At 40.8% G+C, this 60,948-nt stretch overlaps 5 gene segments (V, D, J or C); all 5 read left to right on the top strand.

Moving 5' to 3' along the window:
- Positions 1 to 307: 307 nt before the first annotated feature.
- On the top strand, positions 308 to 888 carry LOC128106749 (T-cell receptor alpha chain V region 2B4-like). The segment is given in 2 exon segments: positions 308 to 356; positions 539 to 888. Coding segments are annotated over 2 exon segments (399 nt in total).
- Positions 889 to 3,090: 2,202 nt separating this feature from the next.
- Positions 3,091 to 3,660, top strand: LOC128106744 (T-cell receptor alpha chain V region CTL-F3-like). The segment is given in 2 exon segments: positions 3,091 to 3,142; positions 3,293 to 3,660. Coding segments are annotated over 2 exon segments (420 nt in total).
- Positions 3,661 to 11,838: 8,178 nt separating this feature from the next.
- Positions 11,839 to 12,418, top strand: LOC128106738 (T cell receptor alpha variable 22-like). The segment is given in 2 exon segments: positions 11,839 to 11,890; positions 12,066 to 12,418. Coding segments are annotated over 2 exon segments (405 nt in total).
- A 21,093-nt stretch (positions 12,419 to 33,511) lies between these two features.
- Positions 33,512 to 34,123, top strand: LOC128106730 (T cell receptor alpha variable 5-like). The segment is given in 2 exon segments: positions 33,512 to 33,563; positions 33,723 to 34,123. Coding segments are annotated over 2 exon segments (453 nt in total).
- Positions 34,124 to 45,913: 11,790 nt separating this feature from the next.
- LOC128106725 (T cell receptor alpha variable 22-like) lies at positions 45,914 to 46,531 on the top strand. The segment is given in 2 exon segments: positions 45,914 to 45,965; positions 46,140 to 46,531. Coding segments are annotated over 2 exon segments (444 nt in total).
- The last annotated feature ends 14,417 nt before the right edge of the window (positions 46,532 to 60,948 follow it).

The raw sequence follows: 60,948 nt of genomic DNA, 5'->3' as shown, positions 1-60,948 counted from the left end.
CAGATTTTTACTTTTAGCTGCTCACATGAGTGTTTATTTTTAGCAAATCTTTGATCACTGTCAGTATCCACAAGGTGGCAGTCTCTTCTTAGAGACATGGGGGACCTCTCAAGTGGTTTTGAGTGACAGAGTTTATGGGGGGAGGGTTTTGCTGGTGTCACAAGGGTGGGAAAGAGCTTTGTCTTCCTACTTGGTGGCACAGTATCTTGATGTTTCCTGAAGGAGAAACATTAGAAATGTGAAACTGATTTTTTTTTAAAAACCAGGCTTATAATCTGGATCCTCAGTGAAGAGAGAAGAAAGAATAATGAAATCCTTGAGTGTTTCACTAGTGGTCCTGTGGCTTCAGTTTAATTGTGAGTTTTGGCACTTCTTTTGGATATAAAGTGTGATACGTGGAGTTGTTGCCTACTATAGGATAATGGTAGGAACACAGATTTTTTTCATCTCTAGTTAAGGGGTGGGAGGCCCATGGAAAAGTCATTGTAGAGTGTTAGCATCCATGTGCATCTAGTCTTCCTTGTGTCTCTCTTCACAGGGGTGAGCAGCCAGCAGAAGGTGCAGCAAAACCCGGAATCCCTCAGTGTCCCAGAGGGAGCCATGGCCTCTCTCAACTGCACATTCAGTGATAGTACTTCTGATTACTTCTGGTGGTACAAACAGCATTCTGGGAAAGGCCCCGAGTCGCTTGTGTCCATCATCTCCAACGGTGAGAAGGAAGAAGGCAGATTCACAGTTCACCTCAACAAAGCCAGCCGGCATGTTTCCCTGCACATCAGAGACTCCCAGCCCAGTGACTCAGCTGTCTACCTTTGTGCAGTGAGAACACAGTGCTCCCCAGGCACCTGCAGCCTGCACAAAAACCTGTTGGGCCCTGACAAGGCCTGAACTAGATCACCTAGAGCACGCTATTTGAAAAGTATTTACTTTATGAAAATGTCTCACCCTGAACACATAGTGTGTTATAGACTATTATTTCAATGTATGTTACTTTTGTATGGTCTGGAATGTTTGTTGAATGATGTAAAGATATGTTTGATTGAATAAAATTCACCTGCAGTCAGGAGGCTGAGTCAGCAATGAGCTGACAGGATGTGGTAAGGGGAGACAGGTGAAAGGGGGTTTACAAGGAGGGGCAAGGAGAAGCATAAGGACTTTTTGGAGCACTCAAGCAGGTACAAGAGGGGAGCTACTTGCTATTCGGCCTCTCTGAAGAGCAGAATTCCACCTTAACCTTTGAATCTTGAGTTCTTTAGAGGGACAGAGGTTTAGTTAAGTTCCTTTCATAGCTTCGCAAGAGTTGGAACCAGAGGGAACAGAATGTCCTCCAGCTATGGCCCTTGCGGCCTAACTACTGTTGGTAGCAGCAGAGCTGCAGTTGCTGATTCGGACAGCTGTGGCTTTAAAGGAGAAACAATTTTTAAAAAGGACAATAGTGCTCTAAGCTTCATGTCTCATATTCCTTCTAATTCTCTTTTTTCATAACCCACTGAATCTAATTAGTACTGCCCATGTGCTTATGGTTGTGAGATCATCTCCTGATACATGGGCAACCTACAAGTATGCCCTTCTTAAAGAAAAATGACTCTCCTTGTGCCAACAGCCATCAATTGCCAATAGCTCCTCAGCAAGAAAAGGGCCTCAGGAGCCCCTTTCACCTCCATGATTGAATTTCAAGCTGTCTTGATTTTGTGCATGTCTGGTACAGTTAACCACAGGTCCTGTGAGTTCATGTGTAGCAGCCTTGTCATGTCCAGAGAAAAGTATTTTGAAGCTCTTCTCCCCATCTTCTAGTTCTAACTGTTTTTGTTTGTTTGTTTTGTTTCACTTTTCTTCCAAGATATTCCCTAAGCGTTGTTGGGATGAAGGGTTGGTAGAGGTGTTTCATCTGTGGCTGAGCACTCACAGTCTATTTTTCTTAGCACTTTGAGCATTCTTCTTATCCTTGGGTTTCTACATTTTTCAACCCCCTCCTTTGTGATGTTTTCCTAGCCTTGGAGGGGCTGATACAGATACCCCACTTAGGTTTGAATACTCAACACCTATTCTCAATACCTTAGGTGGTTATGCATCAGTCAGTCTTTATCAGAGAAGCTTCTTTTTGTAGCACATTGTGATTTCCACAGAGAACCAGAACTCACTGTGCTGCAGAGAAGAAGAGGCTGTGGCACACTCAACCCCAGATGGAACATCTACATCACGCACCCTCCTCCAAGGTCAGAGGTCACTGAGGAAGAGGAGGTGGAAAGACTGTAAGAGCCATAGGTAGGGAATGACTACAAGGAGACAGTGTTTACTGGACTCAGCAGGGCAGCTGCACACATGGACTCACAGAGGTTGACAGCACACGTAAGGCTTGCAAAGGATCAGGCCAGACACAATTACAGTAGGGCAGAGGGAATGTGGGCATCTCACCCTTAGCAAAGGAGCTATGGACAGTTGGTAGCTGCTGGGAGAGAGAATCGGGATTCTTTAAAGTTGCAGCCCCTGGTACATAGACTACCCTCCACTGAAGGCCACACCACCAAGAGTATATGGGCAGGACAACTTGTAATACAAGCCTTGAGGTGATTTATTGTAAATGGTGGCACAAAATTGGGTTGGGAGTGAAGTGTGGATGGATCTGGCAGAAGTGGATGGAGCAGGTGAGTATAATCAAAATAACATTCTCAAAAAAACAATAAAATGGGAAAAAGTAGATACATTTTATCAGAGGCATATCTGTGTGTGTGTCTGTGTGTATTCTTATATGTTCACTCATCACTCTAAATACCACAGGATACATATCGTTCAGTAACATTGGTAATTTCAGACAGCCTAATGGACTTGAGACTTGCCTCCTTTGGGTGAGGTTTCAAGTTTATTCAGTGTTTTGTGCAGACACATGTGGTGCAGTTTGAAGGGAAATCAGCAGAGGGCGATGCCTCTTCAGATGTGGTTAATGTCTGCATCCAGGTGGTGGCTTCACATGACAGACTGTCACTGTGCAGAAGGAGGTCCTTGTTTATGAGTGAGGAGTTTCAGTAAGGTCCTGCAGGAGACTTGCCCTGTGAGTTCGGTGCACTCAAGAACCAAGTGCCATTTTCTCCTATGAACATGCTTCCTGACACCTGCTCAGTTCTGCTGCTCCTCTTCATGCTCAGTAAGTTACATTTACCCTAAGTGTGGATGATGTCATTTTCTTACAAATGAGGAAGTCTTTACCTTCTTCCTCACATGGCAAAATAATTTGTCCTTATTTATTTATATTTTATTTATTTATTTATTTATTTATTTATTTATTTATTTTCAGGGAGGAGCAATGGAGACTCAGTGACCCAGACAGAAGTCTTGGTTACTGTCACAGAGGGGCTGCCTGTGATCATGAACTGCACTTATCAGACCACTTACTCAGATACTTTCCTTTTCTGGTACATGCAATATCTCAATAAAGCCCCTCGGCTACTCCTGAAGAGCTTCACAGACAACCAGAAGACAGAGCACCAAGGGTTCCAAGCCACTCTCCATAAGAGCAGCAGCTCCTTCCACCTGCAGAAGTCCTCAGTGCAGCTGGCAGACTCTGCCCTGTACTACTGTGCTCTGAGGGACACAGTGAGGGAGACTGCAGGGGAAGCTGCACACAAACCCAGGGTGCAGGAGCCTGAGGGGTGTGGCCTGTGAGGGAGGGCTGTGTGTCTTCTCAAAGTGGGGTTTACCCAGCCTCCTGAAACACAGCAACACATCTCAGGTCAAATTCCTAGAAACCTAGGAATCTGTAGATATTCTGAAAGGATAGATGGAAGTCATTGTTAGAGACAACCAGGCTTTGATCCCTAGAAATACTGTTCTTTCCTTATGTGAAGGACCTCTCACAGAAAACACTTCCAGGAAAATCCGGACAAGGAATTTATCTTTACTGAGATGTCTTACAAAATTTAGTGATTTAAACTCTCCAGAATCTTCTGTTCTTATCCCACAAATTTATGACCAAGTGAAGAACATAGATTTCCAGTACTTAAAAATCTGCTTCAGTCTCATTCCACAAGTAATTTAGATTCTTCCTCTCCTTGGTTCATAAGACAGAGAGTTCACTCTGACTTCTGGTCTCAGCTACTGTTCTATTGCTGTGATGAGACACCATGACCAAGACAACTTATAGAAGAAATCATATAACTGAGGGCTTGATTACAGTTTCAAAGGGTAAGCCATGATGATTGTGGTGGCATACATAGTAGCAGGCAGTCAGCCATGTCCCTGGAGTAGTAGCTGAGAGCTTCTATCTGATCAACAGCAATAGGCAGAGAGAGGGAGAGACTGGATCTGGATTAGACTTTAAGATCCCAAAGCCCACCCCAGTGACACACCTCCTCTGATAAGGCCACACTTCCTGTTCCTTCCTAAACAGTCCACCATCTTAGAACCAAACATTCAGATTTTTGAGCCTATGGGGCCATTCTCATTGAAACCTTCACACTCCCCAACAGCATTCAATTAGTGAAGCTGCTCAGGAAACACAGTTGTTGGAACTCTCAAGATGATGCCTGAGACGCAGCTCCATCTCTTTCCTACACACCATGTAGGAGGCAACCTGGTCACGAAGAACTCTTTTGAAAAATTCTTCCCCTTTAACATCCACTCTCATAGGCTATTTGTAGAGAGCCGTGCACGGCCGTGCCTCAAAGATGGCACGGCGTCTGGCTTCTGCCTTCCGGATGGCAGGTGCTCCTTATTTGGTTAAGGCTAGGATCTGGTTTGCTTCCGCACACCTGGACCTAATCTGGCTTCTTGCGTATGTCTGACCCTATCGGCATTGTCCACGTGGCACTACGGGGTTGATTGCCCAGTGGCTATAAAGGGCGTGGGCTGGCTTTCCCCGGGAGGAAGATCGGAGGAGAGGAAGGAGATCAGAGTGAGAGAGAGAGAGAGAGAGAGAGAGAGAGAGAGAGAGAGAGAGAGAGAGAGAGAGAGAGAGAGAGAGAGAGAGAGGAGAGAAGAAGAAGAAGACGAAGAAGAAGAAGAAGAAGAAGAAGAAGAAGAAGAAGAAGAAGAAGAAGAAGAAGAAGAAGAAGAAGAAGAAGAAGAAGAAGAAGAAGAAGAAGATGGCTTTCCCTGGGGTCAGAAGATTGTTCAAGATTCCTGAATAAACTGCTTGGAGAAGAGCCTGGCGTCGCGTCTTCCTTGCTGGTCGAGGCTTACGCGTCAGCTATTACACTTTGTTTAAATCCTGAGGGTGTGGTGCAGTCACTCACCTGGGGTTAGAGTTAGGTTCTCAGATAATTTTTCAGTGTGAGAAGGGAAGTCAAGGTTTTGATCCATCTCAATTCTGGAAACAAAATACTGGTTTAAAGTAAAATGCTCTAGTATTCATATCTATCTCCCTATAAAGGAACAACAAAGTAGTATTTGCTGTCTTATCATTAGGGAGCAAAATGAGATGTCAAACTCAATTTTTAAACTTCAAAAACTACTTTGAAGGCACAACATAGGATAGAATCTCTCAGAAGAGTGCTGGTCAAACATAGAATGAATGCCAACTCTAATAAAAAAAATAACAATGCCAGGCATGGGAAACCTCTCTTCAAGTTGTAAGTTGGGGCTTCCAGAGGCTCTCCCAAATGAAATAGGCTATTGCCTTTGCCTTTGATTGCCTCATAGTAATTCAAGGTAAGACACTATTTCTAATGACATCACATAGTTTAGACATAGGACTTGGAGGAACTTAGCTAGAAATGACCTGAAGACTCTTCCCTGAGGACAAGTTCTCTTAGTATATGAAGGTGCCATGTAAGAATCCAAGGGAGAAAAGCAAAAAATAATCCTACCAAGTTGTGTTAAGACTATGAACCAAAACAATAATCATATGGCAAGATGTTCACAAGGGAACAATAGTAGCACTATTCTCTTTAGGGAAACTAACATATGCCTTATTGAATTCAAGATTGCTCAGTAGCAATGAATTCAGACCTAATACTGTAAACCTAGTTAACTACCCGTGGCTGGAGAGATCATAGACCCTAGAGGAGAACCTTCTACAGCCATTTTCCTAAACCAATACAGCGTCTAACTATATTCTAAATACTCATAGTTATACAGCAGGTCAGGGAAACTGGAGAGGAGATGTGGAGTCGGGGGCTAAACACACACAGAATACTTATCTGTGTCTTCATTTTTCTTTTAACCATTTTATACAACCTAAGACAAAAATCTCATGCAAGAAGGAAATCTCCTTACAACTGCAAGTTACACATTTTCTAAAATCAAATTAAAATCCTTACACAGGAAGAAATCACATTATGATCACAAGTCACATGCTTTATTAGAAGTCCACATGTAATTAAACATTATCCTTTGTATTAATTTATCAACCATAACATCTTCACCTTAAAGCAATGATTCTTTTATTATTGATTAACTAAGTTTTAAGCGAGCCAATATATGTCAGCCAGTTCCTGTGTACTGGCAGGCAGCAGTTTGTGGTTATAGTGTAGCAGATTTTTATCCTGATTTTATTTAACAGAAACTTAATCAAGCGGTCTGGCTAACCGTCAATTTTTCTTTACACACAGTAAGGTCATTTAACTTCCATTTACAAATTTGTTTTCTCAAAGTGCACATTGAAACCTGAGATTAATTCTGTAAGGTACATGACCAAGGAACTCAGACCTAACCTTGGATGTAGGGACATAATTGCCTTTTTTAATCGTCAGTCTGTTTTTCCACAGACATAATTCATGTGTCTATAATGCCTGAAACTTCCTTGTTTTCATCAGCTGGTCTCACATCTCTAAGCTCCATTGCTCTATAAAAACCATCTTTGTTATGATCTGCAACTAAATTGTCCAGCGAGGAGTGAGATTTTCCCATAAAATAATCTCACTACAATAAATACAGTGGGATTCTCCCAATATGAAACTATACCATGACAAATGCAGTAAGTACAAGATAGCAGCAAGCAGGAGAAGGACTAGCAGAAGTAAGGGGCTTTATGGAGACACCCCCATGGGGGCATTGCCTCTCCATAATACACTCATCCTAGCTGTGCTCACTGGTGAGTGTTACTCCATAAGCTTCATTGGTGACTGCAGCTCCTCCTAAATGTCACCACTAATACACACAGATAAGTGTAGTTCTAAACCCTCATGAAAGAAGTTTCACTTTGAAGCACAGAGGGGCTACTATAGTCATAGACAACTGCTCAAAAATCAGAGAATAAATATTGTAAGTTCTCTAGTCCCAGTTAATCCATCTACAATGCAATCCCTACACATGAGGCTCAGGGAGCACTACAGAAAAGGAGCAGAAGAGCCAGAGGACCCGGGACACCCCCTGAGAGGATGACATGAGGGAGAAATCTTATTGTCAACGTGAATACAAATGGGTACAAACAATATGGAAATCAGTGTGGAGTTTCCTCCAAATTCTGACCACAGATCTACCACAAGATTTAGCTATGCCAGTCTTGGGGAATTAACCAAAAGTTTCTCCATATTTCCACAGAGATGCTTGCTCCTCCATGTTCACTGTTGCTCTATCCATAATCACTAGGAACTGGAAACACTCTAGATGTCCATCAACTGATGAGTGAATTGTGAAAATGTGGTACATTTACACAGTAGGGTTTTATTCAGCTGATAAGAAAAATGAAATTATGAAATTTTCAGGTAAATGGTAGAACTGCAAACAGTCATCCAGAGCAAGATAACCCAGACTGAGAAAAACAGAGTATTTTCTCAAGTATGTGGATGCTAGCTTTTAACATGTGTGTTTCATTTGAAATATCCATAGATGTTAAGTATCAATACGAAGCCATGAGGGAGGAGGGGGTCTTCAGGGGAGGGGGAAACAGAAAATGACTTCCATAAAAGGGGAAATGGAACGAGCAGGATTAATAGATGAGAATGAGAGGGCAGGGTAGAGGGAGGAATATGGCATAGTGATAACTAACACTAGAGACATTTGAACAAAACAGTGTGGAAAACCTTATATAGAAACTCACTGAAACACATATTCCAACCAAAGCGGAGACTAGCAATAATCCTCGAGTATAAACACACACTTAGAAGGCAGTTTGATATGACCATTTAGCAAAATAACAATAGTAGTTTCCTCCTAGTACCTAAGGCCTCCTGAACCACGGGATTTTTGACCATGTCACTGTACTAGGCATGAATTCCTTCCTGTTGATTAGGTTTCAAATCCAATCAGAAAACATTGTTATTCCATAGCAGTCAGGCCACAATTACACCACTGAGCATATATTACCTGGAAGTTCAGTACTGTAGCATGCAGGGTTCAGCTCTGGCTAATACACTTGGGACCTTTCTTCCCCAGCAGCCTGCATAGGACCTTCCAGCTACGAAAGCTAAGCAGCAAGGAGGACTTTCTTCAGTCAGTTCAAGGTTGATTTCTCTACGTCATGCAATTGTAGAATGTGGTGGCTTTAGCCATAATCTTTCACCATCTAGTTATAGTGGGCAACCAAGAACCATGACAATATCCAGTGTTGTTTTGTATACTTCTGAGGCCTCCCTGAGCAATAACTCCCATGCCTGATACTGAGATTGTTGTTTAATAAATTCACCTAATTTTTCCAAAGCTAAATTTATGCATGTAAAAGACCATAATATGAATACTAATGTGATAAATTGTTATATTAAGATTTCTTTGTAGAACACATACGTGATAAATTATCCAGATTGGAAGAATATTTAATGTGGGGATAATGAAGCACATGCTCCAGAGTCCCTTACCCAAACCAACTCAAGGTCTAAGGAGAGCCCAGTGATGATTAAATTGTCTTCAGTTTTAAGTGGTGTTCAAAAAGTAAAATATTTTGAAGACTGTTCATCACCAAATACCCCTCAATTACAATTTTCACCTGCCAGTTGGTGATAAAGTGGCCATAAATATGTCTTTGATCTGGCTAGGATGAATGACTGAGTTGGACTTATTCACGTGACCCACTGTCATTCATTGTACACATAGGAGCTGCCATCAAGATTTTGCAGCCTTTAGCTAATGCCGTTTTACATTGTGACTATTTGCTTGTTGGTTCCTTAACTCAAAGTCATGTTGTTTTATCACCAGTTTCTGGTGTTGGAATCTGTAGCTCCCCTCCCTATATTGTTGAATATAATACAGCTTCCAATATTCTTTCCTGTTCTCACTGCTTGCTGCTGCCACACTGGGCACACTGATCTGTCTAAAGAGGATTCTGTCCTTTGTGTTCTTCCTTTGGCACAAAATTACCTCATTGAATGTTACCTGTTAAGGATCTCAGCGACTTCATTTTGATTGATACCACACACACAGACTACAGAGAGAGGGGTAGGGGGAGGGACGGAAGGAGAGAGGGGGAGAGGGGTACGGAGAGGAGGAGAGACAGGGACTTATTCCTCCAATTAACACTCAAAATACCTTGCTAGAGGGAGAATTGTGGTAGTCTAATTGGAATGCAATGCTCATAACTCCTGCCCTCTAGTGTTCATGCATGGCATAGTTTTCTCAGTGGGAAAGGCGTAGACTGTGCCAGGTGACAATTCTGAATTATGTTATGTTTTATAAGAAAAGTCAAGGGACTGCATAGGTTGCTAAGTCTCTCTTCATGTTGAATTTGAATTTCAGTTCATCAAAGTGAAGACTGTCTGTAGCAGACTTGCTGGTTTGTTTTTTGTATTGTGCTTTTATAAACTATTCAAATTAGTACTTCTTAGTTTACTCTTCATGTAATAACAAATCTACAATATTCCTAGCAACATCAATCGCATCTTTTTCTTGGTTATTTTGATGGCGTTGTGTAGAAATCTGGTAACTATGCAGTATTCTGATTTCTATGTCCCTGGTACTTGTTTTGAAATATGTAAAGATTCTGTAATTTTCTCACTCTAAAGTATCATATTCTCCTATTTCAGTTCATAACTTTGTATTCTTCTTTTCTAAAAACTCACAAGTCTCTGCTTAGAGAGCATTAAGCTTCCTCTGTGCGTGATCAGAAAGCCTTGGAATTCACATTCAGAAGTCAGCAAAGACAGGGGGAAGTCTACTGCCCTTGTGAACTTGCTATTTCTCAATTGGGCCTCTAGAGGACACTCCTTTCTAAAAGGTAAATGATGTTTTCATAGGTTAGAATAAACACACAGAAACGTTCCTTCTCCCCCTACCCTGTCACATCCCTCTCCCCTTAGTGCCTCTCCTGCCCCTTTGACATTACATTACCTATGTTCTACTGCCGTACCACTTTCTCCTAAGCTCTTTCTTCTGGCCCTCATGGTCCTGTTCTGGCTTCCTTGCTTATGCAGGGGAGAGGGATTTAGTGGGTTCTGGGAGGAGTTGTAGGGAGAGCAGGGTGGTAGTGGTGAGTATGATTTGAATACATTATGTTCACAGATGAAGTTACTGAATAGCTACATTTTAAAATCTTTTCCACTGCTCTGGTAGGTGTTCTGACAGAACATACTTTATGCAGATGCCAGAGACAGGCCAAGGGAAAGACAGTGTCTCTTCCCCATTGTCTCTGCATTGTCCTGATGACAAAGGTATCTAAACCTCCTCAAGCTCAGAGCAACCCCTGTCCTACCTCTCCCAGTCCTCATGCTGTTCATGTTTCACGTCTAGTCTCATTTCTCAAGCAATTGTCTTTGTAGTGAAAACTTTCAAATGCATTCCTCTACTGTTATGAACTCTAGTGCATTGTTCCAAGCAGTCACCATGTGCAATAGCACACCAGCACTGCTGCCCCTGTCGCTCTGGAACACAGGATTCCTATATTGGTTTTCCCCATTGCACTTCCTTCTTATGCTGTCATTGAATGTTTTCTGTACCCTGATAGTGGATTTCTCCGCTGATGCAATAAATCATATCAGGCCAAATTAATAAGATCAGTTTTAATGTGAGCAAAGCAACTCCTGGGTGACTCTTGGAAAGGAAGCAGGAGAGAAATCATTTTGCAGGTCTAGAGACCACGTCGTAAGTACCCTGTAGATGTGGTCTTGAACATCTCTAGGAGAGGAACCGACCCTTGGTGGGCTTTCTGAGGGGCAGGATCTGGAATTGGAGGAGTGGAGCCTGAGCAGAGATTCCCAACAGTAATATTTAAAACAATATTTGGAACAAAACTTTACTGGTGCAGGAGTATCCCAATTTTTAAAATGATGCTAAAACTATTAAACCATTACATCTATACTTACTCTATCATTATAATGCTGTTTGTTTTGCTACTGCAGTGATTTTACTTAAATTATTTCATGGGTGAAGATTCTTGTTATTTTTCAATGTGTATGAGAGTGGGTCTATGTAAAATGTATGGTACCTGTGTACAGGTTCTCAGGAGGACAGAAGAGAGCATCAGGTCCCAGGAGCTGGAGCTACAGACAGCTGTGAGTCACCTAAAGTAGATGCTGGAGAGGGAACTAAGGCCTCTTGGAAGGACAAGGACCCTTATCTGCTAAGCCATTCCTCAGGCCTCAGTAAAGGGTCTTTAGTCAGAACGTGCATCTGTTTCCTGAGTTAAACCTTTAGCTGTTGCTTCTCTGCATATGCCTGGCTCTGTGTGTGGCTGAGGCTTTTTCTCCTGGGAGGAGCTGGTCCTCTCCTGCTTCCTGGATCCCTAACTCCATTCAACTCCAGGGTCATCTCAAAATGCCCTGCCCCCCACTGCACTCCACCCAGACTCTCAGGCAGGTCTGGCTTGGGAGGAGCTTCAGGCTCAGAAGGCTGGGAGGGAACTCTGCAGTGTCTGGCCTGGCAGGGTTCCTGGGTGGAGCTGACTGGTGGCAGGAGGAGGGACATTTAACAGCCATCCTGACACCACAGCCCAGGGCTTGGTTCCTTGCTTCTGTCTCCAGCAGCCAGACAAGCACCATGAAGAGGCTGCTGTGCTCTCTGCTGGGGCTGCTGTGCACCCAGGTTTGCTGTGAGTCTGGCTGTCCACATTCAGGGACAGAGAGGATTCTGTCAGCACATGGAGGGTGGGGAAGCAGCTCAGGAGTCCTGCAGAGCTCCCACCTTCTCAGAGGACATGGGATGTGTTCAGGGTTCTGTGGATGCTCAGTGACCCCATCTGTGTCTCTTTCTCTGTTTCTAACCAGGGGTGAAAGGTCAACAAGTGAAGCAGAGTCCTGTGTCCTTGGTTCTGCAGGAGGGAGAGCGTGCAGAACTGCAGTGCAACTTTTCCACAGTTCTGAGCAGTGTGCAGTGGTTTTACCAAAGTCCTGGGGGACATCTGAAGATTCTGATTTACAATCCTTCTGGAACAAAGCAGAGTGGAAGACTGATGTCCACAACAGTCACTAAGGAACGTCGCAGCTCTTTATACATTTCCTCCTCCCAGACCACAGACTCAGGCACTTATTTCTGTGCTATGAGTGCACAGTGCTCCCCACACACCTGCAGCCAGTACAAAAACCTTCAGCGGGGTGGGTGTGGCTCTTCCCTATCATGAGACATGAAAATTTTAACATAGTATATCTGCTTGATTTAATATCCGTTTTCTGTATAGAAAGAGTTTTAACTTCTGGTAAGCTTTTGACTATGTAGGTTAAGGATTTGGGTCTTTAAATTCTCAATATATTCTCCCTCCTGAATCATAAATATCCATCTTAGAGCTAATTGAGGACTTATAAGTAACATTTTACAGATGAGCATATTGTATTTATGTGTTTTAGAATAAATATGATTATACACATATGTGTAACAATGATTAATGAAAGAAAAAGCCATAAAGTTGAAAGAGAGCAAGGAGGGAACACAGGAAGTTTTGGAGGGAGGGATTGACATGATTATATTATAATCTCAAAAATAAAGAAATGATAAAAAATGAGTGAAAGAAAACTAAAGTTTATGATTTAATAATCACCATGTATACAATTAGTCTATGTAAGGGATCAATAAATTTTACATGAAATCCAAACATTTGCTTATTTTATAAGCTTTATTGTAAATAACAAGCATTGTCACCTCCTTTTGTCTTATGACTGGCTTCTCTCATTCTCCAGAATGAGGTAGTTTTTGGCTCAATAGAAAGATAGGGAACCATGTGGACACATGGAGGAAAGTCTGGAAGGGGTAGAGAGAAACTAGGCTATACCTGACCTCAGCAAAGACACATTCACATTCCATGTCAAAAATATTGGCTCCAGGGGAAGATTCAATGCATTTCTTTCTTCAAGGCTTGGTCTTCTAAGCTCAGGACACTGTTGAGTGAAGACCTTATTTGTCCACAGAGGGGCAGTGCTGCTTCAGAGCAGGTGAAGGTTGTGGCTCTTCCACACACTGCTCAATAAGCTAGAGATGATTATTTTAAATAACAAAACCATTATCTCCTCCGCCCTTAAGTTTAACTAGAGAAGAAAACATGCATCTGTCTAGCCTTTTACCTATATTATACCTGAATATCCTGGGCCCATAGTGAGGACAAGTAGGAATTTGCAAGTGAACACTATGAAGATATATGCTATCCTTCATGGCTGGGGCCACATCACCTTCTCTAATGTACATTTCTAAGGTTGTCACCCACACTTGGTCTGATCTCCAGTCACCCTGATATGACCTGTGCCTAGAATTATGTTATATATATCCTTTCCACTGGGAAATCTACCCATGGTTTGAAGTCAGCTCAGTCTTCTCCATCAGGATCTTCTCTGACTGGATCAGGAAGCAGTGTCCACACCCTTCCTTCATCATCCTGTCTAGACACACAGGTGACTTCGGTAGGCTTCAGTTTTCTGTTCTTCAGTGCTGAGACAAGAAATGAAGATAGAACAGTGTGTGTCATGAAAGACACCCGAGCACTACTGTACAGTAGGCAGTTAGACACTCAGCAAATGAACAGAACTTCTTCCTCATCCTTACCTTTTTCAGTTTCATGCCCCTGTTTTCAATCATTTGATTTTTTTTTTTTTTTTTTTTTTTGGTTTTTCGAGACAGGGTTTCTCTGTGTAGCTTTGCGCCTTTCCTGGAACTCGCTTTGGAGACCAGGCTGGCCTTGAACTCACAGAGATCCACCTGGCTCTGCCTCCTAAGTACTGGGATTAAAGGTGTGCGGTGGTGGCGCATGCCTTTAATCATTTGATATTTTAATAGCTAGTGAAAACTTCAGAAATAAGAAGTCCATTTGTTTTAAACCACCTCTTCTTCTTGGTATTATCAGAACCCCCCACCACTAATTGTGATCTTCTTTGTTCTGCATCTCTCTGCTGTCCATGCCGCTGGTCTGTTTTCACTGAGCAGCCATCTGTGTCATCAGAACGACTGTGCAGGTATCAGTGCTGTGTGGTGCTGCCATTTAGATATGCATAAGAAAAGGCACATGTATTTCATTTCAGTAAAAGTGTTAAAGCTTTTCAGGGATGCATATGTATGTATAGAAGAAAACACAATGTGTGTGTGTGGCTCGGCAATATTTGTGATTTGAGACTTTAGGACATCATGGAAGGTGTTCCCCATAGATGATGGAGGTAGTGTGTGCTGGACAGATGTCTGGCTGAAAGGAGTAAAGGAAAAAGAAAAGACACCAAAGTGTAAAAAAAAAAGGAACAAAAAATCCCTAGGATGCTGAAGTATAATCTATTTAGATAGAATTTTATTATTTTTCTTTTCTTTTCTTTCTTTCTTTCTTCCTTCTTCCTTTTTTCTTCCTTCCTTCCTTCCTTTCTTTCTTTTCTTTCTTCTTTTTTACCTTCATTCCTTCCTCTCTCCCTCCCTCCTTCCATTCCTCCCTTTCTTTCTTTTTTCTTTCTTTCTTTCTTTCTTTCTTTCTTTGTGTTTTTCAGAAAATTCACACTGCTATTCTTGGTGACTATATTAATACACATTTCTGCCAACAGTGTATAATGATAGTATTACAATGACAGGATTTCTGATTCTCAGTGACTGTATTTTCAGCAATAGTAACTTTGAACAAAATTTGGGAATACTTCCTATGTCAGAAATAGCTTTAGACAAAGTGTTTGTGAGGAGTGGAGCCTGTTGAAAGAACTTAGAGCCTGTGAAGTTAGAGTCTGTGTTCTAGGGGAGATAAAAGGCCTTCCGAGTTCTCCCCTAGCTTCAATCTAGGAGGAATGGACAAGATCCTGAAAGCATCATTTTTAGTCCTGGCCCTTCACCTAGCCTGTGAGTCATGAAGGAGAAACTTGAGAATATGGAATTTATGTGGATGCATGAGGGAACTGGGGCACCAGACAAAATCATAAATGTTAAAAGCATCAACACCAAGTACATACCCGGGAACCTAATGACATTTGTTATTTCTCTACACATGGGTGAGTGGCCAATAATAGGACAGACGTGACCAACAGCAGGTGAGACAAAGTACCCAATCTCTGACAGTCTGGGAAGGAGGGACTTCAGTTCTGAATTGCACTTATGAAGACAGTGCATTTAACTACTTCCCATGGTACCTGCAGTTCCCTGGTGAAGGCCCTACACTTCTGATAGCCATACGATCCATGTCGAAAAAAAAGGAAGATGGAAGATTCACCGTCTTCTTCAGGAAAAGTGATAAACAGCTCTCCTTGCACATCACAGACTCTCAGCCTGAAGACTCAGCCACCTACTTCTGTGCAGCAAGTGCACAGTGCTCTCCAGACACCTGCAACCCACACCCAACCCTGCAGCTAAGGCTCCAACAAAACCCTGCTGTGGGGCAGAGCCTGGCAGAGGTGCAGAGGGTTTTTATTTGCAGGAGCAGGTGACAGGTGACACAGTGAATGTAAGGATTAGACTCATTCAGGCCAGAGACCAAGCTAGGTGAAAGGCTTCCTTACTCCAGTCTTCCATTGCTTGTCAGGCACCACTGGAGTCATACATGTATTTCCTTAACTGTCTTAGTTGAATTGTTTTTTTGAATAATTGTACAAATAGTTGTCTGTGTGGATGGATTGTACCAAGTGGAAATTATAACATCCCCATCTCCCTACTGTAGCTGGAGTTTTCTCCAGTCCTGCCTGGTGAACAGTCAGGACAAATCTCTCTCACCTGCCAGTCCCACAGCCACTTTGACCCAACTGAGTAAACACATAGAGACTTACATTGTTTAAACTGTTTGGCCTAATGGCTCAGGCTTCTAGCTATCCAGTTCTTACATTTTAAATTAATCCATTTCTATAAATCTATACCTTGCCACGTGGCTAGTGGCTTACCAGCATCTTCACATGCTGCTTGTCATGGTGGCGGCTGGCAGTGTCTCCTCCCACCTTCCTGTTCTCTCAGTTCTCCTCTCTGTTAGTCCTGCCTATACTTCCTGCCTGGCCACTGGCCAATCAGTGTTTTATTTATTGACCAATCAGAGCATTTGACATACAGACCATCTCACAGTACCCTACACTCTTGTCAAGGGTGTTGTTAATGGTTATTACAGCCCAATATCAGTCACTTTGACTGTGGCTTATGTGATAGAAATCACATAGAATTGTCTTTTACCTTAATATCCTCTGATGACAAGGAAAGTGGTCATTTACATGACCACCAACTCCTACTTTCTCTTTTTTTTTTTTTTGAATCTTCTACCCCCATCTACATTAAAAAATTTTCAAGTATTAAGCCAGGAGGCACTCACAAGGATGCAGGTTTATTTTACAGTAGACAAATGACGTCCATGGGGAAAAAATAATTCAATTTACTCATATAATGAAAATATATAACTTTCACTAAAGAATTTATTCCATGTATGTATTCCATAGATTAAAAAAAATAAAAATTGTAATGTAAATTTTTTTTTTTTTTAGCTAACAGAAGCAGCTGGGGTCTTTATGGCCTTCACGGTGCACAGAATGGAAAAGAGTGCTTCTCATTGCCTAACACTTTGCAGGGTTTACCCACTTAATGCTACATACATACTAACAAAATTGTCACTAGAAAAAAATTAGTTTATAAATTTAAATGTTTTCATACCATGTAGTTGATGGTCATGTTAGCCCTAACCACCTAAGAAGTGGAGATAGGAGGAATGTTTGAGCCTAGGATTGGAAGTCTAGCCTGAGGAGCATAGTGAAACTCTGTCTTAGAAAACCAAAACCAACAAAAACAATGTGGAAAATATTTAACTTGTAAAGCCTGCAAGCTCCCTTCTCATCCACAGTAAGTAGCTTTCAGTATGCAAAAGGAAAGTTAAGAAGGAAAATAAAGTCAGTTGGCTCTTAGCAGTAGGAGATAAATCTCACAATACCAGTGGATGAACTCCCCAAGTCTTTCAAAGTGTTATAGCCGTTTCAAGTTTAAACTTGAGCTAGAAATTGGGAACAGTATATGTGTCAGATTGGAATAGGTTTCACTGAATACAAACACCTAGCTCAGAAGTCAGCTAAAGAAAAGAGGCATCTTTGAGGATGGAGAACTGAGAACTTTGAAACTCTGGATACCTCAAGTCAGAACCCAGAGCTTCCTAGGGAATGAGAGGCTGGAAAATACTTAAAGAAATCTGAGAAACAGTGAAGACAGGTAATTTATAATAACATAATCATTACCACGCGGGTGTCTTCATGTGTAGTCAAGGTAGATCTCTGAGTTTGAGGCCTGCCTGCTCTACAGAATAAGTGCCAGGACATCCAACTTAGGCGGTGAAGGAAACAATTGAAAACACAAAGCTGGTGTAGATGTAATTCAACAAGAGGACTGGTGAAGGAGACAATTGAAAACACAAAACTGGTGTAGATGTAATTCAACAAGTAGACCATGCTTCAGTCCCAGTAAGCAGCAGAACTTAGCAACTTTGGCCACATGGGTTCATGCTTTAGAATCAAGGACATAAGAAAGGGTTTGTGTAATCTCCCTCTGCAACTAAGGAAAGGCACTGAGGCCAGGCACATGTCAGGGGTATACCTGAAGATGTCCAGAAAGGCAGTCGCATGAAGCTGTAAAGGTGAAGTCTGTATTGCTTGGGTCGGCCAGGGTATTAGAGATGCCAGAGTCTTGGGATACCTGCCAAGGAAAGCTGCTAACAGGTAATGGAGTCAGTCCAAGAGAAAAAAAGTGTGCTGCAGTCAACAAAGCTGACATGAGTTGGAGATCTGAAGAGTATTTTGACATCAGATATAGAAATACAGATTTTGGACTTTGCCCAGCTGGTTTTCAGTTTGCTTTGGTCCAGCATTTCCTCCCTTTTGGAATAGTAATGTATATTCTATGCTGTTGTATGTTAGAAGTTGCAAGTTAACCCCCAGGATAATGGGATTAATCCACAGAGTCTATTTAATGAGCAAAGGAATTTATTTGCGGGTTAACTCACAACCAAGAGAGACTTACCATAGGGTCCATGAAAGTTGAGCTATGTCCCACGCTGAATTGCCTGGTCCAAGGTCTCAGCATCCAAATCCACAAGGTAGCAAAGAGAGAGAGAGCATATTCGTCCATCCCAGGTCTTAATGGTCCTTCCACAGTCACTCCCCAGCGGCATGTATGTCAAGGTCATAGGCAGGTGTAACAGCTGTCTGTTACCTCACTAGGTGTGGTACTTCAGGGCATAGTTCCAACAGCCACCCATTACAGTGTACTTTTATACATGAATGTAACAAAGACCTCAATGATTCAAAGAAGGATGTTTGAGTGAAAAACAAACAAAAAAAGATTAGGAAAACATGTAAATAGTAAGTGCCAGTAAGCACATACTAAATATTAACAGAGAAGCCCTGTCCCTGAACTTTTTCAGGACAGGCCAACTTTAACAACATTGACTGGCACAAACTATAGATCATATCTGGGAAAGCACAATAGCAAAGCAGAAGGCTGAATCCAGATTGAGGGTACATTGACCAGATTGGTTTCTACAGCTATGTTCTGACATTCAACAGTAATAAACATGTCTTATAAATTGATGTAAATGTTAGGCATATGTAGTCAGAACGTTTCTCCAGTCCCTCTGGGCCCCTTGCAGACCAACAGTCACTTATATAAATAATCACTCAGAGGCTTAGTATTATTTATAACTGCTCAGCCATTAGTGCAGGCTTATTACTGACTAAATCTTGCACTTAAATTAACCCATAATTCTTATCTATGTTTAGCCACATGGCTTGGTATCTTTTCTCAGTTCTGCTTTGTCATCTTGCTTCCTCTGTCTCACTGGCAGCTCCTGACTCAGCCCTTCCTCTTCCTGTCTCTCTCCTGGATTTCCTCCCTGGCTATAACCTGACTCGACATAGGCCAGAGCAGCTTCTTTATTAACCAATCATAGCAACACATATTCACAGGGAACAGAAAGACATGCCACAGCAGACTCATGTCCAAGACCAATCCAGGTAACACGGTGCACTTAAGGTAGAAGGTTCTCTGTCTTGTTTCCTGGAGCTTCTCTTATAGTTCCCCAAGACATTGTTCACCACACATCATTATTTCAACCATTATAGTGGTTTGAAAGAAAATGTCCCCCAAAGGGAGTGGCACTATTAGACAGTTTGGCTTTGTTTGGAGGAAGTATATCACTGTGTGGGTGGCTTTGAGGTCTCTGTTGTTCAAGATACTCCCAGTGTCATAGACCATTTTCCTGTTGCCTTCTGATCAATACGTAACCAGCACCATGTCTGCCTACTATCGTGAGATATCCGCTGGAATCTGCTAAGGGGGTATTATGGAATTTATTAGAATATAAATTGAGGAAATACACTCACAAATACAGAACCCAGTAGACAGCTGAAGTCATGCTCCTTTCTGAACTGGAGTGAATCCACCTCATAGTTCCATCACACCAGGAAGCAGGAAGCAGGGAGAAGAGACCTGATCTCTCTCCCTTTCCTTTTAAGAGGTCATGTACAGCCAGGCAGTGGTGGCGCACCTTGAATCCCAGCACTCGGGAGGCAGAGGCAGGAGGATCTTTGTGAGTTCGAGGCCAGGTTGGTCTACAGAGCGAGATCCAGGAAAGGTGCAAAGCTACACAGAGAAACCCTGTCTCGAAAAAGAAAAAAATAATAAAAAATAAAATAAAAAAGAGGTCATGTACAATGGCAAGAAGCATCGCCTTCTTTGGGCCTCATAGCCCAAAGTTACGGGCAGAGCAAATACCACTACAGCCCACATACTGCACTGCTCCCCACAATGATGATAATGGACTGAACCTTTAAATTTGTAAGTGAGCCACCCCAATTAAAGGTTTTCTTATAGGAGTTGCTGTGGTCATGGTGTCTCCTCACAGCAACAGAAATCCTAAGACAATGATGTTCCAACTCAATGGACTAAAACTCTGAGACTGTAATCAAGCTTCCAATTAAATGCTTTCTTTTGTAATAGTTGACTTGGTCATGGTGTAACTTCACAGCAGTAGATCAGTGACAAAGATCCAACCCTGACAGTATACTTAATCCTCATTTTCCTGAATGAATGATCTCTTTTGTATGATTCCTAAAATATTAAGCTTTATTTTTTAAAGATTTGATTTTTGTTTACATATGTGTGTGTATGTCCATGTGTGTCTACACAAACTTGTGTGTACACATTGTTGCACATGTGTGCATATGAAGGCCAGAAGACGATGACAAATCACTCAAAGCTGGAGTTGCAAATTTTGCTGGGAGCTCAGCTTATTAAAACAGGTTCTGAACTTCCATCTTTATGCTTAGCAGCAAGTGCCTTTCACTGCTAAGCCACTTCTCCACCAACCTTAAGCTTTATCTTCACTAGAAAGTATTGTTTTTCAATTAAATCTCAAGGAAACACAAGGCAGCATTTAGCATGAGACCAACTGTCCAGCCCCTCACTCAAATCCAATGTGCTCCAAAGCCTCACCACAGAGGCTGTGGCCATGCAGCATGGAAAGCATCAACCTGCTCTGTGGAGAACTAGGGCATGGGTACATCCTGCCATCCTGAGCTCCCCAGGCTGCTGTGGCTCCCATGGTCTCCTGCTCATCCACAGAGACTGCAGTCCAGGGCATGTGCTGCCTGTCAGCACTCAGCAGTGAGGTGGGCAGAAGAGTATACCTCAGATACCAGAAACTCATCCCCTTGTACATGTTGACCAGTTATTTAAACTCATAATGAGACCTGGAGCTCTTTCAGAGACCTTGTTTGTACTTTCTCTTCTGATTGACTATTGATTCATTTCGTCCATTGGGATGAGAGCAAATGAATAATTAAGAACTACAGACTAGGCTTTTTGGACCTCCCTGCCTATGATGGAAAACCTCACACAGCCTTGAGGCAGTGCAAGGGGCTTGGAACTGCCTCTACTAAATGTACATCCCCATGGGAGGCCTTACATTCTTGTAGGAAAGAATGAGGGGAGGGTTGGGAGGGGAAGCTTGGAGGGGCAGGAGGAGGGAAGAGGGGGATCTTTGATTGGTATGTAAAATGAATAAAAAAATTTCTTAGTAAAAAAAGAGCTACAGACTAAATGATGATAAAGAAGTACCCAAAATCCAAACACCAATTTATGTGGCATTAACATGCTCCTAAGTTCTTTCAGGTTATATATATCATGTACACATAATAGGCGGGAGTCACAGAGAAACATGGCAAGATTATCATAAGACCATTTTGTACATAAAAAAAATACCCAGAATTTAACAAGTGAGACTGAATACTTCAGGGCAATAGTATAGAAGCTTCTAGGTCATGTAATAAGCAAGTTCTTGTTTTGGAGAGAACAGGACATTGTCTGAATAAAACTTGTTATTAGATTTTTGCAAAGTAATCAAGTTTTGTAAAAGTGAGTTTTCAAATTAATATGACCCCCTCCCTCTCTCTCTCTTCTCTCTCTCTCTCTCTCTCTCCCTCTCTCTGTGTGTGTGTGTAATCCAGTAGTTAACATTCCTCTATTGCTCTCCACATTTATTTATTCATGTTCTTATTTGTATGTGTGTATGTATGTATGTATGTATGTATGTATGTATGTATTTATTTATTTATTTATTTATTTATTTATTTATTTATGTGGTAGAGGTTTCACTGAAACTTAAGCTCACAAATTGTACTACACTGTCTGACTAGTGAGACCCCATGATTTTCCTGTCTCTGTTTCCCAGAGCTCTGACTGCAGGTGCACCCACATCAGCTGGATTCTTAAGTGGCTGTTGCAGATCAACACATAGGTCCTCATGATTCACAGCAGGCTACTGACACACTGAGTCTCTCTTTAGTCTGTAAGGACTATGAATTTATTCATGTTACAGTTTCACAGAACATAAACAGGTATCTTCTAACATTCTGATAGACTGCCCTTTACCATGTGATTTAAAAGTAGCTCTGTTAATTGCTGGATTTATGTGGACCCTAGCAGTAAAGGAGAAAGATTATTTCAGATCCCAGTGAGTCACAAAAAATTCACAGACCTGTGAGGACATTTTATTTTTAAAGTAAGCTTTATTAGATAATAGATGTAGAGAAGTAAACATAAGACAATGGTCTGTAAGTGCATTAAAGACTGCACATGGCTCATGATGAATCTGACTTTGGTTGCCCAAATTATCCCGTTAAATAACAACCACGAGTTCAAAGCAGCTTTATGCTCAGCAGGGACGGGTTTTCCCATTCTCCCTTTTAAGTGCTGCCTCTTTTAAATACCAAGAAAGACAGGAAGCAAGTAAAAGTCCATGGTGAACGACACTTTTTCTCTCTGTATAAGGAACTTGTGGCCTGTGATCATACAAAGCCCCATTTCCTGCTTGATGTGGTGTAGGAAACACAGTCAGTACACGTGCAGTGTCAGGCACTGAGACACTCAACGCTGATCTAAGGCCAAGGAGACAGACTCACAGAGAGGGACATGTGCCTCATGCCTCCTCACAGCCTGCTCTGTGTGTTGGTGGCCTTGGTCTTCTCAGGTATGGATGACTCACATATAGCTAAGTATATGCAGGAAACATTGCTCTAGGCATATAGCAGTTCACATGGACATGATGGGGAACAGGGATTAGAGAGAAGCAAGCAGAATATGTCTTCAGTTAGGTTTATCTTGGGCCTTAAGGTACAGAATACCAACAGTGTTTTACTCACACTATCACAGAATAAGCTTTTTTCTTTTTCTTTTGATTTTTCTGCAGGATCCAATTTGGGCCAGAAAGTGACTCAGGTCCAGCCAACCATAAGCACACAGGAGGGGGAAGAGGTCACCCTGGACTGTTCATATGAGACAAGTCAAAACTTATACCATCTTTTTTGGTACAAGCAGCTTCTTAGTGGAGAGATGATTTTTCTTATTCGCCAAATTTCTTCTTCTACTCAGATGGAGAAGAGCAGTCGCTACTCTGTTGTCTTTCAGAAATCAACCAAGTCCATCAGACTTGTTATTTCAGCCTCACAGCTAGAAGATTCAGTGAAGTATTTCTGTGCACTCTGGGAACACACTCACAGTGTTTGAAATGATAGCACAAGCTGAACAAAAACTGGAGCTCCTTAAGCATAGCCTCTCTCAGGTAGCCCAGATGAGAAGCACACCTGCACACCCAGACTAGAAGTTCCCAACCATGGCTTCTTCATCTGTGGTCTGCATCAGAAGTGTGTTTCTGAGTAAAACCTCATATGAAATTTCGAAACCGTCTTGGTGAGTGTCTTTCTTTTAATTCTTTGTCTTGAAAGTATTTGGCTAAAAATATAACACAGAGAGCATGGGAATCTTACACCACAATAATCTAAAATATTAGTTTTTCTTTAAGTTGGTCACAGCACAGAGCTCATACTAGGCATCTGGAAGAGCAAAGAACATAATTTCCTTGTGAATCTGAGAGAAGCAGAGCCACCATGAGGGAAGTTGTCAGAGACACATTAGGAGGAGTTCACCCCAGGAAACTGCTGGTTCTGGGGAGTCCCTGCAAATCACTGTCTGCATCTGGTACTGAGCCTGAGATACAGAAGGACAGCTAGACCGGAATAGGGAAGGACGGCAGCATGAGGGCAGCACCTGATGGTAATCATACTTTTGAAACACACAGTGAGGTTCATACATCAATCCCTTTCACTTTGGGGGACTTCAAAAGATCCATCAATTGCCAACACGCTACACACAGATTTGACCTAACATAAAGAAAAGCTCTTCAAGTGAGGAGCAGAGAGTGAATGGTAAATTGAGTTGGAACCTCATTGAAATCATATGTGCCTGGGCCTGAATCAACTGAGGTACATAAAAAATACAACTATATACAAATATCTCCCACCTGAATCTCAACTCCTCTGCAGTTGCTTTTTCCATGTCCAATCTCCAAACAGAACCACATGGATGGGGAAGGAAATTCTGGGAAATGTGTTTTCAAAGATTTGTTTATTTATTTTATATTGTTTGTATAACTGTTTTTCTTGCATGTATGTGTGTGTACTGTGTGCATGTTTGGTGCTCATGGAGGCCAGACGAGGGCCTCTAAAGAGCCACAAGTGCTCTTAACTACCGAGTCAATATTCTAGCCCCTGTTTTCAGATAGTTTACATTGAGACTACAAAGATACCATAGGGTTTCTGGGTAAGCTGTGGGATTAGATGTTGGATTTCTGAGATAAGAGGCAATAGAGGCAAGGTAAAACCACAATAGTCATTTAAGAGAAGGAGATAAAGCAAAGGGAAAGTATCTGAGCTCTTACTTTCTCCACAAAGAACCAGTCAAGCAACAGAGCTGTGACATGCTGCTCCTGCCAGTTACCACCACGTGCAGTCAGCATTGAAGTGTCTGCCTGCATGGTCTCCCTGGGAGCCACAGAAAGAAAATCCAGCTGTCCTAATATATTTTCTATGGTCTCTGCTTCAGTTCCTGGCTCTGAATTCCTGCCCTGAGTTCTGACTTGGTTCCCTCAATGACAGACAGTGAGGTAGAAATATGATCTGAAATATTCTCCTTCTAATCCGGATTGGTTTGGATCTGTGTTTTATCACAGAAACCCAAACCAAAATAGAACAGGGCCTCACATCATAAACTTCTGACAGAAAAGTTGTATTTCATCACCGAAATCCTCTTTTGGAAGGACCAACTGGTGACTTGTTTGGATTCATGAGACTGCAGTCTTTCCCGTCTGTAGAGACTGATATAAAATCAACCCAAGCAGAAGGAGAAACAACCCCATCCTGAAGAGGATGAAACAATGACTGTGTGCTCCCTGACTTTTATTTCATGATGCTGGGTATTTTAATGTTTTAAATTTTTTATTATTGTGCACTTTACACACACTTATCGTTTGTATTCCCCAATCATCCTCTCTGACTATTCTCCCTCTCGCCTCAAACTTTCTTCCAACAAGTCTTATTTTTATCTTATATTTATATCCTTTTCTTGTGGCCTATTGTACTGTAGTAGGGTTTCTTCCATGAGCATGAACCTGGGCAGTGGAGTTACTTGAATAAAAACAACTGCTTATCGGTATATGCCACTGAGGAATATGACTTCCCTTCCCGAAGCAAGCACCAACAGAATGTAGCTCCTCAGATTGGAAACAAGGTTGAGACAAGACAAGGTTGGAGACAAGACAAGGTTGAGATGGCAATACCATCATAAACTATATACAAAAATAATGAATGTATCCCAACCTTTCAAGAACTGTGGGACACATACATAAGACCAAACACAAGGATCCATGGGGCAGAAGAAGGAGCTGAGAAAAAGTTTGAAAACATAGACAGTTTATTCAATCAAAGGATAACAAAAGATCTGTCAAACTGAGTGAAAGAAATAGAGATCCAAATTAAAGTGCATTTTTCCTAAACAGACATGACCAAAGACCAACTGTTCCTTGACAAGTAAGGAAATGATTAAAAAATATAAGGAAAGCCAGGCTGTGCATGCCTTTGATATCAGCACTTGAGAGAAAAAATCAGGGAGATCTCTGAGTTTGAAATCAGCCTAGTCTATAGACTGAGTTCCAGGACAGAAAAGACTACACAGAAATCCCTGCCTTGAAAAATCAAACCAAACCAAACCAAAGAAAACAACAACAACAACAAAACAACAAGAAACAAACACTGTGGTAGTGCTTGCCTTAATGCTCCCACTCTGGAGGCAGAGACAAGAGGATCCCTGAATTTTGGCCAGTCTGGTCTACTGAGTGAGTTCCAGGACAACCAGGGCTACACAGAGAAACCCTGTCTCAAAAACAAGACAAACAAACAATAATCTCAAAAGAATTACAAGGGAAAGAATACAAATCCACATTCAAAGAAGAAATATCAGACAAGACTAGATCACTCTAAAAGCCAAAAAAAAAAAAAAAAAAAAAAAAAAAGCCATAATATCATTTAAGGCCTGAAATTAAAGAACTATCAACCAAGATTGCTTTACTTGGCAAGTGAGCTCTTCAATTCAATAGAGAAATGAAACATTTTAACAAAAACAAATTAAAACAAATCAAACAACTCAGACAACATTGCAGAAAATACTTAGAGCAACACTATAAGTGTAAAAACAAAGGAAGTATCATCCATAAGAACGTAAATTAATGTATTTTGTGAGAGGAAGTGATAAAGGAGGAGAGCCAGGAAGGAATCCATCATGTCCAACACAGACAGCCAACAATCCCTAATATGAACTCAGAAGGAAAGAACAGCAATGAACCACACAACCAAAGTATCAACCAACAAAATCATGACAACGACAAGTCACTATCAATAATCAAGTTAAAAGTACATGATTCTTACTATATTAAGGTATCTTGATCTGGTTAATCCACTCTAAATCTTTGAAGATGGAGAACTACATCAGCAGCAGGAGGTTATATGCATAAGGCAATATCATATAGAAAGTAGAGACATTTACTGATTAAAGTTCCGCACATACCCTTTAATAACAAGCAATACTTTAGAGTGGTTGTGTTTAGGTTTCAATTAGGTCTGTCTGTTATATGCTGGGGGAGGGTAGAATTAAGAAGTGGACGCATGCTGGAATTTTCTCACTGAATAGAAGAGCAGATGCTAGTGATGCTTTGACATTAAACCCAGAAACCATATGCAGCTGTGTGTGTCACCAATGCAACATGAGCACAGGTGACTCATGACAAACATGGATGGTATGTTCAAATGCATAATGTTCAGGCACTGGGTTTGAATGATGTATTACATAAATTACATATATTATATATAAATGATATATTACATAAATTATAAATAATACAATAAATGTAAATGGCTTCAACTCACCATTTAAAAGCAATAGGCTAACTGGCTGGATCAAGAAAATACCATTTGTGTCTCCATCAAACACCTCTCATAAACAAGAACATCAAAAACATAGGATGGGAATAAGCAGGCCAAGAAAGTGATATCTGTAGACTTGGGACAGCAAGTCTCATCTGAAAAAGTGGACTTCAGACCAAAGCAATTGAAAGAGGTGAAGAAAGCCACTACATAGCCATGGAGGGTAAGCACTGGGCATATGGGTGCAAGGAGCGTTGGAGCTCCAGTTCAACAAAATAAACATTAAGTGACATAAAATCTCACATTGGTCCATAATCAGTAATAATCTGAGACCTCAATGGCTCACCATGACTTTAGCAAATCCTCCCAAACTAAAACCTAGCAAAGAAACTTCAGATCTAAGGGATTCTTCAAGGCTACAACACTTATTTTTGCAGGAGAATCCCTCCAAGGAATGCAAGGTAAGGCAATAGACACTTAGAGAACTCACTAAATGCAAACAATGAAATCTTCTTAACACATGCAAAATTCATATTCTCTACTCTGAGCTTTGCCTTGCCTGCCCATAGTGCTGTCCCATCAACTCCCAGCATGGTGCTGTTCTGCACTTCCCATAAGTCTTGAATCAAATGCAACTGCCTATGAAGACTTCCCTTTTTCCTCAATGAAAATCAGGCTCTAGCCCACTCCAAATGTGGAAAAGGGAAGCATTTATTTTCAAAATTTTTTATTTATAACTTAAATAATTTTATCAGTCTTAAAATGTCTTACCGAATGTAATGAATTTCTAGAAGAATTTGAGTCATATTTGTGGATGGGAAATTATAAGAAGCTTCCTGAGATGGAAGTTTCTAATTCCTAGAAGACACATGAATGGAAGTGGTTGAAAGTTAAGAGTGTTGTATCTTAACAGGACCAACAGAGGAAAGAGGAGGACCCAGGGAGCTACCAAAGACTCAGCTCAGAATCAGTTTAGTATACTCCCAGCCTTAGAGTATCCCCATGCCTAAAGGATAAAGCTTTACTTCCTACTCCTCTGAGGCTCATCTTCTGCCTTACCCTGACATCCAGTACTTTGTCTGTTCCTGGGAATGTACTCTGTAAAACCCTAGATGACCACCAGTATCACTGCTACATCTGCTTCCCTAGTACCCTCATATTAGCTCCTTGGATCTCTCATGCCCCTTCTGGTTTCATGTCCTGTTTATTCTGTTACTGTATAATTTTCTGTTTCTTTTCCTTTTTCAACCCTCTGCTAGGCTCTCTTTTCTTCTTTCTCATGCCCTTTTCTATGTCTATGACCAGTGGCATTCCTTCACATATCTATGTATGTATAATCATTAATATCTAGGACCTGTATATGAGAAAAACAAACAATATTTGTCCTTTTGAAACTCAAAAGGAAGTAGTTTTTACTGAAACTCTGCCACCAGAGATGTGAAGAAGTTTGATATTTGAACTGAGCTCCTGGCTGCCTTCTAGTGCTTGTGAGTTAAATTGTGAGAACACGTAGTGGTGGCAGCAGCTATCTTTTCTGATCTGAAGTTACAACTTGGTGATAATCATGGCAGGAGGATTGAGAAAGAAGGTTGTGGTGTTTGATTCACTGCTGTCAGATGTGACTGTGATTCATGTAGGAGTGCCAAATGTGATTCCTGGGTGTTCTGGGCTGGAGAGCAGAAAATTGCTTAAGATATTGGGCTCAGCCTTGTTGCCCAAGGTATGGTGTTTTTCTTTGTTAATTGTATTTGTATTTATATGCTGCCCCTTTTCATACTCCAGGTGTATCCTGGGAGGTAAGAACAAGTCAGTGATGGAGAAGAAGCCACCATAGGAAACATGGCACAGTGAGCTCTTGTCATGGTCCAATCTGTATCCACCCTTCCAAGGTAATACAAGTTTTTCCGATGGGCACAAAGACATGTGATGAAGCACAGACATCTTGGAGAAGCTGGGAAGCTGTCCTTAGGATGCACTGCTAAGCAGATCTCAGAAGACTTCCCATGGGCTTTGTCTTGTGGGCAGACACTGCAACATCATTGAGTGCCTGCTGGTCTTTAGTGGAGGAAACAGTAAGCAGACCCAGCAAGTGTCTGAGGTACTGGAGCTACTGTGCTGTGTGATTTCCATGTGTCTTCCTGTTTAGTGATCACTGGACATGCCAAAGTTCTTGAAGCTTGCCTCCTTGAACAGCATAGTGACATTCCAGAGAAAAAGACTTGGGTTGAAGTTCTGGGCCTGCCATTTATTAGTTGAGGGGATTTTGGAAGACTGCCGTATAATTTATTTAGTTGAGGGGAATTTGGCAGACTGTTTCATAATTCCTATGATTGAGTTCCTCATCCCTAATATGATTTTTGGTAATATCTACTGCAAATTTCTTTATGATGGATAAACATAATAATGGCTGCCAATGCTTAGTAGCATGTGCCAAAAAAGGAAAGTTATTTACAGAAATAGAAATCGGATCCATCTGAGGTATATGTAGCCTACGGAGTCCATTTGTTTTGTCCATATGTACATGTGTTCAGACATAACAAAGTAGGATTGGTAAACCACAGTGAAAGCTTGTCTCTGTGGGAAACTATTAAACTATTCTACTTCTGCCAGCATCTTTGACAATCTGTAGGTCTTCATCTAGGAGTAGAACCATGTGGACTCTCCCCATCCATGTTGCCATGCCAACCAGTGTTATCATGATGTTGGTTTTGCTAAGGCAACCCCTATTTTTGTATTCATGGGGCCATTTCCCTTAGAATGCTTATGGGAAACTGTGTAGACACAGACATCTTGTCCTCTGGCTCTTACAATCTTTCCGCCACCTCTTCTGTGATTCTTTTGAGTCTTAGGTGTAGGGGTTGCATTGCAGATGTATCATTTGGATTCAGTACCAGAAAAGAAATCATGAAATTCACAGGTAAATGGAGAGAGCTAGAAAAAATCATACTAAGTGACATAACCCAGACCCAGAAAGTTAAATATGGTAGATTTTCATTTATATGTGGAAGTTAGTTGTTGAGTCAAAGAATAAGTAAGCTACAATCTATATAACCACAGGTTAGGTATAGAGTAAGGGAACAGTGAGGAGGGATGGCTCTCCATAAAGGGGGAATAGAATAGATTGTTATGGATAGGTGAGGAAGGAGTCTGGAACAGGATGGTGAAATGAGGAGGGAGAGGGAAAGAGGGCAGGTGAAGAAATACTGGGAGGGATAGTTAAAATTATGGGCCATTTGAGGGCTCTTATGGAAACCTAATAGAGTAGAACCATAGTGGCTACACTAGTTTACACTACCACCAAAAGTGAGCAAGTATCCCCCTGTCTCCACACCCATGTCATCGTTTGTTGTCGTTTTCTCCAGCCATTCTGACTGGAATAAAATGAACTCTTAAAATAATTTTCATTTTCATTGTATATATGCATAACTATTTAAGTTTAATTTTCCCTGATGGATAAGGATGTTGACCATTTAAAAATTTTCTCACTGGACGGTGTTGGTGCATACCTTTAATCCCAGCACTCAGGAAGCAGAGGCAGGTGGATCTTTGTGAGTTTGAGGCCAACCTGGACTACAGAATAAGTGCCAGGACAGGATCCAAAGATAAACAGAAAAACCCTGTCTCGAAAAACCAAAAAAAAATTTTTTTCCTCAAATTTGTATTTCTTCCTTTGAAAAATCTCTGCATATTTCAAATCTCCAATTTTTAGCAGTTTTTTTCTTGATATTTAGTTCTTTATACACACCTATTTTCTGTCATGTATACCTGGTAAACGTGTTTCCCATTCTCTAGGCTGCCTCTTCATTTAAGTGATGGTGTTCTTTGCTGTGCAGAAGCTTTTTAGTCTGATGGAGTCCTGTTTGTTGATCGTTGGTCTTCACATTCATGCTACTAGAGTCTTGTTCAGAATGACTTTTCTTTTATTGTGCTTTGAAGTTGAAACAAATTTCCTACTTTCTCTGCTAACAGTTCAAGACACCAGGTCTTATGCTGAGGCTCTTGATACATTTGGAGCTTAATTTTGCTCAGGGTGAAAAGCATCTTGTTATGCTTATTAGGATGAATCTTACTTGATCACAATTGATGCAATCTTTTTGAAGTGCTCTTGAGTTCAGTTTGCAAGTGCTATATTGAGATTTTTTTTTGCATCTCTGTGCATTATGGGAATCTGTCTATACCTTTCTCTTTCTGTTAGTTCTTTTTTTGGTTTTGGTATCAGGGCAATACTGGATATATAAAATTAATTTGAAAAAGTTCCTTCTCTTTTGATTTATGAAATAATCTGAGAAATATCGATGTTAGTTAGCTGAAGTTCTGGTAGAACTCTCTGCTAAATTTGTCTGACCCTCGGCTTTTCCTAGTTGAAGGACTTTTATTTTACTTTTCTTTTTTTTTCTTTTTGAGACAGAGTCTTTTATATAGCTCTGGCTTTCCTGGAACCTACTATGTATACCAGACTGGCCTCAGACTCACAGATATCCACCTGCCTCTGCTTTCCAAGTTCTGTGATTATAGGCATAACCCACTGTTCCCTGATAGTTTTGGGATTTTCAATTACTGCTTCCAGTAATTGAATTTGTTGCAATACATCTGTTTCAATGTTTTTACTTCATCTTGATTTAACTTTGAGAAGTTATATTCATCTAGAAATTCACCTATTTTCTTTAAACTTTCCAGTTTAGTGGAATATACATGCTTATAGTATATTCTTCTGATACTCTGAATTCCTTTGTGTCTGTGATGTTTTCCTTGTCATCTCCAATTTTATTATTTTTAGTATTATGACTTTTAGTATTTTAGTATTTAGTATTTTTTGTTAACTTAGGTAAAGGCTTGTTAGTATTTCCAAAGACCAAGCTTAGGTTTAATTAACAAATTGCACTGCTTGCTTTGAATTAACTTCATCCCTGATTTGGTGATCTCTTCCCATCTATTACTTTAGGGGTGTTGTTTGTTCATGTTTTTCTAAGGCTTTCAAGTGTTTCTTTAGCTATCGATTGAAGATTTCTCATTTTTTCCATATAGGTGGACACTGTTATAAATTTTTCTCTTGCAGGATATGGCAATCATGCCTTTAATTCTAGCCCCCAGTAGGCATATGCAGTTGCATCTTGTGATTTTTAGGTTAACCTGGTAAGAATTGACAACTATGTACATACTGAGTTCCATGATAGTTAGGACTACACATAGAGAGACCCTGTCTCAAAAATTCAAAACTGAATAAATGAACTTCTTCTTATGAATGCCTCTATTGTACCCCATGGATTTTGTTATGTTGTGTTTTCATTTTCCTTCAATTCTAGGAATTTTTAAATTTCCTTTTTGATTTCATTTTTTGGCTTCATTACTATTCAGTAGTATGATATATAGTCTCCATGACCTGTGTACTTTCTGTAATTCCCATTGCTGTGAACAGTTAGCTTTAATCCATAATATTACCACAATCTTATAAAAAATAAGATAATTTTAATTCTTTTGTATTTGTTAAGGCTTTAATTATGATAAACAATGTAATCTATTTTAGAGAAAGTTCCATATCTGTTGAGAAGAATGTATACTCTGGAACTTATGTGGAATGCTGTATAAATGTTTGTAAAGCCATTTGATCCATGGTGCCTTTTAATTCTGGAATTTCTTTCCTGATTATTGGGTGTTGGTGTTGTAAAGTTGAGCTGAGCTACATTCCAATGATGAGTGGCTATTATAGTCACTAAGTTTTAAGCACCAGGACACATCCTTGTGTGTGTGTGTGTGTGTGTGTGTGTGTGTGTGTGTGTGTGTGTGTGTGTGTTTCTGTTTTCTTTGCAGGGAGGCAAGTGCCAGTTGCTCCAAAGTGCTGCAGTCACTTAAGGTTATTCCCCTTTCTATGAACCAGGCTTGTTTCTGATCCCTATCAGTTTTACAACCTATTAATGAGGCAGGTTTTCACTGGCTCCAGAATCTGTCCAATTTGTAAACCTTAGGGTGTCTAATGTCTAAACCAGGTGTTGTCTCCTGAGCGTGTTGGGGTTTGGGGAGGCAGGAGAGCACTGGAATCTGTTACTGGAGGAATCAGTCCAATGTTTTCTAATTCTGCTCAGTAATAAATATCTTTGTGATGAATGAGGCTGTTAAGGTTGTCTCAGTAATATTTATTCTAAGATTATACCAACCTATGAAACTGTGTGCTATAGGTAGACAACATTAAATCAGTTCTCAGCTCTGCATTCTATTTTCTTAAGAACAAATATTGACTAAAAGCAGAAAATAAACACATGAGTAAAATGAAATAGTATAAAGGAGGATTGGAGCAGCTGGTGCAGCTGGTAGGAACTGTCCACCAGGTGGCAGAGCATCTCTGTTGGTGCAAACTTAGGGACTTTTTGGTTGACTTCTGAAAGGGCGGCTGCAGTCAGCAGCCTTCTTTGAGGACAACTGAAGAAGCTGCAGTGCTGTGGAGGACAGAGGAGGAGAGCTGATCACAGAAGCATCTTGCCTGGTGAAAACTACAGTCCCCAGGGAGAGCAATGAATGCACTGACTGGACCTTTTGTCCTGTGCTTGTGGCTGCAGCTGAACTGTGAGTGGGGGCTTTTGGGAAACAAGGCATTTGGCAATGTTCATTATCAGTCTGAGGAGCAGACTGGTTCCTCCAGATTGCCCATAGTCACCACGGGAAGAAAAGCAAAGATTGGAGAATACGGGCCTGATAGTTTTTCTGCTGTTTCCTTTTGCACAGGTGTGAGCAGAGGAGAGCAGCTGGAGCAGCAACCTTCTCTCCTGAGTGTCCAGGAGGGAGACAGTGCTGTTATCAACTGCACCTACACAGACACTAATTATTACTTCTACTGGTACAAGCAAGAGCCTGGGGCAGGTCTCCAGTCCCTTATAAATGTTCCTTCAAGTGTGGACAGAAAAGAAGAACAAGGACTCATTGTCCTACCAAATAAGAAGGACAAAGAACTCTCCCTGAACTTCACAGCTGCCCATCCTGAGGACTCAGCCATGTACTTTTGTGTAGCAATTGCACAGAGCTCCTCAGGCATCCGCTGTCTGTACATAAAACTGAGACCAGGGCTGGAGACAGATATATTTCCCATTGTTGAGATGAAGAATTCTCTGTATTTTATCTGTTTCTAAACATACAACAAGTACTAGCACATCTTGAATGACCTCTTAATGAGAATAACTAATCATTTATCAACATGTAGAGTTGACTTTCAGGTGCCAACTAGATTGCCCCTACTCCAAATACATCTCTGTGTCACTTGTAGAGAATATTCATCATGATGGAAAGGCTCTTATCTTTTAATGAAGGTACTTAATGTATCTATTAGAAGGTTATAAGCACACAGTGTAGGACAACCATTAAAATGTAAAGCAAAATTTTCTGTAAAGTATTACTACAATTAGCACCATACAGAGCAGTTTTGACTTCCACGTGTACCCTGGCATGACTATTTCACAATGCCAACCATAAGCCTATTTTTTATGTTGTTATGATGTATTTTACACAGCACTCTATTATTCCTATTGAGTCACCTTTACTTTGAGCTGAATGGACGTACTTGAAGTGTGATGTTGCCTTTTGCAAAGATAAGTTGATTCTTGAAGTCATTTAAGTTCCTCTAGAATAAGAGTTTTCTCAGCCTCTCCCCTGTTTCTCTTGAGCTCTCATTCATTTGTGCCACCAAACCCTCTCAATTTCCCTGAATTTTTTCACTTCCACAACATTTTAAAAGAAAAATTTTCTTTCTAATATAGTAATTAAGGTTTCCTTTTATTGAGGGGTTGTTACAAACATTCCACGCACAGACTAGGAGGCCAGAGTGGACTTTGGAATTAATAATCACGACAGAGTCCAGCATGTCTGTCCTTGGCAGGAATGGTCACTCAGCCATGTCCTTACCATAGAAGGGTCCTCTCTGTATAGTCTCCCAGGGTGGTCTACGGTACCACTGTGTGATTTGGGTACTTACATTTCCTGTGTGATGCCATCATTACTATGAGAAGAGTACTAAGCACTTCAGATCCTCTGTTTAGATCATTAGTAGTGACAGTGCTGATGCTGGTGTTCACTGAGTGGAAAACAGTCAGATCATATTTTTCTTCAGGATAGACATATGTAAAAACAAGCTCAAATGTTTATCTTCTGAAATGCCTTATGGTTAACAGTTGATGTTAGACACACTGATGCTTTTGCTTGCTGTTACTCTCATTTTTATATCTATACGTAATCTCTTATTCCTTTATTAAAGTGACCATTTATCTTAGTCAGGGTAGCTATTGCTATGCTGAAACACCATGGACAAAGGCAACTTGGAGAGGAAAGAGTTTATTTCAGTTTACAGTTCCACATAACAGTCCATCATTGAGGGAAGTCAGGACAGGAATTCAAACAGAGCAGGATCATGGAGGCAGGTGCTGCTTACTGGCTTGCTCTCCATGACTTGCTAATGGGTGCATCTTCTTTCTCAATACAGAGGACACAGTCCCATATTGGTTGTTCTGGTCTTCTGGCTTTTACAAATTTTCTTTCCCCTCCATCCTCCCTGATCCCTGAGACTTAGTTGTAGAATTGTGTTGTAGATGCATCAGTTGGGTTTGGACAAACTATGTTCATTTGTCTCTGAATTTTGACCTGTTGGGGATCTTTGTAGTATCCTCTACCTGCTGCAAAAAGAAGCTTCTCTGATGGTAAATGCTGTGCTTATCTGTGGGCATAAGGTTAAGTATTAGAATGTAGTTAGACATTATATGGGTTGAGGAAAGCAGCAGTAGTAGGCTTCCCTCTAGGTTCCATGGCCTCCCCAATCCCGGAAGTTTGCTAGGTTTACATTGCCAGACAAAAAAATCCCTCTTAACTTGTGGGCCTTGAGTACAATTAGATGACTGTTTGTTACCACCGAGATATGACTGCCACTACTGCATCTTTGGGAATATCTTGTTGCGCTGGTCACTGCTATTGTTCAAAAGCTTTACAGAAAGGTATCACTATTGATTGCTTATGGTTCTGGCAGCTTTCAGAGTACCTTCCACTGCCTTTAACAATAGGGACATAGCTTTAAATTCTGGGATGCAGCTACAGGCAACTGTAATATCCTGTACTGTTTGGGGGAACTCTTGGACTCCCCTAACCAACAACTTGGAACTAGGATTTTCATCCATGGCACTGGGTTTTTGTTAGATAGGCTCTTGGAGGTGTATTACCACCTCAAGTAGAATACTTAACGTGTGTGTGTGTGTGTGTGTGTGTGTGTGTGTGTGTGTGTGTGTGTTGTGTAACATATTTAAATATACTATACATTATTTTAGATGAACACTGTAGCTGGAAGTTCCTGTGTCCTGCCCGGTCCACAGCCACTCAGACCCAAGTAAACACAGAGGCTTATATTAATTAAAACTGCTTGGCCATTAGCTCAGGCTAACTACTGACTAGCTCTTACACTTAAACTCAGCCCATTTCTGTTAATTTATATGCTGCCATGTGTTCCGTGACTTTACCTGTGTGCCATTACATGCTGCTCCCTGGATGGCAAGCTGGAGTCTCCTGACTCAGCCTTCCTCTTTCCAGAATTCTCCATTTCTGCTTATCCCACCTATATTTCCTGTCTGGCTACTGGCCAATCAGCGTTTTATTAAACCAGTGTACAAAAGCATTATTCAACAGCAGAACTCAAATATGATCACCTATGGCTATTTATTTTGAAACAAAGTCTCACTGTGTAGCTCTGGATGTCCTAGAACTCACTCTGTAGACTATGCTGGCCTCAAACTCACAGAGATCCACCCACCTCTGCCTCCCAAGTGCTGAGATTAAAAGTGTGTGCCACTGCACCCAGCACCCCTATGGCTTTTAAAAAATACCTGGCGTTATTTATTCTTTCTTCTTCCCTTCTCTCTCTATATTGCTCTCCTTCCATCAACACCAGTTAAAGGTCTCCTCCTTGTTTTCTATGTTTCTATTTTATTAATTTCTGCTGTGATTTTTATTATTTCTTTTCTACTGAACTTGGTTAATTTCCAAATCATGACTTGCATCATTAAGTCATTTCTTTGTGCTATTTCTGGTCCTTTCTTTCTTTTTATTTGTTCTTCATGTTTTTCACATCATGCATCTTGATCCCATTTATTTCTTGTTCCCTTGTATCCACCCTCTGCCCTTGCAACCTCCCCCCCAATTAACATAAAATAGCACTTAAGAGGAAAAAAAATCTCATCACAGAAGTTGTAGTGTGATATAGTGAGTCATGCAGTAACCCTTTTATCCATATATTTTTATGGATATGCTCATTGTAAAGAGTCTTTGTTCTAGTTTGAGGTCTCTGTTTCTGCTACTCAATCGATGTTGGGTCCTCCCTGGGACTCCTCCTGGATATCCTGTTGTTGCCCTGTGCTGGCGAGTGCTGAAGCTGGTGAGGGGCAGGGACAGCTCTCCCACCCTTATTATCTTCGGGCCAGCTCTCCCACCTGTCATAGGCATCAAGGGGTGGGGGTGGGGTGGGGGTGTCTCTCCCTCACCTGCACCACCATATGGCAGGTGAGGGGCAGGACCAGATCTCCCATGCTTACATTCTTGGGGCTGCTCACCTGTGCCCCCGTCAACAGGATCAGCTCTGCTGTGCTGCCCAAATGAGGTACAGGGCCTGCTTTCTTGAGTGTTGCAGCTGATAAATGGGAGGGTCAGTCAACTCTCTCATCAGCTGAAAGTGGAAGGGGCAAGGTGGGGCATCTTTTTCTCACTCCAACCACCCCACGACAGCTGAGGAAGCCAAGCCAGTACCAGCTATGCCCCTTTCATGCCCTCAGAGCTGACTCCCCTGTGTCCATGTCTACAGAGTCAACTCCATTGTGCTGCCCAGGTGAGGTGCAGGGCCTGTAATCTTAAGTGCTGCAGTCGACAAGAGGGTTGGGTCAGGTGCCCCAACAGCTGCAGGTGTCAAAGGGAGTGGAGGAGGACATCTTTCCCTCACCCAGGCCACCACATAGTAGATGAGAGGGGCATGAACTGCTCTGCCATTCTCATGCCCTCAGGGTCAGCTTGCCCATACCCCTTGAACAGGGTCAGCTCTACTGTGCTGCCCAGGTGAGATGTTGGACCCTTTGTCCTGAGTGCTTCAGCTGGTGAGGGGCAGGACCAGTTCTCCCTCCTGTTACAGGCAGTGAAGGGCTTTCTACAGCCCTATCCTCTCTATGTTTGGTGGTATCAGGAGCCTCAGATATCAACATCAGGGCCATTAAACTAGACATGTGCCTTAGCAGTAGCCCAGGCCTAGACATCACCATGGCGCTGGGTGGTAATCAAGCCACCCACCTCATCTGGTTCCTTATCTCTTTCACCTCTTCAGATATGCTTCTGTCCACGGGAAATGCACCACTCTTTCCCCCCTCCCTCCCTCCCATAACACAGCATTATATTTGCTTACCATAAAAGTGCACCATCTGCCCAGGGCCTTGTGATGCTAGATAGGCCCATGTTTTCTCTCCAAAGCCCAGGGCAGGCCTGAATGTGGGTCTCTTGTCATGCTCAGTCCATCGTGCTCCTGGGCAGGAACATGCTTCCTTCTTCTCTGGTTCTTTCTTAATTTAGAGACTTAGAACTATGTTTTTTTCTTGAATTGTTTATACTGTGTCCCCGTGGTTTATTGTGCTGTATTTTCATTGTCTTTTAATTTCAGTATAACTGGAGTTTTCTCCAGTCCTGCTCAGGCCTGTAGCTGAACAGACCCAAGTAAATACACAGAGACTTATATTACTTATAAACTGTATAGCTGTGGCAAGCTTCTTGCTATCTAGTTCTTATATCTTAAATTAACCCATTTCTATTAATCTACAAGTTGCCATGTGGCTTGTGCATTACCGGTACTTTACATCTTGCTTTGCATGGCAGCAGCTGGCAGCGTCTCCTCACTCAGCCTTCCAGTTCCCAGAATTCTCCTCTCTGCTTATCCCACCTATACTATACTTCCTGCCTGGCTACTCACCAGTCAGCATTCTATTTATCAATCGATCAGAGCAATACATTCACAGCATACAGAAAGACATCCCCAGCACTTCCCTTTTTCTTTTTTTTAAAAAGGAAGGTTTTAACTTTAACATAGTAAAATTACATATAGCAAAACAATTATCAAGCAAGAATTATAGTTATAATATCTAGTCTATTTGTATTTGGCAAAATTAAAGAAGATATCCTATCTTTCCTATATTTGTGAGTCTAAGGTTTCATATCTAGCTTATCTTTTATCATAACTAAGGAGATTATAACTATCTAGTCTTCAACTACATCAAAGACCTTAGAAGGATATGCTACTACCTGAGAAACAGGAGAAGGATACAAGCAACTTTTGGTAGTCTTGTAAGAGTATTCAGAGACAGCTGGCAGCCTGGACAGTCATCCAAAGTTCTTCTGCAATATTAGGGCATCTGTCTTCAGCCCACAGGCCTAGAGTCTCTCAGTCACTTCTTTCTGTGTCCTGTAAAATGTCTGGTAGTTTCCTCTGTGAAGTGGGAACCTGAAAGACCATTTTGCCAAGCAAAGTTCAGTGGTCATCTTCCTATGGGTCCTGCATGTCCAGTCGATCAATAGTCCAGGCGATTTTTGCCCAGTTTCTTGCCCAAATGGCTATTTTTGCCAAGAAGAAGATAAACTCGATATAGAGTATCTTCAATGCCCATCCTCCTTTCTGAAGTAAATTGTTGCTGCCAGGAGCAGACATGTCTCATTGTCCAGAAAGTCTAAATTTTTAAATCATTTTAATGCCATAATCTGTAGGTCTTTGAAGTGTTTGAAGATTACCTACCTAATTGAATTATATCTATGTATACCCAGAAAACTTAACATGACTGTAAGACTAATTATTAATTATCCATTACAACTAAATGAGTTACATAAACATAAAACATTTCTAAACAAGTTGTTGCTCTTTAAAAGTACGTTTATTAATCTACCCTTTCATCCTATAAATCTATACTATCCCCTTTTCTTCTTTAGAAAGAGATTGCATTTATAATCAACCTGCTTTAAATAAAAATATTGGTTTTTCACTGTCCCACACCAGAAGATTCTTCTGATATTGGACAGAATATCTCTCAACCTTTTCTTTTAGCAAATATGCTTGGGTTTAGAGAAAGAGTGAGCCAATTCCATATCCCAAGCCAGCTTGGTATATTTAGGAATTTGGGTGTAGCTTCTCATGCTACTTCCTGCTGGATGAGGGTGCTGTATTCTTATGGGGACATAAAGAAAATTTTAGGATTATGGAGTAGTCCGTGAGACTGTATTGTCTGAGCCAATTGCCTTGAAACCATTCTGGAAGTTGACTCATCTGGGCCATGGTGTCATTGGAGACCTTACAGGGGTCTTAGCTGGTCAAACCAGATATATCTTAATCTGTAACAAATCCATAGCCTCTTGCTTTCTGTGGAAACAAAAGCAGAGCCTCCTTTCCAAAGCAACATATCCTTAGATCCAAATTTTGAAGTCAAGGTACCTTTAAAATATACATATTGGTTTAACTCAGCAGCCTTTACAATCAAATGTCTCTCTGGAGTTAAAAATCCCAAAGACAACACAATCCAGATTCTCTGTGTAATATCCATCTTTACATGGCTTATTTTTATATTACTTTTACTTTCTTTTTAAAGACTTTACTTTTTAAAACTATTTCTTTATATAACTGTGTATATTTCTTTTTGTCTCTCTTACAAGCCTACATATGCTTTTACACACATTGTAAACTATTCCATCTGAATCTGTCTTATTGTGAACCTCTTGCTTTAAACTGCAGTATTCTCTGCCCACCTCAGCTTCCCAATATTGCAGAACTATGTTTACAGCCAGCTCTGGGAACCATGTTCCCACTGACTCTGGGAAGCAGTGGGTCTATGCTTCCATCAAAGCAGCATATAGCCCAGAAATCTTTTTTAGTTTGTTTGTTTGTTTGTTTTTACTAACAAAAACTATATCCACCACACAGCATACTGTGTGGCTTGGAATCTGCCATGTTGCATGCAGGTCAAGCCTGCATGCCACAAATCTGACATAGGGTAGCTCGAGCCTGCATGTTGCAGTGTCTAGTAGCTTGCATGAGACATGAAGCAGGAATTGGGGGTGGGGGGTGGGGGAGTGCCTCAGAGTAGGTTCTGGTTTTAGCTCCATTTAGAATTGCTTAATAAGTATTCTCAGGTTTTAGGTGGAAACTTGAAATGTTGGGTACCATTTTTAGCTGGAGTTTTCTTCAGTCTTGCTCAGGCCCACAGCCACACAGACCCAAGTAAAAACACAGAGACTTATATTACTTATAAACTATATGGCTGTGGCAGGCTTCTTGCTATCTAGTTCTTATATCTTAAATTAACCCATTTCTATTAATCTATAAGTTGCCACGTGGCTTGTGGCTTACCAGTACTTTATATCTTGCTTCTCATGGCAGTGGCAGCTGGCAGTGTCTCCTCACTCAGGCTTCCAGTTCCCAGAATTTTCCTCTCTGCTTATTCGGCCTATACTATACTTCCTGCCTGGCTACTGGCCAATCAGCATTTTATTTATTAATCAGTCAACACATTCACATCATACAGAAAGACATCCCCAGCATTCCAGGAACTAAAAATCTCTTTCTTGATGTATTTACCATTCAATCATATTTTATTTAATATTCATGAATTTATTCAATTACTGGACATTTATTTGGTCTGATTTTGAGCTATATAGATAGCATAGTGATCAGAAAGGGTATATAGAATTATTTCAGCTTGAATGAGTTTATTAAGATTTGTTTTGTGTACCAGTATGTGGTCTATTTTACAGGTTTTCCATGAACTGTGAGTATAATATTTATTCTTGGTGAGGTGGAATATTCTTTAGATATCTGCTAGGTCCTTTTGATATATGGTGTCATTTAATTATAATGGTTCTCTTAATTTTTCCAGATAACTTACATTTTGGAAAAAGTGACTATTGATGTTACCTGTTGTTTTCCTTATTTCTTTCTCTGCCCACTTATCAACCTCTCCTACATAGACTCCCACCCCAAAATTCATGGCCTCTTGGTGCTTTTCCTTTAATAGTTGATGCACATAGACTCTTAAATATACAGATACAACCTGCTCAGACCATATAATGTAACTTGTACATATAGGATTTTAGGACTGACTACATGCTATTCAATAAGAAGTTGGGAGGTTCTTCCTTAGGTAAGACTATTTCTCCTGCTCTTGGCATTTCTTAGTTGCCTGTAGTTCTTTGTCTAAAGCTGGGGTTCTGTGAAATTTCACCCTTGCAAGTTAGCGTTTCTATTGGTATCATTCTTCTTCAGATCTTACATAGGCAACTATGTCATTGAGACTTTAAGGGTATTGTTTCCCTGACATGTCTAAGAGATGCAGTCTCACAGAGAATTTCCTCTTCCTCTGGCTCTTATACTCATTCTGTCTCCTCTTCCTCAATGTTCCCCAAACTTTAGGTGCAGGAGTTGTGTTGTAGACCAAAGAGTTGATGCAGAATACCACATGATCACTTGATTGGTTGTGGTTTTCTGTGTCCTTTGTAAAAAAGAGATTATTTGATAAGGGCTGAGGACTAAGCTTACGTGTGGGTACAGTGATAGATATTTAGAATGTAGTTAGGGATTATACTGGTTTAGTAAGTTAGCAGTTGTCTGTTGTCCTGGGTAGTTGGCTACGTTTCCAGTACCAGACATGGTATTTCTCTTGTCATTTCATATGTCCAATTAGAGAGCTGTTGATTGCCACTAAGTTATGATACCCGCTATTGCATCCATAGGTGTTCACATCATATTGGTCCTTGTAGTTTATAGGTATCATAGCTGGGTAGAATAATTGATTGCTTCTAACTTTTGGAAGGTTGCATGTCAACATCTGGTACCATGAAAGTTAGTCATCAGGAGAAGGACTTCAAGTCTGATCAGGCTGGGATCCTCTGGATCTTGTGTTTCAAATGCATGGTATCATCAGCAATAGGGACTCACTGGCATCTTCTGGGATGAAACCAAGGTTAAGAATATAACAGTCTATAATGTTTTAGGGTCTCTTGAAATTCTGTGACCAACAACTTGAATGAAGGATTCATGTGACTGGTATTGAGGTTTTTTTAAAAAATATCTATGGCTCTTGGGGGGAAGTATTGTAAGCCCAGATGAAAACAGTTAATGTAAATTGTGTGTGTGCGTATTCACAGATATTTATAAATATGTGTATTTTATGTAGTTTTGGTAAATAGATACTAATATGTTTCCTTATAACTATTTTAGACATTTTTACTGTTATTTCACCCTCCTCCCTCTCTCTCCTTTTGTGTTGACCTCCCTTTCCCTTCCAAATACCCCACCCTCGTTTTTCCTGTTTCTCCCATTAAATTATGCTTGTCCTCCTATTTCTTTCTCTAGTGCTTCTCCCCAACTACATGTTCCCTTTTGTATCTTTCTGGCTTCTGTGGTTTCTACAAATTCTATATTTCCATCTGAAGATTTGGAGTTCAGAGCCTATATAATTCCCATTGGAATTATGAATTCAGTAGCAGAGTATGTGGCATTTGTCTTTTTGGGTCTCAGTCAACTCATTCAAAATAATCCTTTCTAGTTCCACCCATCTACCAGCAAAGTTTATGATGCAATTTTCCTCTATATTGAAGAATATTCCATAATGCATAGGGGCCACATTTTCCTTATCAATTCATCAATTGAAGGACATTTAGTTGTTTCCATTACCTAGTAACTTTGAATATAGCAGCAATGAACATAGCTAATCAAGTATTTGTGGAGCAGGATGTAGAGTGCTTTAGACATATACCAAGAAGTGGCACTGCTGGGTCATGTGGTAGATTTTGTCTTTAGTGCTTTGAAGATTCTCCACACTGATTTCTAGAGCACCTGCACCAATTTTTGTTTTCCCCAACAGTGCATGAGGGTTCTTTTCCTCCCACAACCTCCCCTAACCTTCATTGTCAGTTGTATTTATTGGTTTGAGATATTCTAACTGGGGTGGGATGAAATCTCAAAGTTGTTTTAATTTGCATTTTTCAAATTGCTAAAGATGATGAACAATTTTGAGATATTTCTTGGCCATTTTTTATTTACTGTTTTGAGAACTCCATCTAGACTGTCTTGTCTTCTGACCATCTGCATTTCCTTCACCAGAAAGTGATGGAATGAAAAGGCTGGTTTATTGAGACTTGTGGAGATGGCCTGAAGTCACTTTTGGTGGTGGTGTCGGTCCACTAGGGGGCACTGCAGGGTTCCTAGAAAATACTTTTTCTTAAGGTGCCTAGAGGTTTGAAGAGCTGAGAAGAGACATAAGGACATAAGGCAATCCACTCACAAGGCAAGGAGTAGGGGTGACTTGTGGAGTTCACCAGATATTTAGCTCCTAATCATTCTATATAAAACCATGGATATCTAGAGCCTGTTCACTGGATCCTGTGTGTCTACAAATCTATTTTAAGAACAATTCTCTCAACAGAATTGAATCTCACTGGGCATTATGATGAAGAACACTCAAGAGAGAACAACTTCACTGCTTTTATTTTTAAAAAATTTCATGATGAAAATCCCCCAAATTCAAAGAACTAGAAATTATTCCAATACACTTTATAACACACACACACACACACACACACACACACACACACACACACACACACACGTAGAGAGAATATATATACTCTAAGCTAGAAAGAAAAAGAACAATTACTTGAGAAAAGCTGGTAAATATTAGGTATGAAAAATAAAAGGAGTAGGACCTCACTGAACCTGAGCTGGCATTCATAGCCTGACTAGAATCAGCTGTATTTTCCTGCACAGCAGTCCAAAACAGATAGGCAGAAGGCAAGTGATGGAAAAAAAATCAGGGTGGAAATATGGCCATATCTCATTTTTCTTCTAGTCAACAAAACTGTCATTGGGAACATTTTCTATGCACATGATGATCTGCTAATATCCAGTTTTACAGCATGCTGATTTTTTACATTGTGTAATTAAAGAATCCTGCTAGGACTTTCTCACTGGGTGTATTAACCACACTTAAGGGAGGGCCAGTTCCCAGCAGCAGGTGGCCAACACAGAATGAACCCAATGGTGTTTTAAACCACATCGCATAGTTTGTGTGTTCTTTTTTTTTTTTTTTTTTTTTTTTTTTTGGTTTTTCGAGACAGGGTTTCTCTGTGTAGCTTTGCGCCTTTCCTGGGACTCACTTGGTAGCCCAGGCTGGCCTCGAACTCACAGAGATCCGCCTGGCTCTGCCTCCCAAGTGCTGGGATTAAAGGCGTGTGCCACCACCGCCCAGCCTGTATGTTCTTTTTGGTCCTATTGATTTTTTAATCTGTATTATATGGTTTTCTGTCTTGTGTTTTTATGGGTTTGTGTGTGTGTGTTTCTTCTTCATTATTGTTTTTAAATTCTGGTGTTTGGATTTTTTTGTTTGTTTGCCTGTTTGCTTTCTAAAGAGAGGGAAAAAGAAAAGTCATGCAGTTGGTTGGTTGAGAATGTGAGAAAGATCTGAGAGGAATTGGAGGAGAGGGGACTATGATCTTAATATATTGTATGAAATTATTTTAGGAAATAAAAATAGTGCTGGAAACGTTCAAGGCTCTGCTTAAGTCACTGGAGCTCTTAGTTTTCACAACACTATTTTGCATTTATGTATTCCCCTTCTTCACACATTTTTTCCCAAGTTCTCTTCTAAGAAGTGTTACATCAGAAATATACTGTCCTGGGACCTGCATATTGGCCTACACAGTTGTGGAGCAATTACCATGCAGAGTCATGTGTGGAGGTAGGTGGGGTTTCTCGTCCAGATGAAAGAGGAAGGCAGGTGATTTGGAGAGAACCTGTTGTGTGTAAGCACATGTGTATCGGCCCACAAGACTTGACACCCTCATATCTGGAGAGAGGACACTCCAGAAATTGGACAGGGGCCATGGAGAGGAAACTGGGAGCTGTGCTGGGGATTCTGTGGTTGTGTATTTGCTGTGAGTTGTGCTCACTTAAGCTGCTTTAGGGATTCTCCAGAAATGTCAGTGGTGGAGGGGGAATAAGCCAACCCAAAGCTCCTGTGCAGTCATCCTCATGGTGTCTCCTGGGATATTAGACAGGTGTGGATGAAAACCCCTCACTGATTCTGGTTTGCTTTTGTTTCCCAACAGGGGTGAGAGGAGTTGAGGTGGAACAGAGTCCTTCAGCCCTGAGTCTCCATGAGGGAACCAATTCTGCTCTGAGATGCAATTTTTCTACCACCATGCAAAGTGTGCAGTGGTTCCAGCAGAATCCCAGGGGCAGCCTCACCAATCTTTTTTACCTGGCTTCAGGAACAAAGGAGAATGGGAGGTTAAAGTCAACATTCAACTCCAAGGAGCGCTACAGCACCCTGCACATCAGAGATGCCCAGCTGGAGGACTCAGGCACCTACCTCTGTGCTGCTGAGGCACAGTGCTCCCAGCAAGCCTGCAGCCTGACCCCAAACTGCAGCTGTCTGTGCAGCAACAGCCCTGCCACAGGCAGACTATACAGCAGGTTTTGCACAGCTGTGGCTTTATGAGATCTCCACCAATTGTAAAGAAGGTGTGAGGAACCAGAAAAATACTGCTGTAAACATTTTAGCTTAAATTCAGCTGCTGCAATATTGATTTATAGAAGGATAGATGCCCAGAAACATCAGCTCACATGACTAAAATCTACACTTTATTTTATCAAATGCTGTGCTAATGTCATAAAATATAAACCCCTCTTGCACACTCCAGAATTATTTTGGTCTGTCCTCAACATTGGAAACTGAGAGCAACTGTTTTCATCCTGTGTTTAGAGAACATTAGACAACACTTCCAGCTAATCTGCTCAATATGAGGTTGATAAAAAATTAATTTGAGAATCTAATAAATCAGGCAAGAAAAATAAATCTTATCATTAAATCAAGACATGATTTCCACAATGTCTTGATATTTAAAAAAATATAATACATTTAATTGTGCAATATAAAACAAATAATTCACATAAAAATTATGTGAGCCAAAAGATATATCACAAACTAGAGAGATGAATTTGCAATTTATATCATAATAATATTTGCAGCAACTGATTCTTCTACCAAAACATTTATGTATCTGCAATGTAATATACATGAAAAACTTCTCATTAAAACATTGCTATCTACGTCTAAAATAATTCTTTACAATAAAGCAACTTCTGTAGGCATCACTATTCCTGACTTCAAGCTCTACTATAGAGCTATCGTAATAAAAACAGGTTGATATTGGCATAAAAAACAGACATGTGGACCTATGGAATCAAATTGAAGATCCTGACACACCTATGAACACCTGATTTTTGACAAAGAAGCCAAAACTGTGCAATGAAAAAAAGAAAACATCTTCAACAAATTGTGCTGGCATATCTGGATGCAGAAGATTGCAAATAGATCCATATCTATTATCGTGCACAAGACTCAAATCCAAGTGAATCAAAGGCCTCAACATAAATCCAGCTATTCTAAAACTGAGTGAGGAGAAAGTAGGAAGTGGCCTAGAATGCATTTGCACAGGAGACTACTTCCTAAATACAACACCAGTAGCACAGACACTGAAAGCAACAATTAATAAATGGGACCTCCTGAAATTGAGCAGCTTCTGTAAGGCAAAGGACACAGTAAATAAGACAAAATGACAGCCTGCAGAATGGAAAAAGATTTTCACCAACTCCACATCTGACAGAGGGCTGATCTCTAAAATATGTAAAGAACTCAAGAAAGTAGACAGCAAAATACCAAATAATCCAATTAAAAATGAGTTTCAGAGCTAAACAGAGAATTCTCAAGAGAAGAATTCCAAATGGCTAAAAGACATTTAAGGAATTGCTCAACATGCTTAGTCATCAGGGGAATGCATATTAAAACGACTCAGATACCAACTTACACCTCTCAGAATGGCTAAGACCAAAAACACCGATGACAGCTTATGTTGGAGAGGATGCAGAACAAGGAGAAAACTCTTCCACTGTTGGTGGGAGTGCAAACTTGTACAGCCACTCTGGAAATCAGTATGATGACTTCTCAGAAAATTGGGCATCAATCTACCTCAAGACCCAATGATACAACTCTTGGGCATATACTCAATGAATGCTCAATCATATCACAAGGACACTTGCTCAACTATGTTCATAGCGGCATTATTTGTAATAGCCAGAACCTGGAAGCAACCTAGAGCCCCTCAACCAAAGAATGGATATAGAAAATGTAGTGCATATACTCAATGGCATATTCCTCAACTGTAAAAAACAATAACATCATGAAATTTGCAGGCAAATAGATGAAACTAGAAAATATCATTCTGAGTGATGTAACCCAGACTCAGAAAGACAAACATGATATGTACTCACACATAAGTGGATACTAGATGTAAAGCAAAGGATAATCAGACTACAACCCATAGCTCCAGAGAAGCTGGGAAACAAGGAGGGCCCTAAGAGGATGCACAGATCACCTTGGGAAGGGGAAACAGAGGAGATCTCCATGAGTAAACTAGGGATTGGGAGAGGCAATAGGGGTAGGGAATGGGGGATCAGAACATGAGGGAATGGGATGTTTGAGCTGGGGAAGAGATAGAGTGGGAGAGCAATGAATGAGATAACTTGATAGAGGGAGACATCATGAGTATAGGGAGAAACTTGGTGCTAGGGAAGTTCCCAGGAATCCACAAGGATGACCTCATATTAGACTACTAGCAATAGTGGTGAGGTTGCCTGAACTGGCCTACTCTGGTAATCAGATGGGTGAATACCCTGACTGTCATCATAGAGTCTTCATTCAGTAACTGATGGAAGCAGATCCAGAGATCCACAGCCAAGCACCAGGCCGAGATCCAGGAGTCCAGTGGAAGACAGGGAAGAGGGATTCTATGAGCAAGGTGTGTAGGCGTCAAGATCATGATGGGGAAATCTACAGGGACAACTGAACCAAGCTCCTAGAACTCAAGAACTTTAGACCGACAACTGTGGAATCTACATGGGACCGGTCTTGGCCCTCTGTTTATGGGAGACAGTTGTGTAGCTTCATCTGTTCGAAGGGCCCCTGGCAGTGTGATCAGGATCTATCCCTGGTGCATGATCTGGCTCTCTGTATCTCATTACCTGTGGTCTGACACCTTGCTCTGGCTTGATGCAGAGGGAAAAGGCTTGGTCCTGCCTCAACGGAATGTACCAGGTTTTGCTGTCCCCTCATTGGAGAACTTACCCTTTTGGAGAAGGAGATAAGGAGTGGGGTTGCGGGCAGGGGGAGGGATGAGAGGGGGATCTGTGGTTGGTATGTAAAATGAATAAAAAATGTTTTTTAAATAGATAAAAAGAAGTGGATGTGTGTGGTACAGTAGAAAATGAGCAGCCCCCGCCCCCAAACAACAACAATAACAAAAACGTTGCTTACAAAGAAAAACTGGAAACCTCCTAAGGTCACACAATAGGAGACTAATTCATTATACAATAATTAAATGAGATCTAAACAACTGCTGTTTCTCAAGGGTTGACAGAATATATTCCACAGTTGAAAACTCTAGCCTGCCACTTGTCTCTGTAAGGAACTGGAAAGCAGCCATGCTCACTCATTCAGAAATTATCTGTTCATTGTGTTTTCACGTTGAAACAGCAGCTGAGTGGTTACAGCAGCAACTGGATTGGCTAAATATTTACTTTCTAGAGCTTCACAAATACCCTGACCCCTTTGTGATTCATTTAGCTTCATCCCCATTGCAAGTACATCTATTTCAAATATAGATTATCTGAGCTTCAGAGGTAATAAACAATTTCTAATTGTCAGTAAGATTTACATGAGGATGGTTAGAAGTGTTGGCCCTAGTAGTGACAGATTCTGCAATAAGAATTGCTGATTCAGTCATCTCAGAGAGTTCACAAATAGCAACCACCATAGTCCTAGCTTCTTGATAGTGTATGGTGTGGAATTATGTGAGATTTTAACTTGGCAATTAGGCACAGAAAGAGGTACTCTGAAAAGGTTATCTAACAGCTCTTGATAGATGTTTTTCTAATCTCATTCCTGATTAATTTGGGCTTGAAAGCACTTTTTAATTAAGAAACACACTTGACAACTAAAGACAACAATTTTAGAATGTTTCTAGACAAGACATACAATATTTTTTTTAAAAAGCAATGTAAATGTTATTTTCTGTTGTAAATCCTTAAAATCAAAATCAAAATTAAAGTTCAGTCAAGATACAAAATGAGAAAAAGTATCAATTGAGAAAAGCACCTTCCATTCTTTTACTTTTGCATCCACAGCCATCTGACTGGATCATTCTCTTCATCCCATGCTTCTAGAAGGCCTGTGAGCTCTCACACTTCAAGTTGACAATGCCCATTCTCTTTTTAAGTCTGTTTCACAATAGTATCTGTCTGATGCACAATAGCTATCATCCTGTTATAGCCATTAATCATCTCCATTTCCTGTACTGACTCTTCGAGATTTCTTTCTCATTTCTTCTTCCTAAACTTAAAGTTTGTCATTAGCTTCCATCAAAGCTCGAATTTCATCCAGATACTGAACAAGTCCACGTTTATTTATTTATTTGTTTGTTTGTTTGTTTGTTTGTTTTTAGACTGCTGGGATTGGTTTCACTGTCTTCTCTTCTCCTGATCAAAATGATTCCTTTTGTGAACCTTTTTGCTTCTGGTCATCAGTAATGTCTGACAAAGATGTTCATTTTTTCTTCCTAATTTCTTGTTTCCATTTTATGCCTCTTCATTTTGAAGAGCCAATTGTTCATTAAATTTCTTCTCTTTATCTGATTCATTTTCCACATTCTTTAACTTCCTTTCTTTTTATTCCAACTGGTTTTCAAGATGATGAGATTCATCATGTAAAAGCCGAGTATCACGTCCACTTGAAGACTGCTGAGTTATCTCCAACTCATTTTCCAGTCTCATTTCTTTTGTCTTTAGTTGATTTTCAGTTTACTCATCCTTCTCCAGCCTGTTCAACTTCTCCAAAGTCAGCTGTTTCTTGAGCTGTCACCTTCATAAGTGACTGACCAGTTCTGAAGAAATGTATCACGTTATCTTCATCTTTTAGTTTATTTGCTTCCACCTTTGCTGAGGAGAACGTTGAATTAACTGCCAATTCTTCTTGAAGTGGTGCATCATCTGGATCAACTTTGACTAATTTCTTTCCAGTTTATATTAGGTGACATCTTGAATTCTTTCACTGTCTTTTCATCCTAAACCACACCTTGCATTCAGGGGCTATTGCACATCCACAGCAACCACCACTCCTGGTTTAGCCATGGCCAGGACTTTCTCTTTCTAGAGCCATCCTCACACCAAATCTCCTGAACAAGCTAAAGCACAGTGGCAGCTAGGTGACACCACATCTTATCTTGATATTTTTATATAAATTACAATGCTGACTTTTCAATTTGTAAACTAATTTTACCTCAGTATAAATTCTGTTGGGTTCTATAATGATCTAGGCCACTTTTTCAGTATCTGGAGAGAGAAAACAATTTTCTGTTTTACATCAGGTCCCACAAACTTTATCACTACCTCTGTGGTGAGAATTTGAGCCTCCCAGTTACCTCTGGAAAGAGGGTACTTAACTCCAGAAAGCCATCAAGAAAGCTGTCAATGTGACTTTGGTTTCATATATTAATAAACTCTCATTCTCAGTTTCTCCATGTTGCAAGATTTATGTGTTTCTTACAAGAGAGGTATGTTAGGTTTAATGATAAAACAGACCCTCATTAAGGACCATCCTGCTTATCTCTGTCTAGGTTATCCAGTCTAATACCTTAAAACACAGCACATGATCACTATATTCAGCAAGGTTCAATTTTATTTTATTTGATTTGACTATAAATTTATATCTCCTATGATCCACTATCAATCCATTTATGTTATGAGAGCTATGGAAACACAGATAACATCTTATCTAATATTTTAGGTACCTGTCAGGGAAATAGCAGACATGTTAGATGCCCGAGAATGTGAATGGCCTTAGGTTTTCACACTATGAGACAGTTTCTCCCCAGTCCCTTATCACTCTATGCCTGACATTGCTCTCTATAGGTATTTTCTTGTATAAAAGAATTTCAAAGCCAGAAGAATTCATATAAGTCCCTTATCCAATTCCATTGCAAGGAAGAAAGTATCTGCAAAATGCCATTAAAAAATGATTAGATGAAGGGCTGGAGAGATGGCTCAGTGGTTAAGAGCACTGGCTGTTCTTTGAGAGGAACCAGGTTCAATTCCCAGAGCCAACTTGGCAGCTCACAACCATCTGAGAGGTCATATGGAAACCTACTTCAGCAAGATAACAAGCTAAGGGGATCTTGTTTACATCTAGAGGTAGAATCCATAGGGAATTAATGTGGTGAAAAGAGGGGATCCTATAAGTAGGTTGCATTAAGGCAAAGAATTATGTGGAGAGATGGGGATGGAAGAGGTAGGGCGCTGCATCTAAACCAAGAGTTGCAGTGTCCAATGAATGAAGTTCAGGAAGGGGACCTGTAATCAGGTTCTTAACAGACTGAAGATGAGAATGGAAGGATTGGAATGGAGGACAGGAAGGATAGAGTGAATCACTACCTGAGTCTCTGCCAATGTGGTCACTGCAGTAGAAAGTATTTTTACTTAGTGATGGTGACACAAAGAAAATGAGATGGACTAGGGGTGTTGAGAGGTCCACAGTAATGAGTGAAGCTATTTTTTATGCAAGGTTTGGTGGAGTCCCTGGGGAATGGAGCAGAGAGCAAGGACAGGCCCCTGCCAAGTGGTCGGTTACAGGGCTTGGGATGAAACTGGGAAAATTGCAATGTAGGACAGCAAGGAAAATAAAGATGGATTACCTGCTTCCCAGGAATGTGTGGCCACTGAGCTCAGGTGGAGTGTCTCTACTGTCATGTGACACAAAGCAATGGTGGTGAGTTAGGAAAGGAAATGCAGCAAGGATCTGCTGAGTCCTCAGTGAAGGGAGGATGAATGAGAGGACAGGCAAGTGGTCAGTTACAGGACTGGGGATGGTACCAGGGGAGCTGAAACAGAGGACAGGAAGGACAGTGAAGTTGACACTACCTCCTTCACAAGCCTGTTGTACACTGGGTTCCCAGTTACACAGTGTTTGTGGATATTCACAGTTGAGACAAAAGAGAGGAAATGACCAAGAGGGGGTGGGGCTAGAAAGTCCATGGGAAGGAGGAAAGCTGGATTTATTGCAAGGTTTCACAGATTCTCCAGGGAATCCATCACTGTTATTCTATCAGTAATTCATTCTACCAATCACTGGATGCTGTGAGAGTAAACCAAATGGATGTTGCTATTCTTAATATCAAATGATGCCTGAGAATTTTCCAAACAGTAGTTCCTATGTGGATTTGTGATTCCAGACCAACTTCTCTGAAAGGTATGATGCATGAATAAAAACATCATATTTCCATTATCAAGAAGAAATCACTGAAATGGAAAAACATGATCCTCTTGCAACTGAAAGCCTGTGAGAGACCTGAAAACACTTTTTCCTGGGTGACATAGCTCTCAAGGATGAACATTGGCCTAATTATCTGTCTCCAAGAAAAGGGGGAGTTTTTTTGATGAATTATCTGAGCATTCTGCAATAAGGGAGTGCATTAGTAAATACAATTCTAAGCATAAGAAATGTCACACACATATTAATACATCACACACATATAAATATTTATATATGAAATATTATACATAAACTATGGTAGATTTAAAGAGAATAAACAGACTTACTAGAGTGTACAAATACCATTCTTGACCTCTCAGTACTAGAACCCACTTGATATAATGTATTGCTCTTTTATGTGTCTGAGTTTCTCATACAATCAAAGGACACATAACCATAGGCCTCACTGGTAGAGGATGCAGCCATAATGTGGTAGTAGACCTCAGCTGCTGGGCAGTATGCAGAGAATTCACTTTCTTGTATGCTGATTGTGCAGGCTTAGGACAGAAGCCCAGCCATTCTCTCAGTGGCTGAGTGGATGACTCAAGAGTAGAATTGTTACTGAGAAAGAATAACTCCCTGTAGCTCTAGCTAACCAGTTAGTCATCACGATCTAAACTGTATCTTAATTTAATTTGGGGAAGAAAAATGAAGACATATATTCCTACTTTATTTATGTTTCTGTGGCTGCAGCTAGATGATGAGCAAAGATTTTAGGACAATAGATTATTTCTTGGACATTTCTGAGACATCCAGGAGGAACTCTATCTTAGTCAGATTTTCTCTAGTGACTGTAGAAAAAGAGAATGCTCGATTGTGATGACCTAACAACCTTCTCCTTTCTTTCCATCTTTGTGGCATAGGGGTGTGTAGTCAGAAGTTTTTCTGTGTTCTGACCTGGCCCACAGTCAGGACAAATCTCTCACCCACAGTCCTGCATCCCTTAATAAAATAATCACACAGAGGTTTAATATTATTTATAACTACTTGGCCGTTAGCTCAAGCTTAATAGTGACTAGCTCTTACACTTAAACTCAGTCTGTTTCTGTTAATCTATATGTTGCCACATGTTCTGTGGCTTTACTTATGTGCTGTTACATGCTGCCCCCTGGACAGTGAGCTGGTGTCTATTGAATCAACCTTCCTCTTCCTAGAATTCTCCTTGTCAGCTTATTCCACCGATACTTCCTGCCTGTGTACTGGCCAATCAACATTTTATTTATCAACACACATTCACAGCATACAGAATGGCATTCCACAGCAGGGGTGAGCCAAGGTGAGCAGGCAGAGCAGCATCCTTCCACCCTGAGGGTCCAGGAAAGAGATAGCATTCAAGTGTCATCAACTGCACTTGTATAGACAGTACCTCAGACTACTTCTCTTGGTAGAAGCAAGGTCTTGGAGGGCATCCTCAGCTCATGATTGACATCGGTTCAACTGTAGAAAGAAAGCAGGACCAAAGACTGATAGTTTTTTTTTTTGTTTGTTTGTTTTTTTTTTTTTTTTTTTTTGGTTTTTCGAGACAGGGTTTCTCTGTGTAGCTTTGCGCCTCTCCTGGAACTCACTTGGTAGCCCAGGCTGGCCTCGAACTCACAGAGATCCGCCTGGCTCTGCCTCCCGAGTGCTGGGATTAAAGGCGTGCGCCACCACCGCCCGGCTAACTGATAGTTTTACTGGATAAGAAAACCAAACACTTCTCCCTGCACATCACAGACACCCAGCCTGGAGACTCTGCCATGTACTTCTGTGCTGCAAGTACACACTGCTCCACATGCACCTGCAGCCTGTCCTCAAACCTGCCAGGAGGTCTGGAACTCCATCTATACACTGTGTCACAGGCCTTCCACTGCACTGGCCAGTTTTTAGTTGGCAAGTGCTAACTACAGTGTAGACATTAAAAACACAAAATAAGAAAGTTAGATTCAAGTCACTCTAAACAATTTAGGAGAGTTTTCTCCATTTTTAAAAATTGAAATATAGTTTCATCATTCCCTTTCCCTGGTTGCAGCCCATGATGAATTTGTTACAGAGAACCAGAATTCCTGTGCTGCAGAGAAGAAGAGGCTGTGGTACACTCAGCCTCCAGATAGGACATTTACATCACACACCCTCCTCTTAAGGTCAGAGATCACTGACGAAGAGGAGGTGGAAACTCTGAGAGTCATAGGTGGGGGATGACTACAAGAAGACAGTGTTTTCTGGACTCAGCAGGGCAGCTGCACACACAAACTCACAGAGTTTGACAGCACATGTAAGACTTGCATAGGATCAGGCCAGAAACAATCCCAGCAAACAGAGGGGAGGTGGGCATTCCATTCTTAGCTAAGGAGCTATGGGCAGTTGGTAGCTGCTGGAATAGAGAATAGATTTCTTTAAAAATTCAGCCCCTGGTGCATAGACCACCCTCCACTGAAGGCCATGTGTCCAAGAGAATATGAGCAGGATAAACTATAATACAAACTTTAAGGTGTTTGTTTTAAAAGGAGGGGGACTGGGTTGGTAGGGAAGAGTGGATGGATCTGGCAGGAGTATAGGGAACAGGTGAATATAAAAAATATTCATTGCCTAATATTCCCTAAGAACTAATAAGATGAGAAAAGTAGATAAATTTTATCAGTGGTAGGTGTGTGTGTATACATGTATGTATATTATTTTATACATATTCATACTACTAAATACCACAACATACACATAGTTCAGTAACACTGGTGATTTTAGGAATCTGTTGTGGACTTGAGCCCTGCCTCCTTTGGGTGAGGTTTCGAGTTTATTCACAGTGTATTATGCAGACATCTGTGTTACAGCTTGAAGGGAAATCAGCAGAGGGCGCTGTCTCTTCAGATGTGATTAATGTCTTCATCCAGGGGGCAGCTTCACATGACAGACTGTCACTGTGCAGAAGGAGGTCCTTGTTTATGAGGTTCAATAAGATCCTGCAGGAGGCTAGCCCTGTGAGTTTGGTGCACTGAAGAACCAAGTGCCATTTTCTCCTATGAGCATGCTTCCTGACACCTGCTCAGTTCTGCTGTTCCTCTTCATGCTCAGTAAGTTTCATTTACCCTAAGTGTTGATGATGCCATTTTCTTACAACTGTGGAAGTCTTTACCTTCTTCCTCACATAGCAAAATGATTCCTTATTTATTTATCTATTTATTTATCTATCTATTTATTTATTCATTTTCAAGGAGGAGCAATGGTGACTTGGTGACCCAGACAGAAGGCATGGTTACTGTCACAGATGGGTTGCCTGTGATGATGAAATGCACCTACAAGACTATTAGTTCAGCTCCTGTGGTTTTCTGGTATGTGCAATATCCCAACAAAGCCCCCGCCCCCCAGCTACTCCTGAAGAGCACCACAGACAACAAGCTAGTACCCAGAACTCCAGAGGCCATACAGTCACCAAATACCCCACAGAGACACACTACTAGATCGAAGACTCACTGGTCACCAGAACCATAGTCTACTCAGGTCAGAAAACGAGGAAATAAAAAACAGAAACCAAGGGGGGAAAATATCAAAAAGCATCACCAACAAAGATAAACTCATAAATTGATATTTAAACGTATGATAATTCCAAACATAGATGACTATATGGCACCACCAGAGCCAAGCTATCCTACTATAGTAAGCCCTGGATATTCCAACACAGCTGAAACATAAGACAATGACCTTACATCCAATTTTATGAAGATGATTGAGGCTGTTAAAGAGGAAATTAATAAATCCCTTGAAGAAATCCAGGAAAACACAAACGTGAAGAAAATGAATAAAACTGTTCAAGATCTGAAAATGGAACTAGAAGCAATAAAGAAGACACAAACCAAGGGAATGATGGAAATAGAAAATCTAGGTGTGGTGATTTGAAAGAAAATGGCCCCCAAAGGCTGGCAGATCTCTGAGTTTGAGGCCAGCCTTGTATACAAAGCTAGTTTAAGTACAGCCAAACTTAAGCAGTGAAAGACAGAAACCTGGTGAAGATGTACTTGACTCAGGGGCCATGTTCTAGTCCCAGCAAGTAGCAGAACTTGACACCTTCAGCCACATGGTTCTGTGATAGGGGAATGCCTTTCTGTATGCTGTAAATACACGTTACTCTGATTGGTTGATAAATAAAACACTGATTGGCCAGTAGCCAGGCAGGAAGTATAGGAGGGACAAGGAAGAGAATAAAGCTGGGAAGTGGAAGATTGAGTCAGAGTAGACGCCAGTCTGCCATCCAGGGAGCAGCATGTAAAGGCACACAGATAATGTGGTTGATATATTGTGCACCACAATAAACTTACCTGGAGGTCAGAGAACAGAACAGCCATAATATTAAACATGGAGGTTAGGCAGTGGTAGCACATGCCTTTAATCCTAGCATTCCAGAGGCAGAGGTCCATCTGGATCTCTGTGAGTTCAAAGCCGCACTGGAAACAGCCAGGCATGGTGACTCACACCTTTAATCCTAGAAAGTGATGGCAGAAAGGTATATAAGGCATGAGGACAGAAACTAGAGCTGGTTAAGCTTTTAGGCTTTTAGCAGCAGTTCAGCTGAGATTCATTCTGGATAAGGACTCATAGGCTTCCAGTCTGAGGAAACAGAATCAGCTGAGGAATTGACAAGGTGAGGTGGCTGTGGCTTGTTCTACTTCTCTGATTTTCCAGTGATGACCCCAATACCAGGTCCTGGGTTTGTTTTTATTAATAAGACTTTTTAATATTCATGCTACATAGATAAAGCCACAGAACAGGTGGCAACATATAGATTAACAGAAATGGGCTGAGTTTAAATGTAAGAGCTAGTCAGTGGTAGGCCTGAGCTAATGGCCGAGCAGTTTTAATTAATATAAGCTTCTGAGTGATTATTTTATAAATGGCTGTGGGGTCTGTGGGGCTGGGCAGGACCAGAGAAAACTTCAGCTACAGTTCTGGAGTTAAGAAGAGAAGAAAGGACCTTGGGAATTTGCCCCTGAAACTAAGGAGAGCCGCTGAGCCCAGGCATGCATCAGGTGTGTCCCTGAGTGGAAGCCTAGAGAGGCCATTGTGTGAAGCTGTAAAGTTGAAGCCTGGTCTTACTTGGAGACCTCAAGATGTTAAAGATGCCAGAGCCCTGGAATACCTGCTGAGGGGAGCTGCTGACAGGGAGTGGAACCAGCTCAAGAGAAAGAAGTGTGTTGTAGTCAAAGAGTTTGAAGATTGCCCAGCTGGTTTTTGTGCTTACTTTGGTCCAGTATTTACTCACTGTGCTCCCTTCCCTCTATTTTGTAATGGTGATGTATCTCAAGTGTCATTATGTGTTGGAAGTATGTGATTTACTTTTTGATTTTGATTTTATAGGGGATTACAGTTAAGAGATTGCATAAATCTCAGAAGAGACTTTGAACTTCAGATATTTAGATAAGTTAGAGACTGTTATATACTATGGGGACTTTTGAAGTTGGACTGAATACATTTTTGCATTATGATATGGCTATATGCCTTTGGGGGCAAGGGAGTGGAATGTGGTAGTTTAAAGGAAAATGGCCCCCAAATGCAGTAGCACTATTAGAGGTGTGGCTTTGATGGTATGTTCTTGTGGGAGGAAGTGTGTCTCAGTGGGTAGGCTTTGAGAGTTCATATATACTCAAGCTACAGCAAGTGAGACAGTCTACTTGCTGTTGACTTCTGATCAAGATGTAGCCAGCACCACATTTGCCTGAATGCCACTGTACTCCCTGTCATGATTATAATGGACTGAACCTCTGAAATTATAAGTGTGCCACCCCAATTAAATGCTTGTAGATGAATTTCTAAACAATCTCATTAAATAAGAAACACAGAGCCAAATACAGAGGTATAAGCCATAGAGATCAAAGCAATAGCTGCCAACTAACCTTAGCTCACCACCTCACCTTACCTTCCCAAGTGAGCTTCTTCCTGTCTAACCTGTACCTTTATTGCCTTCCTGTTCTGCCTTCTCATTGGCTCTAAGTCCAGCCACATCACTTCCTTGTCACTGCCTGTCTATACAGACTTCCAGGTCTCTATGGTTGGTACTGGGATTAAAGGCGTGTGTCACCACTCTTGACTGTGCCCTTGAACATACAGAGACTCTGCGTGCCATGTGATCAGATTAAGGGTGTGTGCCACCACCATCTGATTTCTGTTTGTGGCTCACTCTAGCCTCTGATCTCCAGGCAAACTTTATTTATTAGCATGCAACTAAAATATCACATTTCAGCACAAAAAAAATATTGCCACAAATGTTTTTTGTTTATAAGAGTTGCCATGGACATGGTGTCTCTTCACAGCAATAAAATGCCTAACTAAGACACTAGGTAAATGAACAGGAACTACAGAAGCAAGCATCACCAACAGAAAATAAGAGATGGAAGAGAGACGCTCAGCCATAGAAGATATAACAGAAGAAATTGATACAATCAGTCAAAGAGAATGTTAAATCTAAAAGTTCCTGTCAAAGAACATTCAGGAAACCTGGGACACTATGAAAAGACCAAGCCTGAGAATAATAGAAATAGAAGAAAGAGAAGAGTCTCAGCTCAAAGTCCCAGAAAATATTTTTAATTAAATCATAGGAAAGTGTCCTGACTTGAAGAAGATGTTTATAAAGGTACAAGAAGCTTACAGAACACCAAAAAGACTGGACCAGAAAATTAATTCCTCCTGCCACATAATAATCAAAACACTATATATACAGAACAAAAAAAAAAGAATATTAAAAGCTGCAAGGGAAAAAGGCCAACAACATATAAAGGCAGAGCTATTAGAATTACACCTAGCTTCTTAGTAGAGACTCTAAAAAACAAAAGGACCTGGACAGATGTCCTGTAGGCTCTAAGAGGCCACAGATGCCAGCCCAGTCTACTATACCTAGCAAAACTTTTAATAACCATAGATGGAGAAAACAAGATATTTCATGACAAAGTCAAACTTAAACATCAGCTACACACAAATACACCATTACAGAAGGTACTAGAAGGAAAACTGCACCTCAAGGAAGGCTAATTACAGTCACTAAAATATAGTAAATAAATAATTTCACACCAGCAAAATCAAAAGAAGGGAAGCACATTCTCTCTCTCTCTCTCCTCTCTCTCTCTCTCTCTCTCTCTCTCTCTCTCTCTCTCTCTCTCTCTCTCTCTCTCACACACACACACACACACACACACACACACACACACAGACACTAACAACACCAATACCACTAAAATAACAGTAATTTAACAGTAATTAAACTAACAGTAAATAACAATAAACAATTAATTGGTAATTAATACCTCTCAATATCACTGGACTCAATTCCCTGATAAAAAGACATCAGCTGACAGAATGAATGTAAAAACAGGATTCATCCTTCTGTTTCATAGAAGAAACACACCTCAACATCAAAGACAGACATTAACTCAGATTAAAGGGTTTGAAAAAGATTTTCCAAGCAAATCAAGCCATGAAGTAAGCTAGTGCGGCTATTCTAATATTTTAACAAACTAGACTTCCAACCAAAATTAATC

The sequence above is a fragment of the Peromyscus californicus genome, unplaced genomic scaffold, assembly GCF_007827085.1.
Source record: "Peromyscus californicus insignis strain IS unplaced genomic scaffold, ASM782708v3 Scaffold_12__1_contigs__length_115047231, whole genome shotgun sequence".
Lineage (NCBI taxonomy): Eukaryota > Metazoa > Chordata > Mammalia > Rodentia > Cricetidae > Peromyscus > Peromyscus californicus.
Note: the sequence above shows the minus strand (reverse complement) of the source record. Positions and strands in the feature narration are given on the sequence as shown.